The sequence below is a fragment of the Dendropsophus ebraccatus genome, chromosome 4, assembly GCF_027789765.1.
Source record: "Dendropsophus ebraccatus isolate aDenEbr1 chromosome 4, aDenEbr1.pat, whole genome shotgun sequence".
Classification (NCBI taxonomy): domain Eukaryota; kingdom Metazoa; phylum Chordata; class Amphibia; order Anura; family Hylidae; genus Dendropsophus; species Dendropsophus ebraccatus.
The window spans coordinates 141,079,094-141,151,182 of record NC_091457.1 but is presented as its reverse complement, the minus strand read 5'-3'; the positions used below and the strand labels follow the sequence as shown (position 1 = coordinate 141,151,182).

At 44.5% G+C, this 72,089-nt stretch overlaps 1 protein-coding gene across 1 annotated transcript; it reads right to left on the bottom strand.

Moving 5' to 3' along the window:
* Positions 1–21,115: 21,115 nt before the first annotated feature.
* LOC138789342 (uncharacterized) lies at positions 21,116–50,626 on the bottom strand. Its single transcript, XM_069967949.1, has 3 exons — positions 50,508–50,626; positions 27,449–28,150; positions 21,116–21,205 (listed from the first exon to the last, which is right to left on the bottom strand). Exons 1-3 carry the CDS (start codon positions 50,547–50,549, stop codon positions 21,116–21,118), a joined length of 834 nt encoding a protein of 277 aa, XP_069824050.1. The 5' UTR covers positions 50,550–50,626.
* Between the last annotated feature and the right edge of the window lie 21,463 nt (positions 50,627–72,089).

Sequence of the window (72,089 nt, the reverse complement as noted above, 5' to 3'; positions counted from 1 at the left end):
TGTCCACTGGGTATGGCATGGCGGTGCAGAGTGATAGCCTTCCTTATTCAGAATCCCTTTTACCTGTACAAATCTCCCACCTTACCAGCACCAAAGCAACCCCAGACCATCACATTACCTCCACCATGCTTAACAGATGGCGTCAGGCATTCTTCCAGCATCTTTTCATTTGTTCTGCGTCTCACAAACGTTCTTCTTTGTGATCCAAACACCTCAAACTTGGATTCATCCGTCCACAACACTTTTTTCCAGTCTTCCTCTGTCCAATGCCTGTGTTCTTTTGCCCATCTTAATCTTTTTCTTTTATTGGCCAGTCTCAGATATGGCTTTTTCCTTTGCCCCTCTGCCCTGAAGCCCAAAATCCCGCAGCGGGCTCTTCACTGTAGATGTTGACACTGGTGTTTTGCGGGTACTATTTAATAAAGATGCCAGTTGGGGACCTGTGTGGCGTCTGTTTCTCAAACTAGAGACTTTAATGTGCTTATCTTCTTGCTTAGTTGTGCAACGCGGCCTCCCATTCTTTTTCTACTCTGGTTAGAGCCTGTTTGTGCTGTCCTCTGAAGGGAGTAGTACACACCGTTGTAGGAAATCTTCAATTTCTTAGCAATTTCTCTCATGGAATAGCCTTCATTTCTAAGAACAAGAATAGACTGTCGAGTTTCAGATGAAAGTTCTCTTTTTCTGGCCATTTTTGAGCGTATAATTGACCCCACAAATGTGATGCTCCAGAAACACAATCTGCTCAAAGGAAGGTCAGTTTTGTAGCTTCTGTAACGAGCTAGACTGTTTTCAGATGTGTGAACATGATTGCACAAGGGTTTTCTAATCATCAATTAGCCTTCTGAGCCAATGAGCAAACACATTGTACCATTAGAACACTGAAGTGATAGTTGCTGGAAATGGGCCTTTATACACCTATGTAGATATTGCACCAAAAACCAGACATTTGCAGCAAGAATAGTCATTTACCACATTAGCAATGTATAGAGTGTATTTGTTTAAAGTTAGGACTAGTTTAAAGTTATCTTCAATGAAAAGTACAGTGCTTTTCCTTCAAAAATAAGGACATTTCAATGTGACCAAAAACTTTTGAACGGTAGTGTATTACACAGAGTTAATCTTTCAACATGTTGAACGACAAAAATCATCTGACATCATAACGGCCAATAATCGCTTTGTGTAATAGGGCCTTAACAAGGATTTCCTGAAATGATACTGATTAGGAATACGTAAATTAACTAAATAAGCTAAGTGCTTCACTAGACTCGGATGTTGGCTTGTCAGCTGGCTGCCTTTGAACTCCATCCTGTTCCACTGGATGCCTGGAAAATCTGGATCAAGTCCTGGGAAACATTTCCCAGGACTGAATCTAGCTTTTACCGGCACAGAGCAGAGCAGCACTGACTTCAAAGGCAGCCGGCTGACAAGCCAACATCCCATTCTTTATTTGTCCATAGATAAAAACAACTTGACAGTAAAAAGACAAAGGCAGGCGACTAACGTGTTTCAGTAATCCAACCTTTATCATAGCTCCTATGCTGCTATATATGGACAGGCAATATGATTAAGGTTTGATTACCAAAATGCATTAGACAAAACTGAAACCATCCCGTCATACTAGAAATAAACGAGTGCCTATCTCATTGATCTTTGCTGTATAACTATACAGCAAAGATCTCAATGAGAGATCAAAGTGTATATACTAGAAGTCCCCTAGGGGGGCTTCTAGTATATGTGTAAAAAAGAAAAATAAAGTGTTGTTGTAAAAAAAAAAGCCCCCTCCCCTAATAAAAGTCTGAATCACCCCCTTTTCCCACCTGTAGTAACCTGCTGACGCTCTCACATCCACCCTAGGAACACACTTGGCTGAGTAACCCTTTTACGGTCCGGACTCGGCTGTGTCAATGACTCTCGTGGACAGGACAGTCAGACAACTTGTCCTGCTGTTTGCTCATCCCCCCACCTTCAGGAAAGGAGAAGTTCTGCAAGCAGCTTGGACTTTGCTCTGTCACGGTTCAACTGATCACTCCAAAAGCCGCACAGTGTGAATTCCAACATACTCGTGAAGATCCTCATTGAGCGTTGATATCTGGTCATGGTAGATTATAAGCAAAAATATTTACAGTGGACTCCATTGGGACATGGTGAGTTCATCCATAACATCTAGGTAGAAAGAGAAAAGTAAATTAATCAATTTGCACATATGTAGGTGTTTCACATAATATTCCATAAGCGATCTGAGCAGTATGAGCAAGTAGGAGATGTGCTATCTGAGCATGCCCGCACTGACCTTAAATTCTACATTGAGGCCCATGTCACCCAATGTACCCAGGTCATATATCCAATTTAGTTCATGTTTTTTCAAGAGAGTCAGGCGATCCCCCCATATTTCAAAGGAGGTACTCTGTCAATAATCATCACTTTTAGGTCTTTCTCAGTGTGGCCAGCTTCCACACAATGTTTAGGGATGGGAAGATCTAGTTTTTGTTTCCTCACAGTATATCTGTGGTGTCCAAACCTGGTTTTAAGGTCGTTGGTGGTTTCACCTATATATGTTTTTTTTACAGGGACACCAGATCGCATACACTATCCAATCGGATGAGCAGGTAAGAAAGTGTCTGATTTTATATTGTTTTTGTGTACTAGGATGTGTGAAATGGGTTCCCTTTACCAGGTATTTGCATGTTATACAATTTAAGCAAGGATAACAGCCCAATTTTGGTGTTGCTAGGTATCTTTGTGTCTCAGTTCTGGGAATGCAGATGTCTGTCTTGACAATTTTGTCCCTCAAGTTCTGACTTCTTCTGTATGACAAGAGTGGAGGGTTCTGTAGGTCAGAGATCTGTGGGAAAGAGTCACGGATTATGTACCAATGTTTCTGAATGCTTCTGCCAATGCGCGCTGATAGGTTGGTGTAGGTGGTAATGAAGGGGATACGACCCTTATTCTGGTCACTAGCTGATCGTGTTTTTAGTAGCTCATCCCTGTTCAGTGACAGTACCTTGTGTTGGCATTCCTCTTGTAGATGTTTGTACTCAAAGTATTGCTTGTGACAGTGACCAGGACAACAAGGTAGTGTATTTGTGTACCTGAGAATGTGGCGATGAATTTGATGGTTTCATCTATGCTGTTGAGAAATTGTACAAAAGATATGAGTGCCTCCTCACCCCCTGTCCATATCATGAAGGCATCATCAATGAACCTCCACCAAACCAGAGCATTTCTGAATTGTGGAGCGCCATAGATGTGATGTTCTTCCAGAGAGGCCATGACGATGTTGGCATACGTAGGTGCGACATTCGCGCCCATCGCCATGCCTCTCTTCTGCAAGTAAATCCTGTCATTGAACATAAAATAATTGTTAGATAGCACCAAATCCAACAGTTGCATTACAAAGTCACATTGTTTGGCAGATAGCGACAATTTATGTAAGGATGTAGCAGTTGCTGTCATTCCCATGTCATGTCTGATGGACGTATAGAGGCTTACTATGTCCAAAGTCACTAGCAGTGCCCCTGATGGTGTTGTGACATTCCTAATGTTGTTATCATAGCTCCTATGCTGCTATCTATGGACAGGCACTATTATTAAGGTTTGATTACCAAAATGCATTAGACAAAACTGAAACCTGTATAACTATACAGCAAAGATCTCAATGAGAGGTCAAAGTGTATATACTAGAAGTCCCCCAGAGGGGCTTCTAGTATATGTGTAAAAAAGAAAAATAAAGTGTTGTTGTAAAAAAAAAGCCCCCTCCCCTAATAAAAGTCTGAATCACCCCCCTTTTCCCAGGTTATAAATAAAAGTAAATAAATAAATAAACATGTTTGCTATCGCCGCGTTCGTAATCGCCCAAACTATTAATTAATCACATTACTGATCTCGCACGGTAAACGGCGTCAGCGAAAAAAAATCCCAAAGTGCAAAATTGCGCATTTTTGGTCGCATCAAATCCAGAAAAAATTTAATAAAAAGCGATCAAAAAGTCGCATATGCGCAATCAAGGTACCAATAGAAAGAACACATCATGGCACAAAAAATGACACCTCACACAGCCCCATAGACCAAAGGATAAAAGCGCTATAAGTATGGGAATGGAGCGGTTTTAAGGAACGTATATTTGTTAACAATGGTTTGAATTCTTTACAAGCCATCAAATAAAAGAAAGGTTATACATGTTACATATCGTTTTAATCGTAACGACTTGAGGAACATATCAGTTTTTCCATAGGACACACGGCGTAAAAACACAATCCCCCCTAAAGAAAAAGAATTGTGTTTTTTTTTTAATTTCACCGCGCATATAATTTTTTTCTGGTTTTGCAGCATATTTTATGCAAAAGTTCAGCCTGTCATTGCAAAGTACAATTAGTGATGCAAAAAATAAGGGCTTATGTGGGTCTGTAGGTGTAAAAATGCAAGTGCTATGGCCTTTTAAGCACAAGGAGAAAAAAAAGAAAACGCAAAAACGAAAATTAGCGGACATGGAGAGAAAGGAGCCAGTATGTTGGTATATAATTTGATCAAACCATATTGCTGAACCACTAAAAAACATATATGACATATCTCTGGTTTTTAGTGGTTTATGCATATTGGTTTGTCTTAGGAAGCCCCCTATTTCCCTTTTTTGGTATGGTGTCAAACCATATTGCCTCATGTACCACATGCAGGTCCCCTGGTTCACATGTGTCCCTACACTAACTCAACACTGTGTTGGTCAGCGACCCCCAACCCCGCAAAGCAAGCATAAGCAACACTTCACACTTGTGTTGCTTGGTGGCCACTTTCTCCGTCGGCAGCGCCTGCTGGGCTTGGGGGGCCCTTGGGGTTTGGTCCTGTGACATTGGGGTTGCAGGGCCATTCCATGGCCTCCCTTCCCTGCTTGCGCTGGCTTTGTGGGGATTGCGGTCGCTGACCGGCAGTGTTGAGTTAGTGTAGGAACTCATGTGATCCAGGGGACCTGCACGTGGTACAAGGGGCAATATGGTTTGATCAAATTATATACCAACATCCTGGCCTTGGTTTTCAAATATAGCCGAGAGGCATTAGTGTCAGCCAAAGGTGTGAGGTGCAGCGCTCTTTTCTCTCCATGTCCGTACGAACTTTTCACAAACTTGCTCATCCCTCGTGATGTTTGGTACTTTTTCCATTTGCATAGATCTGCACTTACTAAATGTCAGATTAAATTATAAATCACAAACGTTGGTGTAAAGACAAGTAAGTACACGGCCATCCACTAGGGGCTAAGAAACAAGCCACAGAGTAACACTGGAATAAAACACCTGAAGCCTCTCTACTGCCTTTATGTTACTGTACTGATATTGTCTTTAAGATAGAAGTGCTTTCAGCTACTTAAAGGTGAAGAGCCGACATTCTGCGCCATTTGTAAAGTCTCCTGTATAAAAGGAATAAGAGATAAGCAAAAGAGACTTACACCGAGGAAGAGTTGGAGGGCAATCTATTCACCTCTCATGAATAAGAATGATTGGTTATATGGATGGAGGTTCGGATTATCCTCAGATAACCTCCACTAAAGATAAATGCTACATCGCAATTTTACATTGACTCCTGCAGTTTATATAAATGTTTAAAGGGACTGAAAAGAGATAAAAGAACTGTAAGGATACAGATGAAAGTAGGCCTGAGACAACCAAGGAAGAACATAACAGAAGAGCTAAGATGTTTAATAACTAATATTATGGATTATATAACTACCTTATCGTACATGTTAATATTTCGGCCTTATAGGAGCTGTTGGTCCCTTAAAGATCTCATATAGGAAGTGGCCATACAGATTTCAAGAGGATTTTCAGCACGTGTATACTCACCTAGGAATAGAGATGGATGCAGCATCTGAGCGCATGATTCCTCATAGTCCACAATCGTGCTATTTGTTTGGACTCCTAAAGTTAATTAACATAACTAACTGAGAAAAATGTTTTTTGGGGGCTATTATAGTGTCATAGAGGTGTGGCCTAAGATCTACTGATCCCTGGGACATCAACACTGCTATGCCGCTATTTCCTACCCGCCCTGAGATAGTAGTGTGCCTGCAGGAAGTCCTGGTCATAGAGCGACACAGGTGCAGTAAGTCTGAAAAGTGAGACCATCTGCCTTAGTAGTCATAGACACCCATAATCTAGTCTCCAGTTTACTAGTTGTCCTTGCCAGGTCTGGTATTGAATCCTTGTACATGATGATTATCTATCTATTATCTATCTATCTACTCTCTTTTATCTATCTATCTTCTATCTATTATCTATCTATCTATCTATTATCTATCTATCTATTATCTATCAATCTACTATCTTTTATCTATCTTCTATCTATTATCTATCTATCTATCTATCTCCTATCTATCTATCTATTTATTATCTATATCTATCTATCTATTATCTATCAATCTACTATCTTTTATCTATCTTCTATCTATTATCTATCTATCTATCATCTATCTATCTTAGAAGCCCTAGAATAATAAGAAAAATAAAGCCCTCTCTTAGTCTGACATCAGCCTTTATATTGAGGTCTTTTAGAGGTTAATGTCTAGCAGCCAAAACATTTAATTTAAAATCCCCCCGCATCTCACTTATATCATAGGGGTAATATGTGGAGTGTTTTGTCTTTTTCCACAACCCGCTTTACATCAAGGTGACAAATTATACCGCAATAGACTGCGAATCCACTCGGAAATTCTTGTCACGCAGAACACCTTGTAAATTAGTTGGAATTAGTTTGCTCAGGTTTATTGTCACAACTTAGTGTTGATGGATGAATTGCAATGTACACATCAGCGCCCTGGTACTATACACCATAGATATCAACTAATTATGTGTCACTCACCCGGGATTAGGGGTGTAGAAAGAGCGCACAGAGTAAATGAATGTGACCCATCAAATTTCCCTTGAGGTTCCTGTCCCCGGGATAGAGGGATCCTCTGCCATTGTATTATGCAGTGTTGTTATCCTATGTCTAAGTGTTTGCAATGATTTAGAACTGGAGAGTCATCCGGCAACCATATCTCGTCCAGTGCTACGTCCTGACATGTGAAATAGATTGTTAGGTCAGGTAGAGGATGTAACAAACATATGTCTAACAATCAACATGTTCCAATCACAACCGGATAGAAATCTATAGATCTGTATCCCCCATGGACACCCATAAAGCACAAAAGCAAGAACAGAAATGTACTTTATCTTCTTACAGTTATGATTTAACCCCAATATCACCATAAGACGTGCTATAGAGCATAGTGGATTCATTGGAGTTATTTCTAGCATTTCTCTCTATATAGCATGTCACCATTAATAATAAATGGTCGCTATTGTTTCAACAAAATATATATTAATAGTACACGTGTATATGCTATGTAGTATATCTTATCAGAGAAAAATGCCTCTTATGCCACTTATCAGGCTGCTTTACTGTTTCCCTTGTAAGGTGCATGGATGAGGTGTGTATCTTTACAGGAGCTTCACAGATGGAAGGAACACTTGAATTTTCCTGAACTTAACTAATGTTCTCCAGGACGCTGGCTGATTCTACTATAGAACACAGTAGTCACAGTCTCCTATCACAGCCAGGCAAAAAGAGATAGCAGTGAGCATGTAGCTTGTGGGCCGTTTGTGCTCATCTTACATGTAACTCTATCCTAGCTAACTTAACCAGTACCACTTACTAGGACCTCAGTAGCAATTGGTCTAACCTGGTCTAGTGGCTTTTCATGTACTTGAGCCACCCAAGGTTAAAACCCAATGAAAATAGAAACTATGATGTGCTTCCCCACTAGGTGCTTAATCTATGGCTCTGGGGTGACACAGAGCCCAACTGAGAATGCAGGTACCATGACAAACAACCCCATAAAAATACAGAGGAATAAATCATGAACATTCATATACATACAATACAAGGCATAGTTTTTAGTTTTTACATATTTTTATTTTTATAATTGAAAATGAGGTAACTTATTTGGGTTTATTTAATCATGGTTTTTATTTTACACTTTTTTTTACAGTTAAATATTGGCAACTGTTAAATTGGCAATCTGCATAGAGTCTGCCTGAGAGTAGACTCTATGCATTGATCGCTGATCTGACAGGTCTGAGGTAAGCGGCTTACCACCGCGTGTCAGTGTAAGTGAGCCATGCTTTTGGGGTCCTGATCAGTCAGTGACAGGTGCTTATCCTGTCACTGGCTTCCTTTTAAGGGGTAATGTGACTGCGGCTGCCTGTCATTATGCCCAGCTCTGGGGACACTAATGTTTGCATTGAAATGGCCCAGGACACATTAAAACCCCTTCACAGTCATAAACATTAATATACATTCCTGCTGCACGGGGCATCGGCAGCAGGTACCTATATACCCGTATGGCTGACATGACGGGGTTAAACAAGATACAAGTAATACAGCATAAATACCCGGCTCCGCATTCTCTTACAAATTACGCTCCAAAATTCATCGTTCTTAGAAATCTATGGAGAGGGAAGGAAATGGCGGGAAATGGAAAGAGGGACAGAGGGAGAGAGAAACAGAGAGACAAAGCTGCAGCTTTGTATTGAGTGATATCTCTCACTCTGATGGTGAACAATGTTAAATAAAACTTCTGTAATGGCGTTGAACTCAACTCAACTCAAGCCTTTCAGTATTTATCAGCTGCTGTATGCCCTGCAGGAAGTGATGTATTCTAGTCTGACATGTTGTTCTCTGCTGACACCTCAAGAGCTGTCCAAAGCAGCAGAAGTTTTCTGTGGGGATCTGCTACTGCTCTGGACAGTTCCTGACATGGACAGAGGTGGCATCACTGTGTCAGACTGGAAAGAAAACACCCCTCCCTGCAGGACATACAGCAGCTGATAAGTAGGTTTGAGATGTTTAAAATAAAATAATTTATAAATCTGTATACCAGTTGATTTAAAACCTTTTTTTTTGTGGAGTACCCCTTTAATTTCAACTAGGCCCCAAATCAAAATAATATAATAATTAAAAATATATAATAATAATAATAATAATAATAATAATAAAAATAGATGTTAATAATTATACTAAATAATAATAATAATAATAATAATAATAATAATAATAATGATAATAATAATAATAATAGAAAAGCACCAATTTGCCTTATGGCTTAAATTACTCAGAAAGTGAGTCGCCAATGTTCCGATCCTGTTGAACAACATACTCAAAGCCATGGAATGACTAAGGCTCTTAGTATAAATTCACTGTATACTTAACAGGGTTTACAACAATTTAATAAATCATTTGTGTTTTGCGCGGCAGCCAGCAGTAGGTGAGAATATAATCTTTCAATGAGAATATGATAAGTACTCTCTGATCACAAGGAAAGATTTTTCCTTCAGTCTTTGCCCATTAGCCACAAGTGTCTCTATGTACAGACACCTAATCTGAAGGATACAGAATAAGAACTTATCCACTTACGGCATCTATGGTGCTGGTTGGGTGTCACGAGGAGAGGGTCACGATTTTTATGAATCTGAAACCCCCCCCAAAAAACTAAAAATATCCATACAATGTGGTACAGAGCTGTAATATGGTTGCGTGCATGAAGCCCGACCACTGCTAGTCCATCAATCTTACAATCGAGTGCTTTGGTTCACAGTATTGCTATCATTTTAATTATAATTTATTATTACTATTTGGCTACTACAGAGAATTTCTACTATTTTACACCGTCCTCCCAGTCACAGCTATAAATATACATAAGGTTCCACTAATTTCACTAAAACAAGCATCAATGACAATTAGTATCTATGGCGACAAATAATCTTTTCAGCAGGACTTGATTAAACGTTGTTCATTTGCCGATCAATGGACAATTACACAATATAAAGGATTACTTTAACGCTGCAAACTGGATCAATAAATTGGCTCTGTTTTATTAAGACAAAACTAGGAGTGAATCCTAAACACAAAAAAATATAAAGCATTATGCGTACAGTAGAACCACGTGCTGGGCTGAAGGTTACATTGAGGACAACCTGTAGTAGTTTTCAGGACTTTTGTTTCACTGCTCATTAATTGCAAAATTTTGATCCAAAATTTTTAAAAAAGCTCAGCTACATAAAAAAAAAACAGCATCCCCCCGTCCTCAGGTTGTATGTGGTATTACAATTCAGTTTCTATTCACTTTCTAGAATTTAGCTACAAAACCCACACCCAGACTAGACAAGGATGGTGCTGTTTGGGGAAGAAATCGGCCACTTTTTTTTACATTCTTAATGGTACAGATTTACTAATCCTGTGTAATACTGTGACAGTGTAGACTTACACCATTTGAAGTTGCACGAAATTTATCATAGTTGGCCGGCCTACTAACTGATAGGTATCCAAATATCACATTCCAGACAAACGCAACATCGCAGCATCTGTCATTAACCTTGTCCACTCACAGTTGGTGTTCCCCAAGGCTCTGCACTCGGGCCTCTTCTCTTCTCCATCTATACCTCTGGCCTGGGACATATCATAGAATCCCATGGCTTCAGCTACCACCTCTACGCTGATGACGCTCAGATCTACCTCTCTGGTCCGGATGTCACCTCTCTGCTATCTAGGATTCCAGAGTGTCTGTCGGCCATATCCTCCTTCTTCTCCTCCCGCTTTCTAAAACTCAACATGGACAAAACAGAACTTATCATTTTTCCCCCATCTCGCTCCACCCTGCCGTTTAATCTGTCAATCACTATCAATGACTGCTCTCTGTCCCCTGTCCCTCAAGTCTGCTGTCTTGGGGTCACCTTTGATTCTGCCCTGTCTTTTAAACCGCATATTCAGGCCCTGACCACCTCCTGCCACCTTCACCTCAAAAACATTTCCAGAATCCGATCTTTTCTCACCCCTGACTCCACCAAACTGCTGGTCCATGCTCTCATTATCTCCCGCTTGGACTATTGTAACATCCTCCTCTCTGGCCCTCCATCTAACTCCATTGATCCCCTCCAGTCTATCCTTAACTCTGCTGCCCGACTAATCCACCTTTCCCCTCGCTTTGCCTCTGCCTCTCCCCTCTGCCAATCCCTCCACTGGCTCCCCATTGCCCAACGTATTCACTTTAAATTGTTGACCATGACGTACAAGGCCATCCACAACCTGTCCCCTCCGTACATCTCCGACCTGATATTCCGCTACCGTCCCTCACACAACCTTCGATCCTCCAGTGACCTCAGTCTGCACTCCCCCCTTGTTCGTACCTCGCACAACCGCCTCCAAGACTTTGCCCGAGCCTCCCCCATACTCTGGAACTCGCTACCCCGACACATCCGTCTCTCATCCACCATCAAGTCCTTCAAAAGTAACCTGAAAACCCATCTCTTCAAACTAGGCTACAACATACAATAATTCTGCATCACACTTGACTGGCTGCACGTTACCTCCTGTTTCTCTCCCATTACCTTATAGATTGTAAGCCCTCGCGGGCAGGGTCCTCTTCCCCATGTATCAGTCTGCCATCTGCCTTCATGTAATGTGTTTTGATCTTGTAATGTTCCTCTTTGTTTCCCCTGTCGCCTGTATAGCGTTCTGGAATTAAGTGCGCTTTATAAATAAATAAATAAATAATAATAATAATAATAATAATTTATTACAGTAAATGCCTTCATCACTACTCATAACATTTTTCGGCTATCACACAACGACTTTCAATGGCTGTTATTTAATACTCAAAACAATGGCTGTTGTTTAACCCATTAAGGACACATGCCGTACCCATATGGTATGTGTCTGCTACCAGGATTCAGAGGTGGTTCAGTGGTGGTGATCAGCCTGATTACCGCATCTGTAAGACCAGGGGTCAGTGTTACAATGATGCTGATCCCGGCTTGCAGATTTATTGGTAAGGGCTGCAGCAGCCTTAACAATCAATCTGCAGAAAAATTGAGTCAGTGTAATGTATATACACTACATTTATTCCTATAATGTTGCCCTCTAGTGGAGCAAAAAGAGTAATGTAGTAGAAAAAAAAGTCATTTTAATAATAAAAATACCTTTCCCATATTTGTAGTCTGAACCACCCCCTTTTCTATTTTATAAATAAAAATAAATAAATAAAAAAACTAAACATGTTTGGTATGGCCACATGCATAATTGCCCCAAATATTAAATTATCACATTTCTGATCTCGCACGGTTAAAGGCATAAGCGCAAAAAAATCCAAACTGCAAAATTGCTGATTTTGTGTCACATCAGATCCAGAAAAATTGTAATAAAAAGTCATCAAAAAGCAAGGTACCGATAGAAAGTACAGATCATGGTGCAAAGAATGACACCTCACACAGCCCCATAGACCAAAAATTAAAGGGGTTATCCAGCGCTACAAAAACATGGCCACTTTTCCCCCTACTCTTGTCTCCAGTTTGGTTGGGGTTTGGAACTCAGTTCCACTGAAGTAAATGGAGCTTAATTGCAAACCACACCTGAACTGGAGACAAGAGAGGGGGAAAAGTGGCCATGTTTTTGTAGCTCTGGATAACTCCTTTAAAAGCATTAGAAGGATGGGAATAGAGCAATTTTAGGAACATTTAGTTTAAAAAAAAAAAAAAAAAGTTGGGGAACTTAGAGAACATTTTAAACATGACGAGGAAAAAAAGAAAAATTCTCCATGTCCTGAAGGGGTAAATTAACATGGCCTTAAAGGGATTAAATGACTAACATCCCATGATTTGCAGCCCTCTCCCGCCTCAGTAGGAAGAGGAGTGAAAAGCAGGGAGCCAGAAAACATCACAGGGGGACCCAGGTAGGTGAGTACTTTTTTTTTCTTATTGCAACATTTAAAATATTTTATTATCTGTAATACCCCTTCAAGCAAGGTTGTTACAAATACAGTGTCTTATGTATATATTACATTTACATAAAACATGAGTGCAGTTGGATCAGATGAGAGAGGTTTATACACCATCTGAGTATTTGTACGGGTATGTGTGCGGATGACTTGGCAGGATTTGTGTCATTTCTGCAAAAGTCTTATTAGGGTATGTTCACACTGAGTAAATTTGGCGGAATTCTACGCCACCGCGGAATCCCGCCTGCCTCTGTGTTAAACAGCGCGTCTATAGGAGGTGTCCTCCCCTCTCCGCTCAAAGAATTGTATCACGTATGGTACTGCAACTGTAATGTAAGAGCCTCCATCATTGCTCCTGTCATCACGTCATCGCTGTAGAGCACAGGCCAAGGTGGAAGGAATTAATTTCTTTAACACTTCTTAACCTTCAGATAATTTCATCATCACAAATACAGTATATACAGGGCAGCACCTAACCTTTCCGCTGCCCGAGGCGAGCAATTACATGACATCCCCCCTGCACCCAGCATCGGCCTACCTGGATGCACCTTTACTGCAACAAGAAATGCTGCACCATAATCATTTCCAAGCAATTAACAATCAAATCACTTCTCTCACCATCACTATGGATTCCTACAAGATGGAAAGAATATTATTTACTATACGCTAATAAATCCCATACAGTATAAGGGGCTCCATCTGTCTCTAGGTTTATATCTAGCTTATAGCTGCAATAAGGGAATCACATTCCAGCCTTTATCTGCTGAACAGATTCTCATTAGCATCTAGTTCCCCAGATGTTACTTTAACCCTTTGGTGACCAGGACAATTTTCATTTTTACATTTTCTTTTTCCATATGAGCCCTAAGTTTTTTCATAAAATATGCTGCGAAACGGAAAAAAAAAATCAGTTGGGGGTGTTCTTGTTCATGCTTTTTGCCCTATGGTAAAACTGATGTGTTATCTATGTTATTCAAGTCAGTACGATTACAACAATAGACAACTTATATAACTTTTATTTTATTTGATGGCTTTTGAAAAAATTAAAACCTTTTTTTTAAAAAAACAAAAACGAAATGTTCTTAAAATTGCTCTATTGTCATCCTTATAACGCTTTTAGACTAAACTAAAAGCTTATTTGTTTATTTTTTGTTATAAAATAGGAAAGGGGGGGTCATTTAAACTTTTATTATGAAATGGGATTTTTTTTTATTGGTGAAAAAGTTTTTCTTTTTAAACAATACCCCCTGGGGTACTTCTATAATAACTCCACTGATCTGTCATAGAAATCAAGGTAGTACATACGTACTGCATTGATTAATGAGATGAGATTAATGAGATTACTATGGGCTGCTGGAGCCGATAGCGATTGCATACCACCATTGCGGTGGTGAGGCCCGGTCTGGCCAGAAAAAGGGATTGCCCTTCCATGATCGCATCACAGGGCGGCGATCCTGACACTAGACCACCATGGACGGCAAATAAAAGCCATTTAAATGCAGCTGTTGTTCCGGGCAAAATTACCTATTGTTTAAGTCACATTTTTACCCTAAAATAGCTTCAGTGATGTATTTTCAAATTTTCCTTGTTATCATCTGTATTATAAAAAAATCCTGCAATCTTGCAGTTTTCATTCCCATCACTAGGTTTAAAACTAAGCTGAGACTTCTGTGATGATAACGAGGATACTGCTGTAAAGTGATCTGTACAGCATTGCAGTAACATGTGACAGAAGTACTGTAGATAGAGGAGACAATAGCAGCTCCCTGTGGAATGAGCTTCACATGTTACAGAGTCTTCTCAGTAATGTTTCACATTCATCTGAAGAAGAAAAGTCCTGTCTTTTGTAACCTATGTCCATGAGGTGAAATTGTCACCTCCCTATCTATATGTGCAGTGCAGTTCACAGCACCATTAACGGCACAGAAGATGAATCCCAACCTCCACTGCAGTAGGAGGGGCCCATTCTGATGATGTCATGGAGGGGGCTGGGACTATGGTGCTGACATAGGCCGGAAGATGAGGGCATAAAGGCCATGAAACCCCTCCCAGATGACACTGTCCACCAATGATAAAAAGCATTTTTGGCCAGAAAGACAACAAAGACAGGTTTTATACAAATATATGAATTGCGCAGCATGTAAACTTCTAAATGGTGCTGAGAACTGCGCATATCAATATTGAAGAGTGGATGATAATTTCACTATAGAAACAGCTTGGCAGCAAATTGGCAGCCCCCATAACAATGTACAAAAAGTGAAATAAAAAACATTACCACAAAAACGGTGCATAATCTTTGCCCTTTTCCCAAGGTACTCCCTGCTTATCTGCTTTGCGGGTAGAGGGCGACATGGTGGAGACATGGCCTCCTCCCACTCCTGGTTTATCATGATTTACACCTGCTATAGGGCAGCCTTGAATTCCCACGATTAATGGTGCGTTTACACAAACAGATTTATCTGACAGATCTTTGAAGCCAAAGCCAGGAACAGACTTTAAAAAGGGATCAGGTCATAAAGGAAACCAGAGATTTCTCCTCTTTTCAAATCCATTCCTGGCTTTGGCTTCCAAAATCTGTCAGATAAATCTTTCTGTGTAAACGCACCCTTAATGAGAAGCATGCACCTCTCAGTAAATCTGGCATGGGGTTGGGGGTTTATGTTACATGCAGTGGCGGATTAAATGTACCCTGGGCCCCGGGCTCGCCACCCAACCTGCCCCCCCTCCCCAGTCAATCCGCCAACATTATAATCCACTACTGCCCCCCCCAATGCTGTCCCCAATAAACACTGCCTGCCTCCCCTCCCTGCTGGCCCCAATAAACATAATGTTTGGTCCCTTGCTGCACAGAGGATGTCAGGAGAGGAGGGTGCTGATCTTATAGGGGAGGTCACAGCAGCACAGAGGATGTCAGGAGAGGAGGGTGCTGATCTTATAGGGGAGGTCGCAGGGTTCCAGCAGCACAGAGGATGTCAGGAAAGGAGGGGGCTGATCTTATAGGGGAGGTCACAGCGTCCCAGCAGCACAGAGGATGTAAGAAGAGGAGGGTGCTGATCTTATAGGGGAGGTCGCAGGGTTCCAGCAGCACAGAGGATGTCAGGAAAGGAGGTTGCTGATCTTATAGGGGAGGTCACAGCAGCACAGAGGATGTCAGGAGAGGAGGGTGCTGATCTTATAGGGGAGGTCACAGCAGCACAGAGGATGTCAGGAGAGGAGGGTGCTTATCTATAGGAGAGGTCCGAGCAGCACAGAGGATGTCAGGAGAGGAGGGTGCTGATCTTTAGGAGAGGTCCGAGCAGCACAGAGGATGTCAGGAGAGGAGGGCGCTGATCTTATAGGGGAGGTCACAGCAGCACAGAGGATGTCAGGAGAGGAGGGTGCTGATCTATAGGGGAGGTCACAGCAGCACAGAGGATGTCAGGAGAAGAGGGTGCTAATCCTATAGGAGATGGTCCCCATCTTCCCCCCCTTACAGATGGTCCCCCTCTTCCCCCCCTTATAGATGGTCCCCCTCTTCCCCCCCTTATAGATGGTCCCCTCTTCCCCCCTTATAGATGGTCCCCCTCTTCCCCCCTTATAGATGGTCCCCCTCTTTCCCCCCCCCCTTATAGCTGGTCCCCCTCTTCCCCCCTTATAGATGGTCCCCATTTTCTCCCCTCATAGATGGCCCCCCTCTTCCCCCTTATAGATGGTCCCCCTCTTCCCCCTTATAGATGCTCCCCCTCTCCCCCTCCCTTATAGCTGGTCCCACTCTTCCCCCCCCTTATAGATGGTCCACCCTCTTCCCCCCCTTATAGATGGTCCCCCTTCCCTCCCCCCTTATAGATGGTCCCCCTCTGCCCCCCTTATAGCTGGTCCCCCTCTTTCCCCCCTTATAGATGCTCCCCCTTTTCCCCCTTTATAGATGGTCCCCCTCCCCCCCCCTTATAGATGGTCCCCCTTCCCCCCCCCCCCCTTATAGATGGTCCCCCTCTTGCCAGCAGATAACACAATAAAAACAAAAAACAACACAACTCACCAGCCGTCCGTTCCCCTGTCAAGCCTCTCTCCTTCTGCAGCCTCCGGCTGATGTGCGGCTGGCGGGGGTGTCCCGTCCTATCCCCGACAGCGCGCGCATCAGAGAGCGACAAAAGTCACAGCTACAGGCGCATGGGGAGCTGTCTGATGCGCACGCTGCCAGGGATAGGATGGGACACCCCCGGCAGCTGCACATCAGAGAGTCAGTGGCGGATTATAATGTGGGCAGCATGGCGTGGGCCCCTCCCGGAGCCTCGGGCCCCGGGCGGCCGCCCAAACCGCCCATATTATAATCCGCCACTGGTTACATGTACACTGATAAATACCCCCCAATGACACCACATTTAGGATATACACATTGAGGATGTAGTCTATTTTTCTATTTTCTCACACAACTGCATTGCAAACTGTGGAAAATTGTGTAAAGCAAAAAAAAAAAAAAAAAAAATATTGACGCTAGACATTATGCCCCTTTGGAAACACAAGAAATCTTGTAGACATGTGACTTGTGGTTTATGCCTTTATGTGGTTCTCAATTTTAAAAAAATGGCGATCATCAAACAATGTAATTCAAACTAAAAAATTTTATTTTTCCCTTGTTCGCATACAGTGGCACAACAATCCTCAATGTTTTTATTGTAAACTTAGCACAAAAGCTTAGCATAACAATCACATTAGATGATACTATCGCTTTAATAATTAACAAAAATACAACTTTAATAGGAATATAAGAGTATATTACAGTAATAAATCAGTTTCAGGTCACAGTTCAGGCCTTTTGGGTCGGGTTCCCTTCATCTCCCACCTCTTGATCACAGAGCAGCGGAGTTGAATCACTGGTCTTCTCTTCCAATGGTTCCTGAAATAAAAGAGCAAAGAATATAAAGAGTGCGAATATCATATCCATTGAAGATGCACTATTGCCCTTTCACATATCTGGTGGCCTGCCTCCATTTCCCCTCAGTGTAATAGCAAAGCACTGGGGGGAAACTGATAATTGAACTGATCCCATTCATTTGAATAACACAGTTTATAACATCCAGTTCTTTACTCAGGACTCTGGATCACTGGACACTCCAGACAGGAGAACACGTCTTCCAGCCTTCCCCGATTCACCCTGTCCGACAACTCATAGCTAATGTTGTGTTTTTGGAAGGGGGAGAAAAAAAGGGGGAGAAAACAACCTGATGATACTTTTTTGCCATCATTACTGGCATCAGTTGTGGTAATTTTCTGATTAAACAACTGAGCCGGATGCAACTGATGTATGTGAACCCACATTTAAAGAGACACTGTCAGTAGGTTTATGTTGCCCTCTCTGAGTGTAGCAAAAACTAGTGACAGAGAGGCAGAATGATGTATCACTTAGTTCTGTGCAGCTGATTTAGAGATATCCTCCTACGTAACGAGGACTCTGCACACTAGTCCTCTCCATTATGTGCATGTGCTCACCAGTCCTAGATATTAATGAGCACCAGCTCCCTTTACCCACTGGCGGTTGATTAGTAGTTGACTATGTGTACTGTGTATATGTACTGCTGTTAATCAGCAGCCAGACCGTGGAGGGAGTGGTGTGGCACAAAACCCCTTCTCTTTTTTTGGCATACTCCTGTGACATACCAAACGTAGAAGTCGAAAAGCACAATGATATGAAGCAAATGGCAGCTAAAGAGGAGGGCGCCAGATATACCGATACAAGGTTTGCTGGCAAAGTCCAACAGCATCCACAGTAGTGTAATTTATGCAGAATAATCAAGTTGTATTAGTACAGTACAGGGTAACCCATTTATACCAAAGGGTAACCCAATACCCATTTATAAAGTCCCCTATGATACCCCCTTTTTTCTACCTTATACAGCCAACAGGTGAGTACACACATGACTCAGTGACCTCACTTTATTGATCAGATCGTCGCCTATATTTGTGAGCAGCAAAACAGACCGACTAAAGTTCCTCAAGGTCCCATATAGCATAAGGTACATAAATAAACTGTACTAAAGAGCTAAAGTTATGAAGCATAGGAAATGAGCAAATGAGAAGGCTTTAGCTTACAAAAACCATGAAGGAAAAAACTTCATTGAGGACCAACGGGCTCATACTTGATGACCTGTGTATCCATCTCGCCTCTTCACGTAGTAACAGACTGGCCAAATTGGTCTTTCTTGGGCCCAGTTTAGGTTGACTAATGCCCCAAAAAGTTAGAGCTTCACATTTCCCGCCATGAAGAGCGTGTACTGGTCTCAAAAGATGTGTATCATCCGCTATTCTTATTGTGCTGAGGTGTTGGGAGACATGTCTATGCGATTCTTGTGTGGTTTTGCCCACATAAATCTTTAGGCAAGTACACGTGGCTGCATAGATCCCCCCCCCCCAATCAACAGTTGATAAACTGACGTATTTCCTAAAGGTTTGATAACCAGCTGGGTATATACTTTACACATGAATTTCAGGATCATGAGATACATTTTCTGGATTGAACAATTTCCATTGATGATAAACTCCAAATATATACAGGAAACCGATGTCTACAAATAATTTGCTTTACTGGACCAGTTGGCACCCTGAACCCCTGAGGAGGGGGATACCTGTGAGACAGTTTATAAGAGCCAGGCAAAACTATTCAGATCAAACTCAATTTATGGAAAAATGTCAGACTCTGTGAGAGGGGTTACCTCTCAGTAATCGGGAAACACTCCTGGGGGAAATACAAATGCCCATACACAATTTGGAGACAAAGATTAGGTGCATCGGGACCTATTATGAAAATGCTCAACGTATCATGGGTATCTTACGCAGACATTGAAAGAGCTTATTAGGGGATGCATATTTTAAAGGAGTGGTGGGCCCAAGACCAAGAATTACCTATAGGAGAGGTAAAAATGTCTGAGATATCCTGGTGCATAGCCATTTTTCAACAAGGACTGAGGCTACATGGGACCCACAGCGATTGGTCCTCACCCTTGTGGTAGGTGTTAGTTTTGTAGATACTTACCAACTAGGAAGGCGTTTACGAATCCTGTTGATTCTAAAATTTATGAAATACATTAACTTATCAATTCTAGATTGGGGGGGGGGGGGGGGGGGGGGTTATGCAGCCAATGGTACCTGCCCAAAGATTTATGTGGGCAAAACCACGCAAGAATTGTGTATACATGTCTCCACACACCTCAGCACAATAAGAATTGCAGATGATACACCACTTTCAAGACCTGTACATGCTCTTCATGGCAGGAAATGTGAAGCTCTAACTTTTTGGGCCATTAGTCAACCTAAACTGGGCCCAAAAAAGGCCAATTTGGACAGTCTGTTACTACGTGAAGAGGCGTGATGGATTCATAGATTATCAAGTATGAGCCTGTTGAGTTTTTCCTTCATGGCTTTTTTGTAAGCTAAATATTTACATCTTTGTGAAGTGACCTTTTTATTTGCTCGTTTCATATGCTTCATAACTTTAGCTCCATAGTACAGTTTATTCATGTAGGATTATGCTATATGGGACCTTGAGGAACTTTAGTTGGTCTGCTTTGTTGCTCACAAATATAGGTGACAACCGTGTCTGTCCTTCTGGTGATGGTCTTGTTGATCCTACTGGTGATGGGCTTGTCAGTCCTAATGGCCGGCCTGTTGGTCCTTCTGGTGGTGGGCTTGTTGGTACTTCTGGTTGAGGGCTTTCTGATACCTCTGATGGTGAACCTGTCGGTCCTTCTGGTGATGGGCTTGTCAGTCCACCTAATGGCAGGCTTGTCGGTTCGTCTGGTAATGGGCTTGTTGGTACTTCTGGTGAAGGGGTTTTTGATACCTCTGGTGGTGAACTTGTCGGTCCGTCTGGTGGTGGGATTCTTAGTACTTTTGGTGGAGGCCTTTTTGATACCTCTGGTGGTGAACTTGTCGGTCCTTCTGGTGATGGGCTTGTCTGATAATTTCACTATAAAAACAGCTTGGGCAAATTGGCAGCCCCCATAACAATGTACAAAAAGTGAAATAAAAAACATCACCACAAAAACGGTGCGTAATCTTTGCCCTTTTCCCAAGGTAGTCCCTGCTTATCTGCTTTGCGGGTAGAGGGCGACATGGTGGAGACATGGCCTCCTCCCACTCCTGGTTTATCCTGATTTACACCTGCTATAGGGCAGCCTTGAATTCCCACGATTTACTGAGAAGCATGCGCCTCTCAGTAAATCTGGCATGGGGATAAGGGTTTTTGTTACATGTCACAATGTGAATTTATCCTAATGATTAAAAAAATACAATTTTAATAGGAATATAAGAGTAAATAACAGTAATAAATCAGTTTCAGGTCACAGTTCAGGCCTTTTGGGTCGGGTTCCCTTCAGCTCCCACCTCTTGATCACAGAGCAGCGGAGTTGAATCACTGGTCTTCTCTTCCAATGGTTCCTGAAATAAAAGAGCAAAGAATATAAAGAGTGCAAATATCATATCCATTGAAGATGCACTATTGCCCTTTCACATATCTGGTGGCCTGCCTCCATTTCCCCTCAGTGCAATAGCAAAGCACTGGGGGGGAAACTGATAATTGAACTGATCCCATTCATTTGAATGACACAGTTTATAACATCCAGTTCTTTACTCAGGACTCTGGATCACTGGACACTCCACACAGGAGAACACGTCTTCCAGCCTTCCCCGATTCACCCTGTCCGACAACTCATAGCTAATGTTGTGTTTTTGGAAGGAAAAAAAAAGGGGGAGAAAACAACCTGATGACAACGGATACTTTTTTGCCATCATTACTGGCATCAGTTGTGGCAATTTTCTGATTAAACAACTGAGCCGGATGCAACTGATGTATGTGAACCCACATTTAAAGAGACACTGTCAGTAGGTTTATGTTGCCCTCTCTGAGTGTAGCAAAAACTAGTGACAGAGAGGCAGAATGATGTATCACTTATTTCTGTGCAGCTGATTCAGAGATATCCTCCTACATAACGAGGACTCTGCACACTAGCCCTCTCCATTATGTGCATGTGCTCACCAGTCCTGGATATTAATGAGCACCAGCTCCCTTTACCCACTGGCGGTTGATTGGTAGTTGTCTATGTGTACTGTGTATATGTACTGCTGTTAATCAGCAGCCAGACCGTGGAGGGAGTGGTGTGGCACATAACCCCTTCTCTTTTTTGGCATACTCCTGTGACATACCAAACGTAGAAGTCGAAAAGCACAATGATATGAAGCAAATGGCAGGTAAAGAGGAGGGCGCCAGATATACGGATACAAGGTTTGCTGGCAAAGTCCAACAGCATCCACAGTAGTGTAATTTATGCAGAATAATCAAGTTGTATTATTACAGTTCATTCGATTAGTACAGGATACAGTAATGCAGTGTTGGACTGGCCCACCAAAGGACTGGAGGATCCTTCTGTGGGCCCTCAGCTTTAGAACCTACACTGACTGACGTGGTTTCTTACTGGTTCTTCATTGGTGGGCCCCCAGGATCATTTCCTCTGGTGGGCACAGCAAAGTGAGGAGGAGGTGTGGCCTGCTCCCGCGCCTCATTTATTATGATTTATGCGTGCTCGCAGGCATAAATTATTATCCAAATCTACAACTGCTAAAAGCCGGGGAAAAGTGTCGGGGCCTGATTTAAGACCAATATACGAGTACACCGGTCTTCATAAATCCCCCCCCCCCCTTAGTGTCCACTATCATGATGTGCATGTGTGAGGATTTATAATCCAATATCTCAAAGAAATGCCTATACTGCGCATGTCGGAGGACTTAGAATAGAGATCCAGCGTTCTGATATGGTATTTGCTCGGAACACCACTAATGGTTTTATGAATATAACTCTTAATACAAATAAATATACAAAACCTCCAGAGTCACAGTTTTTGTTCTCTATACATGAGCATTGTCATGTTCTTTGATGACTGGGACATTGGGGACGGTATTAAATGTGTCTAATAGGGGGTCTGTGTTGCTCACATGGAAAAATTCTATACAAATAGTGGTCCACATGCAGATGTCAACAAGAGATTCAATAACATAAGAGTAGGGGGCCCATGAGTAAAAATTCATATCTATAATAATGACCCTCAATTGTAAAACAAAAGGGTAACCCATTTATACCAAAGGGTAACCCAATACCCATTTATAAAGTCCTCTATGATACCCTTTTTTTGTACCTTATACGGCCAACAGGTGAGTACACACGACTCAGTGACCTCACTTTATTGATCAGATTGTCGCCTATATTTGTGAGCAGCAAAACAGACCAACTAAAGTTCCTCAAGGTCCCGAATAGCATAAGGTACATAAATAAACTGTGAGCAGCAACTCACCAAGCAAGTGCAGTTTATTCAAGACGTTAACGTCTTCGTACGAGGCCAGTTGAAGCGCGAAGGCGTGAAACGGCCTTAGCCTCAGTGGGACACACTCTGCGATTGCCATGCCTGTGTACCGATGATCGGTGAACGTCTTGAATAAACTGCACTTGCTTGGTGAGTTGCCGCTTCCTGTATTTGTTCTTACTACGCCACATGAGATTGTCTGTACGCTGAGCACCACCCAAACAGTGCATTACACATCATACATACCGAGATTGCACGCCAGCAACCTCTAACACAGTGTGAATGAAGACAGTGCCAAGCGCTCATTGCTCTTCTTGAACTTCTACATAAATAAACTGTACTAAAGAGCTAAAGTTATGAAGCATATGAAATGAGAAGGTCACATCACACAGATGTAAATGTTTAGCTTACAAAAAACCATGAAGGAAAAAACTTCATTGAGGACCATCGGGCTCATACTTGATGACCTGTGTATCCATCTTGCCTCTTCACGTAGTAACAGACTGGCCAAATTGGCCTTTCTTGGGCCCAGTTTAGGTTGACTAATGCCCCAAAAAGTTAGAGCTTCACATTTCCCGCCATGAAGAGCGTGTACTGGTCTTGAAAGATGTGTATCATCCGCTATTCTTATTGTGCTGAGGTGTTTGGAGATATGTCTATGCGATTCTTGTGTGGTTTTGCCCACATAAATCTTTAGGCAAGTACACGTGACTGCATAGACCCCCCCCCCCAATCTACAATTAATAAACTGACATATTTCCTGAAAGTTTGCTAACCAGCTAGGTATATACTTTACACATGAATTTCAGAATCATGAGATACATTTTCTGGATTGAACAATTTCCATTGATGATAAACTCCAAATATATACAGGAAACCGACGTCTACAAATAATTTGCTTCACTGGACCAGTTGGCACCCTGAACCCCTGAGAAGGGGGATACCAGTAGGACAGTTTTTAAGAGCCAGGCAAAACTTTTCAGCTCAATCTCAATTTATGAAAGAATGTCAGACTCTGTGAGAGGGGTTACCTCTCAGTAATCAGGAAACACTCCTGGGGGAAATACAAATGCCCATGCACAATTTGGAGACAAAGATTAGGTGCATTGGGACTAGAGATGAGCGAACCTTACATCCAAACCCGAACTTTCGGCATTTGATTAGCGGTGGCTGCTGAAGTTGGATAAAGCCCTAAGGCTATGTGGAAAACATGGATATAGACATTGGCTGTATCCATGTTTTCCAGACAACCTTAGAGCTTTATCTAAGTTCAGCAGCCCCCACTAATCAAATGCCGATCGTTCGGGTTCAGATGGACCCGAACCCGCAGGGCCGGCGTCGGCATTCGGCATACTCGGGCAAGTGCCGGGGCCCATGGCCGCCCAAGGGGCCCCCCCGACACTTGCCCGAGCAGTGAGCCAGGCACCCGCCGCATCACCGACCCCCCGGACACCCGGGGGGGCAAGTGCTGCCGGCCCCAAGTCCGGGGGAGGGCTGGAGGGGCTGGGGAAGAACCTGCCGTGTTTGCTGCACTGGGGAAGGACCTGTGGTGACGTCATAAGGGGGCGGGGCTGAGAATGGGAGAGGATGCAGGTGGATAAAGGACCTGTGATCATTGTCATGTGACATGAGGAGGCGGGGCTCACTTATACCTTCCCTCTGTATGCTGTGAGTTTTAGTCCTACTCTTATATCTCCTCCTGTAATGTCCTCTGATCTCCCATAATAACAGGCTGTCCATGCTGTGAGTTGTAGTACTCCTCTTAAATCTCCTCCTGTGATGTCCTCTGATCTCCTATAATAACAGGCTGGACACGCTGGGAGTTGTAGTCCTATTATATCTCCTACTGTAATGTCCTCTGATCACCCATAATAACAGGCTGGACACGCTGGGAGTTGTAGTCCTATTATATCTCCTCCTGTAATGTCCTCTGATCTCCCATAATAACAGGCTGGACACGCTGGGAGTTGTAGTCCTATTATATCTCCTCCTGTAATGTCCTCTGATCACCCATAATAACAGGCTGGACACGCTGGGAGTTGTAGTTCCCCCTGGTATACCTCATGTAATGTCTCCTGATTATAACTCCATTCTAGCCTGCTCTATGGTGAACAAGCTAGAATACAGACTCCAGGGGGAGGACCTCCTTCTAGCAACTCCATTCTAGTCCATTCTAGCATGGAACCGATCTCACCAACAGGCGCAGAGCGATGACGTAATCACGCCTGCTGGTGGATCCATAAGGCGCACACAAGGGAGAAGAGGACCCATCCCCCGCCCGGATTAGTGAGTATTATTATTATTTTTTTTTTTTCTTGTGCTGAGGGAGAGCAGGGGGCATTTCTATGGGGCAGAGCAGGGGGCATTACTATGGGGACAGAGGGCATTATTACTATATGGCGGGCACAGCATGGGGACATTATTACTATATGGGGGGCACAGCACGGGACCCACAAACCTCCTTACTTTACTGCACATGACACCAAACAGTGGAGTTACTACTGTATAGGAGCCTATGGGTGGGAAAAAGGAAAGGAAGTTGCTGGAAATGTGCGGAGCCTAAGATGTTTGTCTGACAGGTCCTGAAGAGATGAATTGTAGCTGGAAGAAATCATCATGGTGGTCTGGGCCAGATGGAGAGGAAACGGAGAGCGATCCCCTCAGATCAAAGAAGACGTCACCTGTGAGTTATTGAATAACGTTTTTTTCTGTATTTTGTCAAACTTTATTTGGTAGGTGTGCCCCGAGGTGTGCTATACAAAGGGGCCCGTTGAGGCTTTCTCGCCCAAGGGCCCACAAAATCCTGGAGCCGGCCCTGCGAACCCAAACCCGGTTTGCTCATCTCTAATTGGGACCTATTATGAAAATGCTCAACGTATCATGGGAATCTTTCGCAGACATTGAAAGAGCTTATTAGGGGATGCATATTTTAAAGGGGTGGTGGGCCCAAGACCAAGAATTACCTATAGGAGAGGTAAAAATCTCTGAGATATCCTGGTGCATAGCCATTTATAAGCAAGGACTGAGACTACATTGGACCCACAGCGATTGGTCTTCACTAGAGATGAGCGAACCGGGTTCGGGTTCAAGTCCATCCAAACCCGATCGTTCGGCATTTGATTAGCTGGGGCTGCTGAACTTGGATAAAGCTCTAAGGTTGTCTGGAAAACATGGATACAGCCAATGACTATATCCATGTTTTCCACATAGCCTTAGGGCTTTATCCAACTTCAGCAGCCACCGCTAATCAAATGCCGAAAGTTCGTGTTCGGATGGACTCGAGCATGCTCGAGGTTCGCTCATCTCTAGTCTTCACCCTTGTTGTAGGTGTTAGTTTTGTAGATACCAACTAAGAAGACGTTTACGAATCTTGTTGATTCTAAAATTTATGAAATACACTAATTTATCAATTTTAGATGGGGGGGAGGTCTATGCAGCCAATGGCACCTGCCCAAAGATTTATGTGGGCAAAACCACGCAAGAACTGTGTATACATGTCTCCAAACACCTCAGCACAATAAGAATGGCAGATGATACACCACTTGCAAGACCTGTACATGCTCTTCATGGCAGGAAATGTGAAGCTCTAACTTTTAGGGCCATTAGTCAACCTAAACTGGGTCCAAGAAAAAGGCCAATTTGGACAGTCTGTTACTACATGAAGAGGGGTGATGGATACATAGATTATCAAGTATGAGCCTGTTGAGTTTTTCCTTCATTGCTTTTTTGTAAGCTAAAGATTTACATTTTTTTGAAGTGACCTTTTTATTTGCTCATAATTGCCTCATAATTTTAGCTCCATAGTATAGTTTATTCATGTAGGATTATGCTATATGGGACCTTGAGGAACTTTAGTTGGTCTGTTTTGTTGGTCTGTTTTGAGGTCAGTGATTTTTGTACTCACCTTTTGGCTGTATAAGGTAGAAAAAAAGGGAGCATCATAAAGGACTTTATAAATAGGTATTCCTTGTAAGGCTGGGCTCACACAGTGTTTTTGCAATACGTTCTTTTTTCTGTCCGGTCCAGCCTGTCGCTGCACTGTGATCTCGAGCTCTGTCATCAGAGAAGGTATTCCTGCTCTTATGACGCTGTTCGAGATCACGGCGCAATGACAGGCCGGGCAGAAAACTGGAGGCGGGGCTGTAAGAGAGACTGGAGGCGTGTCTGAATGAGAACAAGAGGCGCCTAGTGGTGGGCTTGTCTGTCCTTCTAGTGATGGTCTTGTTGATCCTACTGGGGCTGGACTTGTCAGTCCTCCTAATGGCAGGCCTGTCCGTCCTTCTGGTTGTGGGCTTGTTGATACTTCTGGTGGAGGGCTTTTTGATACCTCTAGTGGTGAACTTGTCGGTCCTTCTGGTGATGGGCTTGTGAGTCCACCTAATGGCAGGCTTGTCGGTCCGTCTGGTGGTGGGCTTTTTGGTACTTCTGGTGGAGGGCTTTTTGATACCTCTGGTGGTGAACTTGTCGGTCCTTCTGGTGATGGGCTTGTGAGTCCACCTAATGGCAGGCTTGTCGGTCCGTCTGGTGGTGGGCTTGTTGGTACTTCTGGTGGAGGGCTTTTTGATACCTCTGGTGGTAAACTTGTCGGTCTGTCTGGTGGTGGGCTTCTTAGTACTTCTGTTGGAGGGCTTTTTGATACCTCTGGTGGTGAACGTGTTGGTCCTTCTAGTGATGGGCTTATCTGTCTTCCTGATGGTGGGCTTGTCTGTCCTCCTGATGGTGGGCTAGTGATTATTTGTATATTTTTGAATATGTTCTTTATTCTATCTTTCTCTTCGTCTATGATTTCTTCTGATGTTATAAGCCATTTGGTGTCAGTCACGTTAATTCGGTCTTCGTAGTGTCTGACAATGCCATTAAGTACTTCTTTTCTCTTTTCTTGTTCTTTGCAGTGCAAAGCTTCTTCAATTTCCCGTAACACATCTTTCTCATACCTCTTCCGAAAGTAAAATTCTGACCTCCCACAGCACTTTAATTGACAGCAGACTGACTGCACAATCATCAGGCATATGCCAATAATTGCTATTATCTGCAGAAAAGAAAGAGATTCAGAATTATTTGTGGGAAAGGGTAAAGTCCAGGCTTTATAAAATGACTTGTTTGAAAATTCTAACACCTATGAATTCTACCATGTCACTTTTGGATCTAATATTCTTGCATATTAAAGGGGTTGGAGAGGCTAAAAATATTTTTAAAAATTCCAGAAAAACTGTCTATTTGCATAATGGTGTTTTTCTGGCACTTTTTCCCCACTTCTTCAATATAAAAATCCTAGAGTCACCTAGAGGCTTTGTGATGAGAGCGGGATCGCTGCAGGGATAGCGATCCTGCTCTCATCTGACTGCAGCACCGGAGATAATGAGAATCAGCTGCGATCCCGGGCGGGTCCTGCCGCTGCATTTCATCCCCCCCCCCCCACGGTGGGGAGATTAAATAAGTAAAATCAAACCCCAGATCAGCCCCCCTAGTGCCCCAGTAACTAACCCCCCCCTCCCCGCAGCGGCCATCAGATCCAAGATGGCCGCCACCATCACTGTGAACAGACTAATGTCTGTTCACAGTGATCTTAAGTAAAAATGAATGAAAGCCCCATGCTCTCCGCCACCGGAGGTAGCGGAGAGAATGGGGCAGTGATCGGGGACCCCCCTGTGGGGTCCCGGTACAAGCGATCAGCGGTATATACTATATACCGCTGATCGCTTGTGCCATGTGGAGCCCGGCACTTTTTATCCCTTCACCATGAATGATTGGTGACAGGGGATAAAAAGTGATAGTGTCCCCCCCCCCAAGTCGCCCCCAACCCGCCCAGTTACCCCACGTCCCCCAATCACCCCCACTTCCCCATATACTCACCGGATCCTGGAGCTCCTTCCTCCTCGACGTCCAGGCTGCTTCTGAAGTGCGCATGCGCTCCAGAACCAGCCAACTCTGAAAATTTAAAGTGACAGAGACCAATTTGGTCTCTGTCACTGAACTATGATTACTGTGATAGAAAATATCACAGTAATCATAGTAATACAGTGAAAATGAATGTACAAAGTACAAAAAGTGACAAACATACAAAAAAATAAAACACACACTTTTTATTATAGTAATAATTGCAAATTACTCCCAAATTACCCCTAACCCCCCCAGATTACCCCTAACCACCGCAGGTTGCCCGTAACCACCCCAGGTTGTCCGTAATCACGTCAGATTGCACGTAACCCCCCAGATTACACCTAACCACCGCACGTTGCCCGTAACCACTGCACGTTGCCCGTAACCACCGCACGTTGCCAGTGACCCCCTCCAGATTGTCTGTAATCACCCCAGATTGCCTGTAACCACCCCAAATTACATGTACCCACCCTAGATTACCTATAAGCACTTCAGTCTATCCGTAACAATTCTAGATTGTCTGTAACCCCTCCAGGTTGCCCGTAACCACTGCAGGTTGCGCATAACCACCCCAGGTTGCCCGTAATCATGCCAGATTACATGTAACCCCCCAGATTGCACGCAACCACCGCAGGTTGCCTCTGACCACCGCACGTCGCCTCTGAGCACCGCACCTTGCCACTGACCACCGCACGTTGCCTCTGACCACCGCACCTTGCCTCTGACCACCGCACCTTGCCTCTGACCACCGCATGTCGCCTCTTACCACCGCACCTTCCCTCTGACCACCGCACGTCGCCTCTGACCACCGCACCTTGCCACTGACCACCGCACCTTGCCTCTGACAACCGCACCTTGCCTCTGACCACTGCACCTTCCCTCTAACCACCCCAAATTGCCAGTGACCCCCTCCAGATTGCCCGTAACCATGCCAGATTACAGGTACCCACCGCAGATTACCTATAAGCACTTCAGTTTATCCGTAACCACCACAGATTACCTATAAGCACTTCAGTTTATCCGTAACCACCCCAGATTGTCTGTTACCACCCCAGATTGTCCGTAACCACCCCAGATTGTCTGTAACCACCCCACGTTGCCCGTAACCACAGCAGGTTGCCTGTAACCACCCTAGATTGTGTGTAACCACAACAGGTTGTCCGTATCCACCCCACGTTGCCCATAACCACCCCAGGTTGCCTCTAACCACCCCAGGTTGCCTGTAACCACCCTAGGTTGACCATATCCACCCCAGATTACCCGTAACCACCTCCAGATTACCCGGAACCACCCCAGACTGTCCATAATCACCCCGCATTACCTGTAATCTCATTTTTTTATTTTATTTTAGTAACTGCGCTATTCTAATAACTATTACTAGCTGCGGTTTTGCTCCAGCAAATTGGCGCTCCTTCCCTTTTGAGCCCTGCTGTCAGGATGGTATCTCTGCAGAGCATTATGCGCCCCTCGGCTCGTGCTGTTCGGCCGAGAAGGCACTGATTTTCTTGTATCCTGTTTCTGTGTTTTGTTTGCAGTGTGTGAACACTGGTTTATATGCTCACCTTTGTTGGGAGACACACCCGACTTCACCTGCTGAATTCTGTCTGGCCATGTCATGGTTAATCTGTGTTTGGGTTCTGCTGTGACTGACAGGTCATCCTGCCAGTGGATCTGTCTTGTTCTCAGGTGTCTGTGCTTGGAGTTCAGGGGGATGGTCCAATTACATTCTGGACCAGAATCCTGGCCTCCTATATAACTAACCCAGTCTGTGCTCTCATTGCCGGATATTGAGCTTGTCTCTGCCTGGTTCTGTGTTTCTATTCTTGCTCTGTCGATTCTGACCCTGCTTTGCCTTTCCGACCATTCTTGTTTGCTGCCTGCCCCTGACCATACTGCTTGTATATTGACTTTGCCTTCGGATTGTGATTTTGTACTTTTGCTGCCCGTTTGTTGTGACCCGGACTGTTGACCATTCGTTATTGTGTTTTGTCTGTCTGTCTTGTCCTTGTGTCCCACCTAGCCAGCGCAGGGACTGCCGCCCAGTTGCTCGCCGCCATTTTAGGGCGGATTGTGGCAAATAGGTAGAGGACAGTGGGCGGGGCTGAGCTTAGGGCTCACTGTTTGTCTTGTCCTGCTGTCCGGTTCCTAACAGATTATCCGGCCTTACTTTTTTTTTTTCTTTATCTTCTCTCTCTCACCTTGCTATGGACCCCATGAAAGCTCTGGTTGAGCAAATGCAAAGTCTCAACCAGCTTGTTCTGGACCTTACGCAACGGTGCAGCAGGTAGAGTCTTTCCTGGGCCAAAATGCCATGCTATCTGCTGCTGTTCCCCCAGAACCTCCAGTGCAGCTTCCTGATAGGTTCAAGGGCGAGAGAAGGGCCTTTCGGATCTTCAGAGAGGGATGTAAGTTGTTTTTCAGACTTTGTCCCCGGTCCTCTGGGGATGAGAGCCAGAGAGTGGGCATTATTATGTCACTCTTACAAGGACCTCCGCAGGAGTGGGCCTTTTCTTTGCCTCCAGATGCCACTGAATTGTCTTCTGTGGATCAGTTTTTCTCCGCATTGGAATTACTGTATGATGACCCTGACAGGGCAGCAGCAGCTGAGAGGCAGTTGACAGTTTTGAGACAGGGCAAGCGACCAGTGGAGGAGTATTGTGCCGAGTTCCGCCAGTGGTGCGTTCCATCCGGATGGAACGATCCTGCGCTTAGATGCAAATTTAAGCAGGGGTTGTCTGATGGCATTAAGGATGCCTGGACAGGACACCCAGATCCTTCCACCCTAAAGCAGGCCATGAATTTGGCTATTTGCATAGACCGTAGGCTCCGTGACAGACATAGGGAGAAAGTAGGCTCTGACCCTTCTAAGACCTCTGTCCCCTGCTCTGTCAAACACTCTGTTGTTATCCCTGATATACATGAGGACGAGCCAATGCAGCTGGGACAATTGGACGCCAGGACCAGGCGAGAACATCGTAGACACAACGGTCTGTGTTATTACTGTGGTGACAGTAGCCACTTCATCAGTTTCTGCCACAAGCGTCCCAAGCGGCAAGAAAACCTGCACCCAGATCATCGGCGTCCAGGTGACTCCCAGGAAGGTCACTTGGGCGCACAGGTACCCTCCGGCGAAATAAACATTGCTAGTTCTACTGTAACTGATTTGCCTGTATCTGATGCCAATTTATCATGTTCTTCTGCTCGTCCTGTCAGTAAGCCTGTTCTCCATGCCATGGACTCTTCTTCTGATGAATGGGAGTCAGATGGCAATCTTCTAAGTGAAGTTGAGTCCTGTGAGGGTCCTGAGGCCCCTCGTAAAAGGGGGGGTACTGTCAGGATGGTATCTCTGCAGAGCATTATGCGCCCCTCGGCTCGTGCTGTTCGGCCGAGAAGGCACTGATTTTCTTGTATCCTGTTTCTGTGTTTTGTTTGCAGTGTGTGAACACTGGTTTATATGCTCACCTTTGTTGGGAGACACACCCGACTTCACCTGCTGAATTCTGTCTGGCCATGTCATGGTTAATCTGTGTTTGGGTTCTGATGTGACTGACAGGTCATCCTGCCAGTGGATCGGTCTTGTTCTCAGGTGTCTGTGCTTGGAGATCAGGGGGATGGTCCAATTACATTCTGGACCAGAATCCTGGCCTCCTATATAACTAACCCAGTCTGTGCTCTCATTGCCGGATATTGAGCTTGTCTCTGCCTGGTTCTGTGTTTCTATTCTTGCTCTGTTGATTCTGACCCTGCTTTGCCTTTCTGACCATTCTTGTTTGCTGCCTGCCCCTGACCATACTGCCTGTATATTGACTTTGCCTTCGGATTGTGATTTTGTACTTTTGCTGCCCGTTTGTTGTGACCCGGACTGTTGACCATTCGTTATTGTGTTTTGTCTGTCTGTCTTGTCCTTGTGTCCCACCTAGCCAGCGCAGGGACTGCCGCCCAGTTGCTCGCCGCCATTTTAGGGCGGATTGTGGCAAATAGGTAGAGGACAGTGGGCGGGGCTGAGCTTAGGGCTCACTGTTTGTCTTGTCCTGCTGTCCGGTTCCTAACACCTGCTGTGTGCCCATACAGTGGTTTATGCCCACATATGGGGTACCGTTGTACTCAGGAGAACCTGCGTTACAGATTTTGGGGTACATTTTTTCTCCTGTTCCTTGTGAAATTTAGAAATTTCAAACTAAACCAATATATTATTGGAAAAATTCAAGTTTTTCATTTTTACTGGCCAATTTTGAATACTTTCCTCTAATACCTGTGGGGCCAAAATGCTCATCCTACCCCAAGATGAATTCTTTGAGGGGTGTACTTTCCAAAATGGGGTGACTTTTGGGGGAGGTTCTATTCTGTAGACATTACAGGGGAGCTGCAAATGCACCTGGCACTCAGAAACTTCTTCAGAAAAATCTGCACGGAAAATGCTAATTGACACTCCTTCCCTTCTGAGCCCGGCTGTGTGCCCATACAATGGTTTATGCCCACATATGGGGTACCGTTCTACTCAGGAGAACCTGCGTTAAAAATTTTGGGGTACTTTTTTTCTCTTCTTCCTCGTGAAATTGAGAAATTTCAAACTAAAGGAACATATTGGAAAAATTCGAGTTTTTCATTTTTACTGTCTACTTATGAATACTTTCCTCTAATACCTGTGGGGTCAAAATGCTCATCACACCCCAAAATGAATTCTTTGAGGGGTGCCCTTTCCAAAATGGGGTGACTTATGGCGAGATTTTACTCCGCTGGCACTACAGGGGCACTGCAAACGCACCTGGTGCTCAGAAACTTCTTCAGCAAAATCTGCATTGAAAAAGCTAATTGACGCTCGTTTCCTTCTGAGCCCGGCTGTATGCCCATGCAGTGGTTTATGCCTACATATGAGGTACCTTTTTACTAAGGAGAACCTGCGTTACAAATTTTGGGGTACTTTTTTTCTCTTGTTCCTTGTGAAATTTAGAAATTTCAAACTAAACCAACATATTATTGGAAAAATTAGAGTTTTTCATTTTTACTGTCTAATTTTGAATACTTTAACACCTGTGGGGTCAAAACGCTCATCCTGCCCCAAGATGAATTCTTTGAGGGGTGCACTTTCCAAAATGGGGTGACTTATGGGGGTTTCTCTCTCTGCTGACACTACAGGGGCTCTGCAAACGCACCTGGGGCTCGGAAACTTCTTCAGCAAAATCTGCAATGGAAAAGCTAATTGGCGCTCCCTTCCTTCTGAGCCCTGCTGTGTGCCCATACAGTGGTTTACACCCAAATATGGGGTACCGTAGTACTTAAGAGAATCTGCGTTACAAATTTTGGGGTGCTTTTTCTCTCATGTTCCTTTTGAAAATGAGAAACTTTAATCTAAACGTATATATTATTGGAAAATTTTAATTTTTCATTTTTTTACGGCCTAATGGTGAATACTTTCCTCCAGCCCCTGTAGGGTTAAAATGCTCATTATACCCTTGATTAATTCTTTAAGGTGTGTTTAAGGTTTCCAAAATGGGGTCACTTATGGGTGTTACCAGTATACAAACCTCCTAAATCAACTTAAAAAAAGAACTGGTCCCTAAAAATATCAGTTTTGGAAACTTTCACGAAAATGTGGTAATTTGCTGATAAATTTCTAAGCCCCGTAACACCCTAAAAAAGTAAAATATGTTTATGAAATGAAGCCAGAATAAAGAGGACATATCGGTAATGTGACTTAGTAACTTATTTATGTGATACGACTTTCTTTTTTTAGAAGCAGAGAATTTCAAAGTTCATAAAACACACAAAGTAGTGACCAAATTTTGCCACTAATATAAAGTGCCATATGTGACGAAAAAACAATCTCAGAATCGCTAGCATACGTTAAATCACTGAGCTATAAGCGCATAAAGTGAGACAGGTCAGATTTTGAAAAATGAGCCTGGTCTTTTAGGTGCAAATAGGCTTGGTCTTGAAGGGGTTAAAGAATGGCATGACTTATAATGAAAAAACTGCTGTAGATCAATACCAGAAAGCTACAATACAGGGTTCGGAGTTATGTTTTTTTTGTTTTTTGTTTTTTTTTGTTGTTGTTTTTTGGGGGGGGGAGAGGGGGGGTTGCGGGGGCCAGAACAAAAGGGGAAAATTTTGGGTTTAAGTAATGGGATATGAGGGAAATTGAGGTATAGGGTGGGGGATGAATAGGGAAAAGTATATGTTGAATATAGGTGGAAAGGGAAGGAGGAAAGGGTTGGTTTTCCTGTTCCCCAAAAATTTGTATGTAATGGGGGGTAGACTTGGATAGGCTGGTATTAGGGTAGGTTGAGTTACTGGAGTGAGTAAATGGGTTGGGACGTCTTAAGAGGGATGGGGGTTTGTTGGGAGCGGGGGGGGGGGGGGGGGGGGGGAGGGGGTAGTGGGGGCGACAGGTTTAGGATATGAACGAGTTGAGCAATGAGTGGATGACATCTAAAGCAAACCCTATAGAGGGATTAAGATTAAGAAATTGAAAAATAAATAAAAATATATATATAGTACTCATATACAGTAATGAGTGAATTGGATGACCAGGGGCTGCCATATTGGGATGAGTGACCATTATATATGGTTATTGCAACCTTAGGGGCCACCTGAGTGTCTCCTATAGTGGTCAAAAGACCTGGTGGGGTAATGTTCCCAAGGGTATCCTCCTGAGAAGGGGGAGCCAAGTAGGGGAGGGAGCCACATCGGGTCTGGACAATATGTAAAGGGTGTAAAAAGGAAAGGGGTTTCATCTGTAAGTTGGAATGAGTATGATGGGACCTGCGTGCGCCTGCTTTTTCCCCCTGCCTCAGATAGGCTCCCCTGGGATTGTGGGAGAGTGTAAAAGTAAGGGGGAGGAGGTGTCAGCAACGACAAACACAACCAGACAGTGGGCCCTGATCTAATCCCACCCACTGTCCCTGCCTAATTGCCTCAGTCGACCCTAGGCGGTCGCGGACAACCACGAAGACGTTCCCTGTACTGAATACGTGGAACACAAAACACGACAGACGGACAAAACACAATAAAGAGTAGTGAACAAGCCAGGTCAAACCACACGGGCAACGCAGTACAGAATCGGCAAGCAAGGAATAGTCACAGGTCAGGCGGAGGGTCAAGAACACGAGAAGACAAGCAGAAGGGGATATAGGGCAGGGAACGCTGGGAAGGAGCAGGGGAGCTGGGACTAGAAGAACTAATAGCCAGCGATAACCTGCTGGCAATACTGACACTTTATACTGGACCAGGAGACCGGACCAAAGGCTGATTGGTCCGGCCTCCTGAGTCCAGTTTCACTGCAGCTGGTGCACTGCAGGCTGAGTGGCCGGGCGACCTGTCACTCAGCCTGAGTGCAAGACACCTCAGCTGCGTACCGACCGGCCGGCTGACGATCACGTGACACCACGGCGTCCCTGGTTGCTAGGGACGCCGTCGGGTCTCCGTGACGTCACTCGGCTCCGGCGGGCGGAGCAGCGGCGCGCTCCTGAGCCGTCAGCTGGAGCCGAGCTGGAAGAAGACGCCGCTGGAGCCGGACAAGGTAAGTTCCTGACACTACCCCCCCTCTTATGAGGGGCCTCAGGACCCTTATCCATTGGACCGGGCTTAGACGGGTTTTGCGTATGATATCGTCGGATCAGTCGAGGAGCGTGCACGTTCCTAAGTGCCACCCATGTACGCTCCTCTGGTCCATAGCCCCTCCAGTGGACCAAATACTGTAATGATCCCTGTACCCAACGGGAATCTAGAATTTTCTCCACCTCATACTCCAATTCACCCTGAACGACCACGGGGGCAGGAGGAGATGATGGAAACACCGGCGGCACATATTTTTTTAACAGAGCTTTATGAAACACAGAATGAATTCTAAAAGATGCAGGTAATTTAAGTCTGAAAGTAACTGGATTAATGATTTCCACTATAGTATACGGCCCAATGTATTTGGGCGCCAGTTTTCCCGATTGTACCCTTAATTTAAGATTTCGAGTAGAGAGCCAGACCTTATCACCCACTGCATATAGATGGCCAGATATGCGTCTTTTGTTAGCGAATTTTTGGTAGGACTCTTGGGCTTTAACCAAGCTCTGATGAGCTTGGGCCCAAACTGTGCACAGTTTAGAAAAGATTGTCTCAGCTGAGGGATTGACAGACTCTGCAGAGTGAACGGACGAATACCTGGGATTGAAACCATAGTTACAAAAAAAAGGTGACATATTAGTAGAACGTTGTTCATGGTTGTTGATAGCAAATTCAGCTAGAGGAATGAAATCTCGCCATTTATCCTGCGTATCAGCTATGAAACATCTCAGGAATTGTTCCAAAGACTGGTTGGTTCTCTCAGTTTGTCCATTCGTCTGAGGATGGAAAGCCGACGAGAAGGACAAAGAGATTCCCAGCTTCCCACAGAACTCCCTCCAGAATTTGGCCACAAACTGGACACCTCTGTCGAAAACAATATTCTCCGGGACACCATGTAACCGCAGAATATGACCAATAAATAACGTGGCCAATAAACGAGCACTAGGGAGTTTACGCAGTGGAACAAGGTGACACATTTTGGAAAATCGATCCACCACTACCCAGATGACAGTCTTACCCCTAGATACTGGTAAGTCGGTAATAAAGTCCATTGATATATGTGTCCAAGGTCTCGCAGGAACCGGCAAGGGATGTAACAATCCCTCCGGTGGTCTACGGGGAACCTTGGACCTAGCACAGACCTCACATGCTTCAACAAATGATTTAACATCTCGGGCCCAAGTTGGCCACCAGAAATGGCGCGAGAGCAAGTATTTAGTGCCTGCTATCCCTGGATGTCCTGCCAAAACGGAACTATGGATTTCCTCCAGGACCCGGAGGCGAAGGTTCGGTGGCACAAATAGGAGGGAGTCAGGAGTGTTATGGGGGGCTAAATCCTGAGATTCAGCAACAAGAGTAACCAAGTCTGGTTGTAGGACAGATACCACAACCCCTGGTTTCAAGATCGTATCAACCTGTTTCTCAGGAATGTTCCCGGAATCAAAACTGCGAGAGAGGGCATCAGCTTTAATATTACGAGAGCCAGGTCGATATGTGATCTCAAAGTCAAACCTAGTAAAGAACAGGGCCCATCGGGCCTGACGTGGAGAGAGTCGTTTGGCGGTATCCAGATAAATCAGATTCTTATGATCCGTCAACACTGTGACTCTATGTTTGGCCCCTTCCAAGAAATGCCTCCACTCATCAAATGCCATCTTAATAGCCAATAATTCTCTATTCCCAATATCGTAGTTGCGTTCCGCTTGGGAGAACTTCCTCGAGAAGTACGCAACTGGCCGAAGATGAGTAAGAGTATCAGTTCCCTGGGATAAAACTGCTCCCACACCCACCTCGGATGCATCCACCTCAACAATAAAAGGGTGCTCGAAGTCGGGCTGGGCCAGTACTGGAGCTTCTGAAAAACATTGCCGAAGGATGTCAAATGCCTGGATAGCCTCTGTGGACCAGTGTACCAGATTCGCCCCTTTCTTAGTAAGATCAGTGAGGGGTTTAGCTATAACTGAGAACCCTTTAATAAATTTCCGGTAATAATTAGCGAAACCTAAAAACCTTTGTAAGGCCTTCAGGTTACTAGGTCGTTCCCATTTTACAATAGCCGCTACTTTAAGGGGGTCCATACCAAAAGAATTGGGGGTGATGCTATAACCTAAAAACGAGACCTCCTGGATACCGAATTGGCACTTTGACACCTTGGCGAAAAGATTATTTTGTCTCAGAAGCTCCATTACCGTGCGGACCTGTTTTACGTGGGAAGACCAATCTGAGGAGAAGATCAAAATGTCATCAAGGTAGACAACAAGAAAACGTCCAAGGTGCTCACGGAAGATATCATTAACAAAGTGTTGGAAGACCGCCGGGGCATTGCATAACCCAAAGGGCATAACGAGATATTCGAAATGGCCCTCTGGGGTATTGAATGCGGTCTTCCACTCGTCACCTTCCCTGATTCTGATTAAATTATAAGCCCCCCGTAAATCAACCTTGGAAAACCATTTAGCGCCCACAATTTGATTAAACAAGTCTGGAATCAACGGTAGGGGGTGTTGGTTTTTAACAGTGATCTTGTTTAGTTCCCGGTAATCGATACAAGGCCGGAGACCCCCATCCTTCTTGCCTACAAAGAAGAAGCCAGCACCCATGGGAGAAGAAGAAGGACGTATGTGGCCTTTGCGTCAACTGTCCTTTATGTATTCTCGCATGGCTTCTCTTTCAGGGCAGGACAAATTGAATATTCGACCTCGGGGGTATCTGGAACCGGGAACTAAATCAATGGCGCAATCATACCGTCTATGGGGTGGCAACCCGTCCACTGCTTTTTCATCAAATACATCGGAATAATCCAACAAGAATTCGGGAATCTCTCCCTCCGCCGGGGAACACCCTGCAAGGGAAACCGCGATACAATGTGATGCACACCCAGGCCCCCACCGCACAAGTTCCCTATTGGACCAATCGAAGACCGGGTTATGAGCATCCAGCCAGGGTAACCCCAGGATAACATCAGACGACAGATTATGCATAACAAGAAAATCCAGATTTTCAACATGGACAGACCCTACTTTAACCTCCATGGAAGGGGTCCTATACCGTACATCCCCCTGGGAAAAGGGAGCAGAGTCTGCTCCAGTGACACCAACTGGACGCTGGAGCAGCAAGGGACATACCTCTAAGCCTGAAAAAAACATGGGGTTAATGAAATTTGCTGATGATCCAGAATCGATCTGGGCATACCCACTAATACATTTACCTCCCAACACCAAGGAAATGGGCAACAACAGCTTATTTTTGAAGGATACCTGAGCGCCTGAGAGACCCCCTCGATAATCTCTCAGGCGTTGAAGTTTTCCGTCGAAGACCTCGGCTTGTTGGGACACTGCCGAACCTGGTGTCCTGTCTTTCCACAGTAAAAGCACAGCTTATTCTGCAGGCGATGGGCTCGTCGGGCCTTGGCATCGGTGGAGTCTACCTGCATCGGCTCCTCGAAAGGGGGTGAGACAGGAAGGGGAGGTTTGGAGAACGGAACAGGAGAGATAGGGGTTTTGTGATGGTCAGGAGTACCCTTCTCCCTTTGTCGATCCCTTAATCTACGGTCAACTCTGATCGCTAGTGTCATGCTCTCTTCGAGCGAGTCGGGAGTGGGGTATGCTACTAGCATGTCCTTCAGTCGGTCACTAAGACCCTCCCGAAACTGAAACCGGAGGGCTGGGTCGTTCCACGTGGAGAGACAGCTCCACTGCCTGAACTCAGAGCAGTACTCTTCCACTGGACGGCGACCCTGTCTTAACCCAGTTAGCTGATGTTCGGCATTGGCTGCACAGTCCGGGTCATCATACAGCAATCCTAGTGAACAAAAGAACTGGTCGGTGGTCCTTAGGTTAGGAGAGTCAGGGGGTAGAGAAAAAGCCCATTCTTGCGGGGGTCCTTGGAGGAGAGACATGATAATGCCCACTCTCTGGGTCTCATCTCCTGAGGAGCGTGGCCGTAACCTAAAAAACAACTTGCACCCCTCCCGAAAAGTACGGAATTTACTACGGTCCCCCGAAAACTTGTCAGGGAGCTGGACGGGTGGTTCGGGAGGTAATGGGGAGGTTACAGTGAGCTGTTGTGATGTCGTCTCCTGATCCTGGACTCTCATAGCAAGTTCCTGGACCATGGTGTTAAGCTGCTGCATTTGGTCCACCATATTAGACATGGCGGTCCTGTCGTCCATGGGGCAATGGGCAGTATAGGGCTGGCTATTCTGTCAGCAACGACAAACACAACCAGACAGTGGGCCCTGATCTAATCCCACCCACTGTCCCTGCCTAATTGCCTCAGTCGACCCTAGGCGGTCGCGGACAACCACGAAGACGTTCCCTGTACTGAATACGTGGAACACAAAACACGACAGACGGACAAAACACAATAAAGAGTAGTGAACAAGCCAGGTCAAACCACACGGGCAACGCAGTACAGAATCGGCAAGCAAGGAATAGTCACAGGTCAGGCGGAGGGTCAAGAACACGAGAAGACAAGCAGAAGGGGATATAGGGCAGGGAACGCTGGGAAGGAGCAGGGGAGCTGGGACTAGAAGAACTAATAGCCAGCGATAACCTGCTGGCAATACTGACACTTTATACTGGACCAGGAGACCGGACCAAAGGCTGATTGGTCCGGCCTCCTGAGTCCAGTTTCACTGCAGCTGGTGCACTGCAGGCTGAGTGGCGACCTGTCACTCAGCCTGAGTGCAAGACACCTCAGCTGCGTACCGACCGGCCGGCTGACGATCACGTGACACCACGGCGTCCCCGGTTGCTAGGGACGCCGTCTGGTCTCCGTGACGTCACTCGGCTCCGGCGGGCGGAGCAGCGGCGCGCTCCTGAGCCGTCAGCCGGAGCCGAGCTGGAAGAAGACGCCGCTGGAGCCGGACAAGGTAAGTTCCTGACAGGAGGATATGGGATAGTTTGAGATACAATAGTGGTGGCAGGCGGAATGGGTTGGCGTCCCAAGTTGTTGAGAGAGGATAGGTGGTGAGGGAAGGAGAGAGGGTGACTAATACCTACATTTGCTAAGATTACGGAGGGCAATAAACCAGCAGGTCCAGGTCTGCCCTCTAGTAAAGGGTCAATGTAGAAAGTTGGGGAACGGATGGGGGTGTACTTCTTGGATGAGTATTTAAATAAGAGCTGAAGCCTTATCTTCTACCTTAGGTGTTAAGATTTTGTGGTAAATGGGAATAAGTATGAGGAAAACCCTGATGTAAATTTTAAAGTGTTTTGTTATTTGTGATAAGTTTAATAAAAAGTAAAAAAAAAAAATTGACAGCAGGCTGATTGCACAATCATCAGGCACATGCCAATAATTGCTATTATCTGCAGAATAGAAAGAGATTCAGAATTATTTGTGGGAAAGGGTAAAGTCCAGGCTTTATAAAATGACTTGTTTGAAAATTCTAAAACCTATGAATTCTACCATGTCACTTTTGGATCTAATATTCTTGCATATTAAAGGGGTTGGAGAGGCTAAAAATATTTTTAAAAATTCCAGAAAAACTGTCTATTTGCATAATGGTGTTTTTCTGGCATTTTTCCCCCACTTCTTCAATAAAAAAATCCTAGAGTCACGTGATTAAAAATGGCATGACTTATAATGAAAAAACTGCTGTAGATCAATACCAGAAAGCTACAATACAGTATACTAATATTTACTAAATTTTAAAAAATGCTAGAAAAAATGTCTGCAGACCCAAAAGCACAAATGACCAGTTCCCACAAATGAGTTCCAGGATTACAGGGACAGTCGGGGAACACAATTTTTTTTAATTTCTTTACATATTCTTAAATATCCTTATAGCATTCTGTGTTATATTTCCCTTATACAAAGTTCCAAACCTACAGAATAGCTTTAAATAGTATCCCCAGTGCTAGCTAAGGACCAGGCCTGACTGACAATCTCCCGGGTCGGGTAGATTCCCACTGGGCTGCTCAGATTGGCAGTCTGTGGTGGAAATTTGTGGTCACTTGACCGAAAAGCAGGAGATTAGAGCACACAGAGATAAAAATGTGGGGAGAGCAAACTGCGGGCAGAGGTAGAGAGAGCGAACAGAGTTATCAGACTGCAATATAAGAATAATCCAATGGTGCACTGTGCAGAACTAGTATAATGGTGGGAGACATCAGGGCAAGGTCAGGTAAGTATCATAGCATCATTGCAGCGGGATGGATAGAATCTACAGTACATTCTGCAAGACCTATTGCCCTATATGCAGTAAATCAAACCTGGGAATATTATTGCCAGGACAAGCACTGATAATATGCAAAATATGAAAATATATACAAATGGTCCTGTACACAGTGAGCGTACAACATGGTCCTATGCACAGTGATCGTACAACATGTATAACATCTACAAGAACAATGCAGAAGTTCTTGATATCATAGTATTTCATGATAAAAATAACTATAATAAAAAAAAATGGTTGTCCAATATACCTTTTGGACAATTCCATAGAATCCTGCACAATTGTTCTGGGATCAGTGATTACAGAATGCAAAGCAAAGCTCACCACCTTCACATCGGACAACAAGGAGATCAAATCCATTTTGACTAAATATTAGTAGATTCTTGAACATGACCACTTCCTTAAAGGAGAAGTCCGGCCATTTGAAAACTTACTTACCTCTCCCGTGCCTCTCCTCTGCTGGTTTGCTGCTCCGGGATCCCCGCCGGGCTAAAGAATCTGCTTCGGCTGCAACGTCACAATCCAGCTGATAGACTGCCTGCTCAGCCACTCAGTGAGTGGTACAGGACACCGCTGCAGTCACTGATTGGCTGGGGGGGCAATCGATCATCCGGGTCTGGCATTTTCTCCTAAGTCATGACAACATAGGAACTCAGGAGAAAATGACCTCTGGCGGGGTCCTGAAGCCTGTGAGCTGGTAATTCAAGGGCACGATGAGAGGTAAGTAGCGGTTGTTTATTGAGTTCCCCTCCTCCCCCTGGCAATTATCAATTTTTTTCAAATGGCTGGACTTCTCCTTTAAGATCATCATACCAGAGAGACCTGGGATCATACTGTCGCAAAAACATCATAGCTCCTAGCAGACAAAGAAAAGTAAAATCAATCCCGGCCCATCCACTTTGTTTTTACCCAAATTGGTGGGGAACTATAGCCTTTCTGTGTTTTCAATCCACTCCTGGTTTTGGTTGCAATATGGGGACCAAAATAATGAGCAAAAATATTGTGTGTGAACCCAGCCTGAGGCCATCACTGAACGGCCGATGTCAGTGAGGATCATCCCGGCTGGTACTGCAGTAATAATAATAATGATAATAATAATAATAATAATAATAATAATAATAATAATAAAAATGTATTTGTATAGCGCCAACAGATTCCGCAGCGCTTTTTTTTCTATGCATACAGTACAGAGGTACATAATACACAGTTAAAATTAGAATAAATAAAAACATCATACAGTAATAGATAAAAATAACATAAAATACAAAGTATAAACGAGACCTGCTCATTGGAGTTTACAGACTATAATTTGGGTTGACACCAGGCAAAAGTGCTTTATTTGTCCATGGTCCAGCCATTGTACATAGTTAGAAATACAGGATGAGCCAGTAACAACGCCAAAATCTGCAAGTAAACATATAAGGTACAGGAACCGTCAGATATAGAGCAAGGGAAACAACAGAAGGGGGAAACAAGTTTTAGGGAACGTTATAGGCGAGCCTGAAGAGATGAGTCTTCAGGGCACGCTTGAAACTGTGGGTATTGAGTATGAGTCTGATGTGTTTGGGTAGGGAGTTCCAGAGAACTGGTGCAGCACGAGAGATCAATGCTGTGTATATACAAGTCCCCTAGGGGGACTTCTAGTTACAGTAAAAAAAAAAAAGTAAAAAAGTGTTTTTATTAATAAAAAATCCCCTCCCATAAAAGTCCAAATCACCCCCCTTTTCCTATTTTATAAATATAAATAAATAAACAAATAAATAAAATATTTAGTATCGCTGTGCATGTAATCGCTCAAACTATTAAATGATCACATTCCTGATATCGCATGGTAAACGGCGTCAGCACCAAAAATTTCCAGAGTGCCAAATTGCGCATTTTTTGTCGCATCAAATCCAGAAAAAAATGTAATAAAAAGTGATAAAAAAGTCGTATATGCGCAATCAAGGTACCGATAGAAAGAACACATCATGGCGCAAAAAAATGACACCTCACACAGCCCCATAGACCAAAGGATAAAAGCGCTATAAGCCTGGGAATGGAGCGGTTTTAAGGAACATATATTTGTTAACAATGGTTTGAATTTTTTACAAGCCATCAGATAAAATAAAAGTTATACATGTTACATATCGTTGTAATCGTAATGACTTAAGGAACATGCAAAACAAGTCAGTTTCACCCCAGGGTAAATGCAAAACTCCCCGAAATCCAAACAAATTCCGTCTTTTTTTTTTCAATTTGACTGCGCAAATGATTTTTTTCCGGTTTCGCAGCATATTTTATGGAAAAATAATGCCTGTCATTGCAAAGTACAATTGGTTTCGCAAAAAATAAGTGCTCATATACGTCTCTAGGTGAAAAAATGCAAGTGCTATGGCCTTTTAAACATAAAGGGGAAAAAGCAAAAGTGCAAAAATTAAAATTGGCTTTGACCTTAAAGGGGTATTCCCCCCAAGGGCTAAAAAATGAAATGCTCCCAAACCTAACTGGTCTCACTTACCAAGTCCCCCTGAGTGTTTTGAGCCGTCCCCAGTCTTTCTAGCCAGGAGAGGGAGCGTGTCGGGGTGGATTGGACTGAGCTCATTCTCTGCCTGCACCTTGGGTGAGGAGACAGGAAAAGCAGCAAAAGGACACAGAACACATCATAACTTGTATTGGCCCATATGTGAAACTGGGGGTGGGCTTTTACATAGTGTAAAAAAGATTTTGGCGGGAATACCCCTTTAAGGGGTTAACTAATGTCTTTGTGTAGCCCTGGCCTAACAACTTGACCTGCCCGTTCCCCTTGTCAATAGGATGTAAAAGAGTTACATAAACAACAGTGGTAAACAGATAACCTATAAAACTGTTGTTATGTGTATTTCCAGACAAACTCTCACTGTCAAGGCAAAATTTGTCTCTCGAGGACCAGTCCAGTCAACTCCCGCGTATAAATTCCTCCCAGCAAACCACTAAGAATCAGAGACAACAGTCAGGGGGGAGTCATTCCATGCATCCCATATTTTAGAAAATTTTCTTGGGCACCCGTTATTTTCATATACCACCCTCTCAAAAGGTATGACAGAATTAACCAACCGTTTCCACATTGACAGAGTTGGCATTCATCCACCATTATATACTTATTATCCCTCCTCCAGTATGAGTGTATATATCTCCCCATTCTGTGTAGGTATACAGCAGTGTATTATATACTTATTATCCACCTGTATGAGTGTGTACAGTATATATCTCCCCATTCTGTGTAGGTATACAGCAGTGTATTATATACTTATTATCCCCCTCCTGTATGAGTGTATATATCTCCCCATTCTGTGTGGGTATACAGCAGTGTATTATATACTTATTATCCTCCTGCAGGCTCGGACTGGGCCACCGGGGAGCCGGGGATTTCCCCGGTGGGCCCCGCCCCCCAGTCAGGGCACACAGGGCTGGAGACTGCAGAAATGTGGTCTCCACTCAAGCCCAGCCGGGGCCCTGTGCTCCTGGGGGGCCCACTCGGGGCCCTGTGCTCCTCGGGGGCCCACTCCGTCACCGGGTTCCTTTTTAACTGGAAGCGATCGCAACAATCGCTTCCAGTTAAATGTAGTGTTCTGATTGACAGGGCGAGAAGCCATGGGCTTCCCGCCCTGTCAATCACTCTTGTGACCGCAAGCAGCGTTTTGCTTGCAATCACAAGAGTGTCCCCCGCCCCGTCCCGCCTGAGGAGCAGCTCTGTTGAGTCCCGGTCCCGGTCAGCGCGCATCACTGAACTCAGTGTGCGCCGCGGCGGCTGGGACTTCCGGTATGCGCGCCCTGAACCGGAAGTCCCAGCCGCCGCGTCACACACTGAGTTCAGTGGTGCGCGATGGCCGGGACTCCACAGCAGAGCTGCTTGTCAGGCGGTGAAGAGAGAAGAAGAGACCAGCGACGGGGGAGCGTGTGGTAAGGTGCGTTGTGTGTTGTTTGTTTTTTTTTAATCAGAAGGGGGAGCTGGGCCACATAAGGGGGCTATATGGGGAGGGGGGAGGCTGAACAACATAGGGGGCTATATGAGGAGGGGGGAAGGCGGACAACATAAGGGGGCTATATGAGGAGGGGGGGAGCTGGACAACATAAGGGGGCTATATGAGGAGGGGGGAAGGCTTACAACATAAGGGGGCTATATGAGGAGGGGGGGAGGCGGACAACATAAGGGGGCTACATGGGGAGGGGGGGGGAGCTGGACAACATAAGGGGGCTATATGAGGAGGGGGGAAGGCGGACAACATAAGGGGGCTATATGAGGAGGGGGGGAGCTGGACAACATAAGGGGGCTATATGAGGAGGGAGAAGGCGGACAACATAAGGGGGCTATATGGGGGGGATCAGCACAACATGAGGGGGCTATATGGGGGGGCTGGACAATATAAGGGGGCTATATAGGGGATGGACAGCACTGGGGGCTATAAAGGGGATGGACAGCACTGGGGGCTATATGAGGGATGGACAACACCGAGAGACATCTATAAGGGAGGCAGAGGGGTGCAATCTATAAGGTGTCTACACAGAGCAGGCATATACTATAAGGGATATATATATTGTAAAGAGATGAGGATGGTGCCAGAGTGAGGAGCCTAATATGTCTTTCTGGCAGATTCTGTGGATTTGTGGCTCGGAGAAGTTCTTATAACGGCCCAGGCCAGATGGAGAAGAAAATGAAAAGGGAAGAACTACAATCGGAGAAGACGTCCCCTGTGAGTCACTTGATATAACTGCACTGTAATGTATATGGTGTATAAAGCCTGTGTAGAGCTGCGTCCACCTCTATATGACAGAATAAGGTGATAGTGATCTGTGCACAGTGAATATTATTCAGTATCAGTGGTGGTGTTAGTCAGTATGTGGTGGTAGTCAGTATCAGCAATGGTGTTAGTCAGTTTATGGTGGTGTTATTCAGTAGCAGCGGTGGTGTTAGTCAGTATGGCGTGGTGGTATTATTTGTTACTTATCTGGTACTGTGTTTTATTGGATTTAGTAAACTGGATTTAGTCAGTAACAATATCATGGTGATGGTTGTGGTGTGGCGGTAATATTTCCCCCCCTTGTGTACTGGTATTATTGGTCATAGTACACAGGATCTGGTTAGTAACAGTATGGCGGTAATATGTATGGTGATTATATTTCCCTCCTATATACTGGTATTATTGGTAATATCAGTCTTGGTATACTTTATTTGGTCAGTAATAGTATGGCGGTAATATGTGTGCGGATATTTGCTCTTTATATACTGGTGTTATTGGTGGCTGTATGACCTATGTATCTAAGTATACAGCATTATCATGCAAAGAAAATTGCCCTATAGCCCGATTATACGGGCCAATTATTCGTAATAAGTGTTCCCAGGAAGCCCCATGTAAAAGTGCCAGAGATCAGCTGACAAGCAAATGATCTTTTGTGCATCTGTAAAAATCATTGCTGTCGGCCGCACATCTCGGTGTATTCCTGCATTAGCAATCGTTTGCAGCCCTACGCCGCCCCATATCACGCTGTGTAACTGGACCCTTGTTAAAGGGGTAGTGCGGTGTAAAGCATTTATTCACTAACTAACACACATGTAATGCTTTACACCGCACTACCCCTTCAATGTTACCATAGATAAGTATGGTGGCTGAAGGGTGGTGGGCCCCAAGAATGATTTCCCCTGGTGGGCCCAAGGCACTCCAATCCGACACTGTCCTCCTGTGACTGTGTATATATATCTCCATTCTGTGTAGGTATAAAGCAGTGTATTATATACTTATTATCCCCCTGTATGAGTGTATATATCTCTCCATTCTGTGTAGGTATACAGCAGTGTATTATATACTTATTATCCCCCTCCTGTATGAGTATGGAAAGTAAAGGGGAAAATCTGCAATAAATTTACTGCAGCAGATATGCCACAGGTGACCCTACCTTCCTACTCCCAGAACACATAGACAGATACTCATACACAACACCTGCATAGACTTACACACACACACACACACACACACACACATACACAACACCTGCATAGACTGCAAATGACAGCACCCCCCTCATCCCTGCGCCCGGCTCTTCCCCCCTCCCCCCACAGCCTCAGGTAATGATGTGTGCGCTCACCACCTGCACACAGTGCGATGTGTGTCAGTGTGTGAGCGCAGTGAGAGGGGAGGGAGAGGGGAAGAAATGGCGTGGGCAAGTGCCGGGGGGCCCCTTGAGGCACTGTGGGCCCCGGCACTTGCCCGAGTATGCCGGGTGCTGACGCCGGCCCTGGCTGCTGGAGAGGATGATGGCAGGGGGACACTGAGGGACACAGGGCACTGGAGGGACACTAAGCATCCCTCTGCCATCATCTCCTCCAGCAGCCACAGCCCGAACAGCTCTGGGAGTCAGGTTGTGACATCACCATGTTATCCAGGAAGTGAAGCCTTGATGCAGTAGTAAGTGCAGGGAAATAAGCACTTTATAAGCATTTCCCGTAATAAGTGTATATTGGTGATTTGTATAACTTTTGGAGGGCAATACAATACTTTAATAAAACTTTTCGCCGGACTTCTCCTTTAACCTGGAGTAACAAGCTTTTGCAACAGGTGCAAAGGAGAAAAGAACACCCGTAGTAGGACACCACAATGTGCAATTATATCAACTTATTATTAGCAACTGGAGATACATGGAAATGAGATTTCATTATTTCTTCCCAATCCTCGTCCTCAAAAGCGGAGAGGGATTGTGCCCATTTATCATGTACCGGCAGAGGGCTGGCAGCCATTGTCTCAGAAAGAAGATGAGTGTATATAGTGTGGACACCAGACCGTGGGGACCATGTGATTTGAGTTCAACAATTAATGGGTATGAGGAAATAGTGGGATCTCAGAGATTATATCAGAGAAACCTGACATCTTTTTAGCTTGTTGCCAGACCAGTCATGCAAGTTTATGAAGAGGTAAAAGGATTCCAGACAACCTAGGCTGGTCAGATTCCAGAAAACTCAAAAGACACTTTGGGTGACATGTATCATCCGGCGTACGGATGATTTTCAGCGGAAAGTGGCGATTTACGTATTTTTTTATTCGCAAATTGCCGATTTGCGAATAAAATATTCGCATATCGGCTTTTTCCGCCGAGTACGCCGGGGGCCGGGGAGGGGGCGTTACGGGGGGCGCGGACTCAGAGTCCGCGCGATTTATCATTTTTTCAGCGCAAAGATACGCCGAAAACCTACTCCACCTTTCAGGTGGTGTAGGTTTTCGGCTGTGCGCACCAACGCGCACGGGATTTATGTAGAGGCAGTCCGCCTCTACATAAATCTCCGTAGCGCCGGAGATGCGGGGACATTTATAAGTCCGGCGTAAAAAACGCCGGACTTAATAAATGTCCCCCTTAGTATGTACTGCAGTTGCCAGATGGCTCTCAGAATTAGGAAGAGTCTTCCCATACTTATAAGCTGCTGTATGTCCTGCTGGAAATGTTTTCTTTTCACTTTGACACAGTGCTCTCTGCTGACATCTCTGTCTGTTACAGGAACTGTCAGGGGAAGAGGATTTCTATGGGGATTTGCTACTGCTTTGGACAGTTCCTGTGTCGGACAGAGAGTACTGTGTCAGAGTGAAAAGAAAACAACATTTCCTGCAGGACATACAGCAGCTGATAAGTATAGAAAGATTTGGGATTTTTAAATAGAAGTAAATTACAAATCTATATAACTTCACTGGACAACCCCTTTAAATGTAAAAACACAAACCTGCTTTATAATCTCTTCCAATTTAGAAGGAAGAAACAATCTTACCTGAGCTACTGACTTGCAATATGATGCCATATCCTCACTCATACCGCAAGATTTCAAAAAGCACTCAAGGTGTCGGCCGTCTGATAATAAAATCAAGACCCACAGTATGGGACCATAGAGGGTTTCTTTCAAACAATGCCATGTAGACTGTATGCAGGTGCAATGGCATAAGCATGTCAAAGTACATGGTGACTTTTCACATCCACCTGAAAGCTTACAGGCCAGAACCCAAAGGACCAGTAAAGGCATGGTGAAAAATATTACACTGTAACAGCGGGCAAGTACCAAATCTTTAGGACATGTGAAATCCCTGTCCATAATATCCTCCAGCACAAGCAGCAGAAGAGCTAAGACTGATGTTCCCAGAATGCTATAATATTGAAGGAAAAAAGCCTGGATATTATGCAGCGAAGGCATTTTCTTAAGAAATAGTTTTTGCTGTGATAACTTCGGCTGGTGATCATATACTAATGCAGAGTCTATTCTTGGTATGTGCTCTGGAACAATATCCCCCTCCTCACTTCCTTTAGCCGGTGTTATGACATGTTTGCTGGGTGTAACTTTAAAAGAAAAACATCAGATTGAAATTCACAAATATTTCCTTGCCTGTGCTTTTAACAAGCGGGTGAAGACAATCTGCAATACAGAATTACTCTTTATGTATTATAGAAATAAAGAGCAGAGGTCCTCAAACTGTATAAAGCCCTTAAAGGAGAATTCTGGTGACATTTTTTTTATTAAAGTATACAGTTATAAAAAAAAAAACAAATATACACTTATTATGGGAAATGCACATAAAGTGTTTTTTTCCCTGCACTTACTACTGCATCAAGGCTTCACTATCTGGATAACATGGTGATGTCACTTCCTGGATAACATAGTGATGTCACTTCCTGGATAACATGGTGATGTCACTTCCTGGATAAAATGGTGATGTCACGACCCGACTCCCAGAGCTGTGCGGGCTGTGGCTGCTGGAGAGGATGATGGCAGGGGGACACTGAGGGACACAGGGCACTGGAGGGACACTGAGCATCCCTCTGCCATCATCCTCTCCAGCAGCCACAGCCCGCACAGCTCTGGGAGTCGGGTCGTGACATCACCATGTTATCCAGGAAGTGACATCACCATGTTATCCAGGAAGTGACATCACCGTTTTATCCAGGAAGTGAAGCCTTGATGCAGTAGTAAGTGCAGGGAAAAAGTGCCGGCCAGCCTCTACCTAAGTATGTCCTTTCAGAGCCTTGCAAACGGCTCTCTGGATGGCCCGCCCCAAACACGGTACGGAGAAAAAGCCAGAATTGGCTATTGAAGCCAGTGACACATATTAATTATATGGCAAGAAAAGTTTATTAAAGGTATGTCAAAATAACTCAGAAAACCCCTTTCATTTTGGCCTTAAAGGGAAACTAACAGCAGGCTAGAAACAGAAGAAACATAGAAGATTGTCAGCAGAAAAAGACCACTGGGTCCATCTAGTCTGCCCTTTTAGTATTTTCTTTCTTGTTATCTTGGGATAGATATATGTTTATCCCAGGCATGTTTAAATTGTGTTATTGCAGATTTACCAAACACATCTGCTGGAAGTTTGTTCCAAGTATCTACTATTCTTTCAGTAAAGTAATATTTTTTCATGTTGCTTCTGATCTTTCCCCCAGATAACCTCTCACAGTGTCCCCTTGTTCTTGAGTTCAGTTTTTTACTAAAAACACTTCCCTCCTAAACCTTATTTAGTCCTTTAACATACTTAGGGTGCGTTCACACCTACAGGATCTGCAGCAGATCTGCAGCAGATTTGATGCTGTGTTCAGTTATTTAAATGAAATCTGCTGCAGAAAATTAGCTGCAGATCCTGTAGGTGTGAACGCACCATTAAAGGTTTCAATCAGGTCCCCCTTTACCTTCAGACTATATAGATTCAAATACTTAACCCCTTGCCTCCGCAGCCTGTTTTGGCCTTAATGACCGGGCCTATTTTGCTAATCTGACCTATGTCTCTTTATGTAGTGATAACTCTGCGATGCGCTTAACTATCGTGGTTATTCTGAGATTGTTTTTTCGTGACATATTCCTCTGTATGTTTGTGGTATACTTTGGTTGATACACTAAGTATTTTTTTGTAAAAAACACAACATTTGCCCCAAAATTACAAAAATTTACAATCCTTTATATTTGAAATTCTCTTTTCCTAAGAAAGATAGTCATGCCACATGAACTAATTATTACTGCAATATCTACAACATGTCTGCTTTATGGTGACGTCATTTGGTGAACGTCCTTTTACTTGTTAGGATGTTAGAGGACTTCAAAATTTTGCAGCAATTTTTCAAATATCAGGAAAATGTCAAATTCTGATTTTGTTTAGGGACCAGTCCAGTTCTGAGGTGGATTTGTGGGGCCTGTATGTTAGTTATCCCCATAAATCCCTCCACTGTAAAAACTGCACCCCTCAAAGTATTTAAAGTAACATTACATAAGTTTATTAACCCTTTGGGTGTTTTGCAGAAATTTAAGCATATTGGAGGAGAAATTAAACATTTTCATTTTTTTTGGCAGATATTCTATGTTAATCTATTTTTCCTCTAACACAGCAAATACTAACTGAGAAATACCACTCACTATTTATTCCCCTTATTCCAGTGTTTCTAGAAATCCCCCATATGTGGCCACAGTGCGTCACCTGACTCAACCACAGGCCGCAGACATGACAGAGACCTGGTGAATTTTGGGGTCTTTTTTTATTTCAGGGTTTTTCTTAGCCATTATACCATGTCACACAGCCTCCTCCTGCTGCCCGATCTCAGTCAGGGACAGTGGGGGGAGGCAGAAAAGGCATGACGTCCATATGTTTTATACGTCTCTCTGTCAGCTACATTTCCAGTCTCTTTATACCTTCTATAGGCTGCTTTTATTCCTTTACAATAGCTAGAAGCCAGGGGGGGATTAACTTTACCATAGGCCCCGGGCTGTTCACCAAGCCTGGGCCCACCACCTCATTGTAACTATAGCAACACAAGCCTGATTTGTGCAAAATTGCCATTAAAGTATAAGTCTTTTTGGGTGGTCATGGGCCCCCCAGGAGCTCAGGGCCCCGGGCTGCCGCCCGAAACGCCCCTATTATAATCCACTACTGCTAGAAGCATCTCAGATGGCTACAAGCATTTAACCTGCTGATATGTCCCTATAGCGCTTGGGGAGCTGAGAAGGAAGCAAATTTTCTTACCTTCATCCTTGGCACCATTTTATCGTACTTAATAGTTTTATCCACTTGCTAAATAGACCATTTTGTGCACTAGGGGGGCCCGGCAGTGTTGATGCCACTGCAGAGCACTGCCCCAATACCTTGAGAACGGCCGGCCACGGTGGATCGGTGCACTTACTCATGCGTAAGTAAGGGGACTTACCCCGAAACCTCGCGTCACGCCAGTAAGGAACGCCCACTCCTGTCATGCACACCTGAGATAAGCCCGTGGCTGCCGTATGTGAATATACCATGTGAATATATGAAAGAAATAAACAAGTGAAAACGACAAAACGTGAGTCAAACTCTTTTTGGATAAATAAACCAAAAGTGAAGATAATATGAGGAGAGAAGTGCTCCAGCAAATTATATGTGAATGTGCAGGCTTATAGGCTAGTGGCAGCCAAAGAGACTGTGAGCACCCAAATACTATACGATTCACACGCACCTGTGATAGATGTATGGGACATTGTTTTTTCACACAGTGATTTTTTTCATTATAACGTGTACAGTCTCACCCCTAGGGCACCAAACCACCTCATTCACATACTGTATCTAATAAACTAAAAGTTTACAAAAATGACGCTGGGAATTAAGATATTTACCTTTATCCTTAGTGTCCTGTGTTTTATACGGACATATGGGCAAGTTAGATGCTTCTAACTTGCTGATAGTTTCCCTTTAAGGCCTAGTTTGCAAGTCTGACCTCTCTCGTGTTCATAGCTCTAGAATGCTTTAACTCTGTTAGTTGCATATTCTGACTAATATCTTACCGTTTACTAGTAAAAAATAAAAATAAAAAATTGGTAAAATTTGCATTTTTCTAACAGGTTCATAGGTTTATATCAGTGGGGGGGTGGGTGCTGAGACTCCCATCGCTAGGACGAAGGGGTAGATGTGCTCATCAGCATCTGCTCTGCCCCTACATGTTCGCTCTCAATGCTAAAGTAGTGACTGTCTATATTTGTTTAAATGATAGGTATAGGTATGCTTTAAGAAAAAATAGTTATGCCACATAAATTAGCTATTAATTTACATAAACAATATGTCTTCGTCATGTGGGCTTCATTTGTTGATTGTTATTTTAATTTCTTAAAGGGGTTATCCAGCGCTACAAAAACATGGCCACTTTCTTCCAGAGACAGCACCACTCTTGTCTCCCGCTTGGGTAGGATTTTGCTGCTCAGTTTCATTGAAGTGAATGGAGCTTAATTGCAAACTGCACCTGAACTGGAGACAAGAGTCGTGTTGTCTCTGAAAGAAAGTGGCCATGTTTTTGTAGCACTGGATTAGGTCCCCTTCACACGTCTGAAAAAACCATCCAGAAAAATCCGGAAATCCGGACCCATACACTTTCATTAGACACGGATACCCGTCCTGTTGGTGTGCATTCCGGAAAATAGGACCGGATTTTTCGAACTGGTCCTATTTTTGTGTGGAATTCCGTCCCGGACGCCCCCATAGAAGTCTATGAGAGTGCCGGAATCACAGGAACTTTTCTGATGTACATCAGGAAAGTGCCCGGTATTCCGGATTGAGCCTGCCAACACCCCCGCAACCTCAGCACACTCGCACCCACAGACCAGGACCGCCGCACCCCCCGAAATCCCCACCACCACCCCCTCAGTACTGTCTGCCGTCCACTCTGTTAGCCCTTTAGGTGATTCACAGACATTAAAGCACAGTGATGGCAAAATATTATAGTTTCTATTTTATTTTATTTTATTTTATTTTTGCAAATTTGATTTTCGAAACTTTTTTTTTGGAACATATCAGGTATTAACATTTTAATTCAACATTTATTACCAGGATTCTGTATTCTTGAAAAATATCCCATGTGTATCCCAAGTGTGCTCCCTGACTGGCATACATGCCTCAGAAATGAAGGAGCACCATGTGCGTTTTGGGGCTTTTTTTTTTGTTTCAGGTACCACATGGGTTTTGCAAAGAATTTAAGGCACCAACACACGGCAAACACCCCACAAATGCCATTTTGTAAACTACACACCTCAAAGAATGCATCTAGGGGAGTAGCAAGCATTTAGACCCCACAGGTATTTAAAGAATGAAGCAGAGATTGACACTGCATTCATATATATGAGATGTAGGTCGGTAAAGCCTAGGGGTAGCAGGGTGGTGCTCGCTTCATATTCAGTCATGTGCAACAATCAGAACAATAGAAGACAGTAGTAGTACTTACTCATGAATGCCTTCGCTGATTTCTTTATTCCAGTGCAAATATACACATATCAAGGTGTGCGTTGTTTCAGACAGACACCCATAAGGTGCAGGTAACAGTCTGTTTTGAGCTTACAAGCACTTCTACAAAGAAGGTTTTCAGCCGTGGCCGAGAAGGGACTGTAGCCCCTCTGCCTTATGCTCCGTTTAAATGGAACTATTATCGGGTGAATTTTCACGATAACAATCGAATTCGAACAATAATCGTACGTGTAAACGCGGCGAACGATCGATAAATCGTTCATTTTGATCTTTTAACTTCGTCGTTCGCAAAAAATTCGCTGATCGTTCTGTGTAAACAGTCGTTCACTGATTTTACCTATGTGTGAGATAGGCTTAAGCGATCGCCAAACGAATTTTCTGTACGATATATCGTTCCATCTAAACGCTGATCGTTATAAAAAAAAATTGTTACTTCGAAATCGTTAATCGTACGATCGGGCCAATAATCGCCTCGTGTAAACGTAGCATTAGGGTCCATTTACACAGAAAGATTATCTGACAGATTATCTACCAAAGATTTAAAGCCAAAACCCGGAATGGATTTGAAAAGAGGAGAAATCTCAGGCTTTCCTTTATGACCTGATCTCTGTTTATAGTCTTTTTCTGGCTTTGGCTTCAAATCTTTGGCAGATAATCTGTCAGATTATCTTTCTGTGTAAATGGACCTTTATTAACTAATCAGCTGCCGGACCTTAAAGAAGCTCATACATTACCTGCTGGCACTCCGGCTTGCTTCCCTGGCCGCCGGGTCACTAATGGCGCTCAGCCAATCAGTGGGTTGCGGCGGGACAGCGCACTAATTGTGACCTGGGAGACAGAGAAGCAAGCCGGATTGCTGGCAGGTAAAATTGCTATTTAACTATTGTAACATCTAAACATCTATTGCAACATCTAACAATTAAATGTACTGGCACTACTGCTTCCGGCATAGAGTGTTTGGCCACTGATGAAAGGGAACATACTCTGAAACACGTCTGGCATAACCCAGCACAACTGGCATACAAAATCAGCACAACTCTTTTAGCCTGATACCCAGCTCCAGCAGCCCAGGCACTTTACAAACTAAGGGAGTGACGTCACGAATCTGCCTGACACCAAAGAGGCTACCAGCTTTATTCTCCCCGTGCAGAGGACAGGGACGCCAGGACCCACGAGGAGAGGTGCCTGACCAGGATCTTTCCAGACTGGTGAGAGGTGCAAAAGCACAATCTACACCTGATGTCCCCTTAGAACAAACAAGCATCGGCACTGACTGGCTATCACACACAGCTAAGCTGAGGCTTCATAATACTGCACAAGTATCGGCATGCTCCAAGTATCTACCACTCCATCTTACTACATTGCATCTTGCATTTTATAACACAGTGCAGCCGAAACTGTAACAACACTGTTCAGAGATACAAGAACTCTGAATCAGAACAGCACAGCCATTCATGAATTAACAAATGGCTCTGGACTTTATCTTTGTTTTAGTATTATTTTTATTATTTTCTGCTATCTACTTGTATCATGCTTTTAATATATATATATTTTTTTAAAGAAAATAATTTTTTCCAGCATTTTTTCCTCAGCGTTTTTAACATTTTTGTAGTACTTTCACAAGGGCCCTGTGGTATTGTCTTTCGATTAAATGCATTTTATTGTTTTATTGCTTTATGCAGCCTTGAAACTTTTAAATGATTAAAGCGACTCTGTACCCACAATCTAACCCCCCCAAACCACTTGTACCTTCGGATAGCTGCTTTTAATCCAAGATCTGTCCTGCGGTCTGTTTGGCAGGTGATGCAGTTATTGTCATAAAAAATTTATTTTAAAATTGCAGCCCCGTGCACTACGGGCGTATCTGTGCCCTAACTTTGCACCACCCCTCCGTCCCTCCTCCCCACCCTCTTTATCATTAGGAATGCCACTAGAACATTTACTTCTGTTTGAACATTGCACAGGTGTCTTAATGATCCATCCCATGTGCTGTGGGAACACAGGTGGGGAATAGGAAGCAATCTGCCTGGAGCATTCCTAATGATGAGGAGGGTGGGGAGGAGGGACGGGACTCTTTTTCTCTACTTTACTCTCAACTTTCCAAGCATCGCTACAACTAACTCTCTTCTCTTCTAATTCTTTAAGCATCTCCTCAAGCATAGCCAAGTTAAACATTAAAGTCTATGTGAAGATTTATCTATTCTGCCAAAGTGTGTAGTACTATTGAAAGACTGCAAAGTAAAGCTGTTCTATTTTTGATATCACTGGGACTCCATCATATTTTATACGCACCAGCACATATAAACACTAGCCGCATACCTTGGGTTATTTTCCCCTGTTTGTCCGGTACTGATTATAGATGAGCGAACCTGCCGAGGTTTGGGTTCACATGAACCTGAACTGCCGCTGTCTGTCCACTCCGTGGAGAGGGTGGATACAGCCTGAGGACCGCCTAGAAAACTGGGATACAGCCATAGCCATAGGCTGTATCCAGGGCCGGCTCCAGGTTTTTGTGGGCCCTTGGGCGAGAGAGCCTCAGCGGGCCCCTTTGTATAGCACACCTCGGGGCACACCTACCAAATAAAGTTTGACAAAATATTTAAAAAAAACGTAATCTAGTAACTCACAGGTGACGTCTTCTTTGATCTGAGGCGATCGCTCTCCGTTTCCTCTCCATCTGGCCCAGACCTCCATGATTTCTTCCAGCTACAATTCATCTCTTCGGGACCTGTCAGACAAACATCTCAGGCTCCGCACATTTCCAGCAACTTCCTTCCCTTCTTCCCACCCATAGGCTCCTATACAGTAGTAACTCCACTGTTTGGTGTCATGTGCAGTAAAGTAAGGAGGTTTGTGGGTCCCGCGCTGCGCCCCCCATATAGTAATAATGCCCTCTGTCACCATAGTAATGCCCCCTGCTCTGTCCCCATAGTAATGCCCCCTGCTCTGTCCCCATAGAAATGCCCCCTGCTCTGCCCCATAGTAATGCCCCCTGCTCTGCCCCATAGAAATGCCCCCTGCTCTGCCCCATAGTAATGCCCCCTGCTCTGCCCCATAGTAATGCCCCCTGCTCTGTCCCCATAGTAATGTTCCCTGCTCTGCCCCATATAAATGCCCCCTGATCTCCCTCAGCACAAGAAAATAAAAAAATAAAACATACTCACTAATCCGGGCGGGGGACGGGTCCTCTTCTCCCTTGTGTGCGCCTTGTGGATCCACCAGCAGGCGTGATGACGTCATCGTTCTGCGCCTGTGGGTGAGATCGGATATATGCTAGAATGGACTAGAATGGAGGTGCTGGAAGGAGGTCATCCCCCTGGAGTCTGTATTCTGGCTTCTTCACCATAGAGCAGGCTAGAATGGAGTTACAATAAGATACATTACATGAGGTATACCAGGGGGAACTACAACTCCCAGCATGTCCAGCCTGTTATTTTGGGATATCAGAGGACATTACAGGAGGAGATATAATAGGACTACAACTCCCAGCATGGACAGCCTGTTATTATGGGATATCAGAGGCCATTACAGAAGGAGATATAAGAGGACTACAACTCCCAGCATGGACAGCCTGCTATTATGGGAGATCAGAGGCCATTACAGGAGGAGATATGAGGAGAACTACAACTCCCAGCATGGACAGCCTGTTATTATGGGAGATCAGAGGCCATTACAGAATGAGATATAAGAGAAGGACTAAAGCTCACAGCATACAGAGGGAAGGTATTAGTGAGCCCCGCCTCCTCATGTCACATGACAATGATCACAGGTCCTTCATCCATATGCAGCCTCTCCCGTTCTCAGCCCCGCCCTCTTATGACGTCACCACAGGTCCTTCATCCATATGCAGCCTTTCCCGTTCTCAGTCCCGCCCCCTTATGATGTCACCACAGGTCCTTCCCCAGTGCAGCAAACACGGCAGGTCCTTCCCCAGCCCCTCCAGCCCTCCCCCGGACTTGGTGTCGGCAGCACCCGCTCCCCCGGGGGTCGGTGATGCGGCGTGCGTCTGTCTCACTGCTTGGGCAAGTGTCGGGGGCCCCTTGGGCGGCCGTGGGCCCTGGCACTTGCCCGAGTATGCCAGGTGCTGACGCCGGCCCTGGCTGTATCCCAGTTTTCCACGGAGCGGGCAGACAGCGGCAGTCAGAAGCCGAGATTTCAGGTTCATACGAACTCGAACCTCGGCAGGTTCGCTCATCTCTAGTACTGATAGCCCGGGTGGGTCAATTGACACTCAGGACTACCGTGACAAGAGCCCAAGGGACCAATCACAACCTAGCAGGTCACTGATCATCTGGGGATTTAGGCCAGCCACAACACAGGGGGAGGTACCAACATCACACCTGTGTGGTGGACAAGCACTGGCGTCAATGGAGCATCCGGAGGGAGCATCCTCTATGTTCCTGCTAAGCGTGTTTGTACTTCAATAAAGGTGTAATTTATGGTGAGTGCCGCTGAAGATTATTTCTTTCATGTGAACATCATTTACATTGACATATGTTCTACGACCCTTTCTCATACCCGGCCCTGTTTTCATCCAGTGCAGTAGCAAAGTGCAGGAGGGAAACTGACGACTGAACTGATTCCACTGGTTTGAATGGCACAGTTCATAACATCTGGTGCTTCAATAAAACCCAGGTTCACCAGATATACCAGGCAGCAGAATGCTTCTTGTGGTGTTCCCCCATCCTCTGTCTGACAACTGACGGCTAATGTTGTTGTTTTTTTTGTTTGTTTGTTTTAAAAAGGATAAAAAACCTGATGACAACCAATGCAATTTTGCCATCATTTGTGACATCAGTTGTGGTTATTTTCTGATAATAATTGAGCCAGATGCAACTAATATATGTGTAGTGTGTGCTCGACCGGTCACCTGTTAAGTTGTTCCGGGTGACACCACTTCTGTGGTGGTTGATTGGTGGAATATAGCTCAGCCGGATTGTGGGCTTTCGTGATGCCAGTGCTGACACAGCACACAGGTATGGGGGCACACCAGCTTTTATTTTTTGAGGCTGGCTATACCCTTTCCCCAATGGTCGGTAACCTGCTAGAGATGAGCGAACTTTCCAAGATGACCGGTGACCTTCTGGGTTCTGATTGGTCCCTTGGGCTCTTGTCACGGTAGTCCTGAGTGTCAATTGACCCACCCGGGCTATCAGTACTAGAGATGAGCAAACCTGCCGAGGTTCGGGTTCGTATGAACCTGAACTCTCGGCTTCTGCCTGCCGCTGTCTGCCCGCTCCGTGGAGAGGGTGGATACAGCCGGAGGACTGCCTGGAAAACTGGGATACAGCCATAGCCATAGGTTGTATCCGAGTCTTCCAGGCGGTCCTCCGGCTGTATCCACCCTCTCCATGGAGCCGACAGACAGCGGAAATAAGAAGCCAATAGTTCAGGTTCATATGAACCCGAACTCGGCAAGTTCACTCATCTCTATAACCTGCCAGGTTGTGATGGGTCCCTTGGGCGCTTATCACATTGGTCCGGAGTGGAGTTAACTTATGACCCACCCGGACAGCCACAGAAAGGGAAAATGACTCAAGGACGGTGTAGCTGCTGTGTAAGTTCTAATGCAATAACCACTGAGTCCTGGTAGAATAAATAAACTTGTTATTTTACTGACGAATATGTTGGCATACAAGCAGACAGTACTTTAGACTTGACTGGACTAGATCTGCACCGAGGACTGTAGAGGCAGTGAACGTAGAGTAGCAGTGCTGAATTGGTTGCCTGCAGAGAAGAATAGAGTGAGTTGAGAGCAGTGGAGGAGAGTAGGTTGTGCAGGTTCAGAGCAGTGGAGAGGAGTTTGTCTTGAGTGTCCCAACCCAATTTAGTACTGTGCTCGGCCGGAACATTAGAAGGAAAAGAAGGATACTTGAAATAATAAGGATACTTGTGCCCGTGTTTTGACCTTTGTCGTTGTAACCACTCGTTGCCCTACAGTGTCGTGTGTCCCGTCCTCCTAGGGTGACACAAGCCTCAGTCCTAGTTACCTGAGTTGAGCAAATTGTCAGAGGTTGTCCCGGTGTCACCTGCGTTGCGAGATAGAGTACGTAGACTCTTAGCTGCTTTGCTCTATCTGGATCAGTTTCTCTGTTATAGTGACATATGCAAACAGGGACAGGACAAAAATGTTTGATTTGCATCCAGTAGCAACTAATTAGATCTCAGCTTGCATTTCTTAAAGAGTTTAAATAGCTGCGATTGGTTGTTGGGCAAATTAGACAGTTGTCTTAGAAGGTTTGTATATTTAGTCTCTGCTACTAGATAATGAGTGCAGCTCTGGAGTACAATGCAGGAAATAGTACAGCACATTAGATCAGTACAGGATAAGTCATGTAAGATATATATATGGACATAAGTAGTGACAGAACCAGCAGAATAGTGAGTATAGCTCTGGAGTATAATGCAAGCTGTATTAGTACAGTAAATTCGATCAGTACAGAATACAAAATAGAATGTTTATAGGCAGGAACTTCCCCTGCAGATTAGTGAGTACAGTTCTGAAGTATAATACAATCTGTATTAGTACAGTACATAAAATCTGTAAAGTTTAGGTAATGTAATGTACGCAGGCAGTGACTCCACCAGCAGAATAGTGAGTGCAGCTCTGAAGTATAATACAACTTGCATGACTTGTATCCTCATTAGCTCAGTACAGGGTAAAGCCACTATTACACAGGGCGATGTGGAGAGCAGTTCAGCGATCGCTTGCTCCTCACTCCCCCGCCTGCTGCCGGCATTATTATATGCACCGACAGCAAGCAAGGAGGAGCCAGTAAGAGCCGGAAGGCCCGCAGGGAGCTGCGGTGGGGTTGCCCGGGCGATTATCAGATCGTCCAGGCAGCCCATAGGAGACAGCATCGGTCTGGTGCAGACGCTCCTATTACACGGATCAATGGCAGCAGACCGTTAACAGGCTGTTCGTTGCCGTTTCAGCATGTCGAAAGACAATTGTATCATGTAATAGAAGACAACGATCAGCCGACATGCACGATGTCGGCTGATCGTTGTCTTCTATTACATGACACAATTAATGTCCGTAACAGACGATATTGTCCGAATACGGACGATAATCGCTTTGTGTAATAGGGCCTTAAGTAATGTAATGTATATAGACATTAACTCAACCAGCAAAATTACGAGTAGAGCTCTGAAGTACAAAATACACTTTACGGCTATGTTCACACTATGTATGAGACCGGAACAGACCGTGCAGCCAGAGCCGCTCACTCCATAGTGTGCACTGACATGGTTTTCTATGGCGTCGCTAGGGATCCCGGCCGGAACGTATACTATGTGTATACGCTCCGGCCGGGATTCCATAGGTCAAGGTAACGTATATTTTCGTATTAAGCCGGAATCACTAGTGGCCGCACAAAAAAATGTCATGTCAGTTTTCTGCGGCCGCTATTTATTGAATAGCGGCGGCAGAAGACATGTCAGTGCATACAATGGAGCGTTGGGCTTCAGCCGCACACTCCATTGTGTGCAGCAGTGAATTGGGATGCGGGCGTACACGGATGCGCCCGCATCCCAATTCATCAGAAATTAAGATCATCTGGCCAGTACTGCTTTCCTGTTGATGTTCCCGATGCATCCTGCAGAAAATTTCTGCATCTCGTCTGGATGAAACCACTGAAGCCGTTGCTTCGCTGCACTGTGTTTGATCAAGTTATCAGGGCAGGGATGTTAACTAACACAATGTTAAAGGGGTACTCCTGGTAAATATTTGTTCTTTCAAATTAACTGTTGTCAAAAAGTTACATAGATTTGTTATTTACTTTAAAAAAATCTCAAAAATTTCTTTAATGCTGTGGACTTTAGATATACTTTTACTCTTACTTCTGCTACTTGGCTTCTTTCCTCCTGTATACTAGATCTTTCTGCTTTTTCTTCCTCATCTACCTCTCTTGATGCTAATGGTACCGATGGGGGTGGGTTAGTAAGATCTACTTGTTAGTCCTTTTGGTGGTGGGCTTATCTGTCCTTCTTGTGGTGGGCTTGTCTGTCCTTCTGGTGGTGGGCCCACCTGTCCTTCTGGTGGTGGGCCAACCTGTCCTTCTGGTGGTGGGCCCATCTGTCCTTCTGGTGGTGGGCCCATCTGTCCTTCTGGTGGTCGGCCCAGCCGTCCTTCTGGTGGTGGGCTTGTCTTTCCTTCAGGAGGTGGGCTTGTCTGTCCTACTGGTGGTAGGCTTGTCTGTCCTACTGGTGGTAGGCTTGTCTGTCTTTCTTTTGGTGGACTTGTCTGTACTACTGGTGGTGGACTTGTCTGTACTACTGGTGGTGGGCTTGTCTGTCCTTCTTGTGGTGGGCTTGTCTGTCCTTCTGGTGGTGGGCCCATCTGTCCTTCTGGTGGTGGGCCCATCTGTCCTTCTGGTGGTGGGCCCAGCCGTCCTTCTGGTGGTGGGCTTGTCTGTCCTTCTGGTGGTGGGCTTGTCTGTCTTACTGGTGGTGGGCTTGTCTTTCCTTCAGGAGGTGGGCTTCTCTGTCCTACTGGTGGTAGGCTTGTCTGTCCTACTGGTGGTAGGCTTGTCTGTCTTTCTGGTGGTGGACTTGTGTGTACTACTGGTGGTGGACTTGTCTGTCCTTCAGGAGGTGGGCTTGTCTGTCCTACTGGTGGTGGACTTGTCTGTTCTACTGGTAGTGGTCTTGTGATTTTTTTATGTTCTTTAAATATTCCCTCTATTCTTTTTTTCTCGTCATTCATGATTTTTTCAGACTCTATATGCCATTCAGTGTCAGTCACATCAATTCGGTCTTCATAGTATGTAACAATGCTATCTATTACTTCTTTTCGCTTTTGTTTTGCTTTTTCATGGAGAGCGTCCTCAATTTCTCGTAGCACATCTCTCTCATACCTCTTACAATCGTAAAATGTTGAGTCCTCGCAGTACTTACAATAGCATTTTGAAATAGAGTAGAATGACAGCATAATAATCAGGCATATGCCGATAATTGCAGTTATCTGGAGAAAAAAAAAGAGATACATAATTATTTGTGGGAAAAGGGTAAAGCCCAGGCCTAATAACATTGCTTGTTTGATAATCCTAGAACCTATGAATTCCACCCTTTTGCAACATAGAGGGTTGTCAGAAATTGTCAGAAAAAAACACCATGGAGGAGATTTACCAAACTGGTGTAAAGTAGAATTGTCTTAGTTGCCCCTAGCAACCAATCAAATTCCATCTTTTTATTTTTCAATAAATCTGTGGAATCTGATTGTAATTAACAGAAGCATTTTGTTAACCCCTTTTTGTCAGCCATATGGCTATATACGTTCTTACTACTGGTGCCCCTTGCAGTGGGAACATGCTACTGACTGCTCGGGACATCCACAGCATGACTTCGGGGGTCCTGATCACTTACACTGACACAAATACTGATCACTTACACTGTCCATTACACTGACACTTATTCTTACCTCCATCTTCTCGGATTGGTAATCTTCTTATAGAGTCTGCCTCAGGCAGACTCTATGAGAAGATTACCGATAATTCTGATCAATGCTTTGCAGTGGCCACAACCTTCAGCAAAAAGGCATGGTGGACCGCTCTGTTGTGTTGCTTGCCTGGTATAATATTACGAATACTACTATATTGGTATCCCTAATGCTGCGTTTACATGGAACGATAATTCGCCCGATCGTACGATTAACAATGTTGGAGTAACGATTTTTTTTTCATAATGATCAGCGTTTAGACGGTACGATATATCGTACGGAAAATTCGTTTTGCAATCATTTTGCGATCGCTTAAGCCTATCTCGCACATAGGAAAAATCGATGAACGACTGTTTACACGGAACGATATGCGAATTTTTTGCGAACGACGAACGACGATTTTAGAACATGTTGTAAGATCAAAATGAACAATTTCTCGTTCGTCGTTTGATCGTTCACAGCGTTTACACGTACGATTATCGTTCGAATTCGATCCGAATTAGTTTTGTATTGTTTTTAGGGAAAGCAACTATTTAAAGCAATTCTTTTATTATAGGTCAATGTATGCTATGGGTTGTTGTATTCATCTCATCATTCACTTAGGAGCCCACTAGGCATCCTTATTTTTATAGGGACCCAACTTAAATTTATAGGGATCTGGTCTGGCAGAAGTCTTCTGCTTTATAGGGTGAAAACACCTGCAAAAGTGAGTAAGTCAAATAGGTCAAATTGTGTAGTTTATGGTGGAAGTTGTCATGGCACAATCATATCATGAAAGATAAGTCACTCGATGTATAGAGGAGCTATTGCCTGACATGTCTGCTATAACCTCCTATAGGAAGTCCCACTGGAAGTTGCCCCCTCGTAATTACAACACCCAGACAAGTACCGGACCCGGACAGTTTCCACAAGTTCGCTCAACACTAATCTCCACATGATCATGGCATATTGCCCTCTGCTGCCACCTCTGCTGCCCGGGGCCCTGAGCTCCTGGGGGGCCCATGACCACCCAAAAAGACTTATACTTTCAGTGGTGTTTTGTCTCCTGGCTACACTTCCGCCATGATTTGCAAAAATCACAGGTTTTTTTATGGCAATTTTGCACAAATCAGGACATCATGACATTATCTATTCTGTACTATGAACGCCAGGCTAGTGCTGCCATAGTTACAGTGGGGTGAACAGCCCGGGGCCTATGGTAAAGTTAATCTGCCCCTGGTTCCTGACATGGACAGAGGTGGCAACAGAGGGCAACATGTCAGACTGGAAAGAAAACACCACTTCCTGCAAGACATACTGCAGCTGATAAGTACTGGAAGACTTGATATTTTTAAATATATAAATTACAAATCTGTATAACTTTCTGACACCAGCTGATTTAAAAGGAGAAAAAAAAAGTTCAATTGCATACCCCTTTAAAGGGCCAAATATTTTTAACAAATCAAAATCAGGTGTCGACGTATCTGTGCACAGACAAGCGCAGAGCCCATTTACTTCTGGCCTGAATGTACAGTAGTTAGCTAGTGACTATGTACAGGTAATTTCCCGCATGTACAGTATACAAGTTTTCATTCAAAAGCTTTGCTGTGCTTTTGAGTCCAAGTAAAAACTCTGCTGTATCCATACCTCGAAGGGCACAATCATGCTGTGAACTGAACCCCAAAAATAATCAGTTCCGGACAACAATCTTTTTCTGTCACTGGCTTAAATGTAAAACCATAAACCTGCCTAATAATCTCTACAAATGTGACCAATCTACGTACACAGATACTAGAAATCTTACCTGAGCTGCTGACTTCACAAATAATGCTTCATCCTCACTCATACAGCAAGATGTCAGTAAGCACTTAAGGTGTCGGCCGTCTGATAATAAAATTAAGACCCACAGTAGGGGACCATAGAGGGTTTCTTTCAAACATTCATATATGCCAGTGCAACTGCATAGGCATCCACCTGATAGCTTATAGGTCAGAAACCAAAGCACCAGAAAAGGCATAAACATAAATATCAGACAATATATGACATCAAGGTTCCAATCTTCAGGGCATGTGAAATCCCTGTCCATAATATCCTCCATCACATACAGCAATAGAGCTAAGACTGACGTTCCCAGGATGTTATAAAATTGAAGGATAAAGGTCCGGATATCAAGCAGCCCAGACATCTTGGTATGAAATAGAAATGGTTTTTGCTGTGATAACTGCGTCTGGTGATCATATACTAATGCAGAGGGTATTGTCAGTCTGTGCTTTGTACCAATATCCCCCTACCCACTTCCTTTAGCCGGTGTTATGACATGTTTGCTGGGTGTAACTTTAAAAAGGAAAACAGCAGACGAATCGAAATGGACGTGGTTTTCCCTGGTATTGCTTTAAACAAGCAGGAAGAAACAATCTGCGCTGCAGAATTGACATATTATTGAGAGGTCCTCAAACAGTAGTAAGGGGGCTCTCCAAGTTTTATTTACAACAACAACAAAAAATTTAATTAAAATGATAATTTAGGTGAATGTGCTTTCTTGTAGTCCAACTGCAGCACAATAGTGGGATTTCTACACCCTGATAGGACGGATGGAAAATTTAATGCTTAAAGGGGTACTCTGACATCAGGTAGAGTCAAACTTTCCAACTTTTTGGACAGCCAAAGAGGGAAACTTGTGATTCAGTCTAGAAAACTTTTACAGACATTTCTATACTTTTCAATTCAAGGATACAATCACGATATCGATATCTGCAAATCTGCAGTAGATCCTATATATGTAAATGTATCCTTAGGTCCCACCATTTACACATCATTAACCCTGTGTGAACGCACAACTGCGGACAGGATTACCAATGTGTTTCAGTAACTGTCCTCATTTGCAGGGACACCTGTCAGACAGGTGACAAGGTCGCACAATGGCTTAATCATTTTTTTGCAGCACGGATCATGTCCCCAAAATGGATCCATAACACCTAAAGCTATGTGTATGGGGCCATAGAAATCAATGAGTCTGCATTTGTGAAATGATGTGTGAAAGCGGCCATATTGTCACATGATTCATCAGAATTTATAAATTTTTAGGATCCAACTTGCACCACATTTAATAATACTCAAGTTTGGGTCTATTATACAGTAAAAAACCAGACACTTTCTGGCGCAGCATAGAAAGTATAATACAATACAATAGGACCCCTATATACTTATTTGTCCATAAGCACAACTCCAAAGTTTATACCTAACTAAAAACAACAATGCTGGACAATAATTCCAAATATAACGAAAGTATCTCTTTATTAATTACATAACAAGAATAAGAACAGTTTTATCTAAAATTGCAGGAAGCAAGTACATACATTGGAGGGATGGTGGGCAGACAAAAAATTAATTACATACACAAAAATGCATACATATCCATATGTGTATACATGGCTACATACATACGTGGTGGGAAAAACACATGAAATGAGAACAGAGAACACATGAAATGAAATGAAGACAGAGAAGAGGACTAGGGGCTACAAGGAATAACACAGTACTACTCAATGTGTAAAAAAGTCCGCACTTGTGCCCCAGTTAGTAACTTCACATGACCAGTAAAAACTCCTCACCACCTAAGCTCAAAATAAAGCTATTGCCCAACAACACCACTCACCCAACGCTGCGTTTCGCCAACAAGCTTTATCAAGCTTGATAAAGCTTGTTGGCGGATATCAGGCACCTCGCCGGGATCCATGGTTGGAGCCTACTGTAACGCCTGGATGGCGATGGCACTAACCTCACCAGGAAGCGGAGTCTAAGGGGCTGCTGGTTTTCACCAGAGCCCGCCGCAAGGCGGGATGGACTTGCTGCGGCAGGCGACCCCCAGGTCGCTACCCCTGGCTTGGTTGCTAGTGACGACAGGCGAGGCGTGGCAGGAGCAGTAGGCAGGAGATAGTGCAGGCAGAGGTCTGTAGGCGTAACCACAGGTGACAGGCTGAACACAGGAGCAATAGTGTGACAGAGGAGCAGGAACCAGGAACAAGGACTAGGGACCAGGTAGCGGACAGGAATCAGGAACAACAGGGAGCTGGGCCAAACGCTATGGGAAGCATGTGGAGGCTCCAACACCTGGGAGGGGGCAGGGCTGGAACTATATAGGGGAGTGATTGACACTGAAACCAATTAGGAGCGCACTGCCCCTTTAAATCTGAGACAGCCGGCGCGCGCGCGCGCGCCCTAGGTGGCGGGGACGCGCGTGCTGGCCGGCACAGCTGGTGACAGGAGCGGGGCGAGGTAAGGCGCCCCCCGGGGCTGAACTAGTAGCAGCGCCGGGTCCCTGCACATGGACCCTGGCGGCTGCATGGAGAGGTTGCGGCGGCGGGCGTGACACAGAGGGACGTGAGTCAAAAGTAGGGACTGTCCCTCCAAAAGAGGGACACTCGGGAGGTATGGGTGAAATAAATAAACATGATGCCGAAGCCTATAGCATTGCTGTATTGCTTTGTATTGCTGTATAGCATTGCTTCAATTATGGTTTATTTAAAATAATGAAATACAGTCGACATGTTTTAGGAATACTGTTTCTTTATCATATACTAATGTATAAAAAAAATGGAAAAAAAACAAGCAAGTAAGGAATGTTTACATATAGACATACAGTATTCAGATTATTATTTTTGAATGTACAGAGAGACAATCTGAAGTGACAATATGATGGTTGAAATAAGTTGATGCTATTGAAGGGGTTATCTGGAGAGCAGAGTAGGTAGGACCTTTTCTACTCTCCAGGCTAACGCCCTAAGGGTAGGTTCACACACAACAGCTCTGGAGCAGCTGCCAGTTCACAGCGAAATCCGCTGAGGATCCCTTCACTGTCACTTTCAATATGACTACATACTCGCAGCGGAAAAGTCAGCCCCCTTAACCCCCCATGGCCCGATACATTCATGACCGGTCCACGCTCCGGCTTTTTTCAGGAGCTCCCGGCGTCTCAACGTCCTGCTCAGCCAATCAGTGGCTGCAGTGGGGCAGGAATTGACAGACCCTGTTTATCGTTGGGAGCATCCCAGACATTTGAACCTCATAACTAGAACCGCTATACCGCTGGTTTGGGGTGATATGCACAAAAAAAGGGGAGAGTCCTAACAAGTAGGGCTTATTCGTCACCACCTGAACAGTAGCACACAAGGCATCGTCCACCGTATTTTGTTTTCTGTTCTGTATCTACTTGTTTTGTGCTTGTGCTTCCCGGTTGAGCAACTGCTAAGTTTAACAATTTCCAAGATGCATTTTTTCCCTCAGCTCTTCACCTCAGTCCTCCCACCATGTCTACTGCCCTCCCCTAGCACTCCTGCTAGATCCCTGCCCAAAGCTGTTGTAAACCATCTAATTTTACTGACTATTGCCCAAGGCAGTATGCTGTAAACCAAGGCAGTATGCTGTAAACAGCCCAAAGACCCGTAAAGGCCGATAATTGCCCATACACAGACTATAATCACTTGGTGTAATAGAGCCTTAAAGAGTCACTGTCGTAATTTTTTTTTTTTTTTGCAGAAATCAATAGTCCAGGCGATTTTAAGAAACTTTGTAATTGGGTTTATTAGCCAAATCTGCCATTATCTGCATGTAAAAAGCCTTTTCCCAGGTCCCCCCCCCTCCTTCCTCTTTTTCATCCACTGCAAAAAATCAGAAAATTGTGACTTGTTGCATGAGTCGTACCCTGTCTGCTCTAGGGAGAGGGGAGGGGGAGGAGGGAGTTAGCCGGCAGCAGAAAGCAGATAACAGAGGATTACAGGCAATCAGAGAGGTCAGTGGTGACTGTCCCAGGAGATAACAGGTGAGGTATTTGTAGATTAAATCTTTGTTGTCCTGTTTTGGTCTTTTCTTTAGCTCTCTCCGTAGGAGAACAATGAAGACAGGGGGTGAGAGCTTCAAACTGCTTTTTCATGATAAAAATGCATTTTTTGGCTAATAAACCTAATTACAAAGTTTCTTAAAATTGCCTGTACTATTGATTTCTGCAAAAAAAAAATTCACGACAGTGACACTTTAAGGGAAAACCAATCTATATTCTAAATCGTAAATTTCCCTTGCATCCTCTCAGCAGTACAACAGTGGGATGTAACAAGTAGAATCCTTTACAGGTCTTAGAATAGACCTTCTAAAGGAAGTGTCCTGTGACAATCATTAATGAGACTCATGTATTTGTGTACTGTCCCACTACGTGTTTTCTTCTTTTCTTACATCTAGGTAAAAGTGTTTCAATCCAGTGTCACAAGTTAGGGCAGGAGGCCGCTGTACCTTACTTCAACCACTAGGTCTTACACTTCTTCATAACAATTAACATTAGGTTTAGCTACACACACTTTTCCCTCTATAGTAACTACTTCCTTTCAGTTAGTTAGTTGGTGCCTGGCTACAGGCAAGGTAGGATGTGTATATAGTTTGTTCTACCAGCTAGGTACCCAACCCTCATGGTTAACACTGTGGGGCAGAAGGCGGTTAGGTGAGATAACTTGGACTCATCCATACTTGAGTATGAGTACCCTCCTATCCAGTCCCTGACACTTGCTACTATTATTCTATCAACTCCCCTATCTGCCTGTTCCTATTGTCACTGCTGATTTTTGCACTTGATTTTGTACTTGAGCATTGATTGTTACTATTTTGGCACTAAGATACCTTTCATAAGTTTGGACATTACTTAAAATGTAATCTCTGC

Bases quoted from the DNA above. Each gene is read 5' to 3' on its own strand.
- LOC138789342 (XM_069967949.1), bottom strand. From the start codon at position 50,549: ATGAGTGAGGATATGGCATCATATTGCAAGTCAGTAGCTCAG. The intron at 28,151-50,507 runs GTAAGATTGTTT...TCTTTTCTGCAG, and splicing joins ATTGCAAGTCAGTAGCTCAG to ATAATAGCAATTATTGGCAT. The intron at 21,206-27,448 runs GTATCAAAAAGC...CTTTTATTTCAG, and splicing joins CGACAAGTTCACCACTAGAG to GAACCATTGGAAGAGAAGAC.